The 64,524-nt window shown below is 39.3% G+C and overlaps 3 protein-coding genes and 1 long non-coding RNA gene across 4 annotated transcripts in view; 3 read left to right on the top strand and 1 right to left on the bottom strand.

Moving 5' to 3' along the window:
* Positions 1-4,667: 4,667 nt before the first annotated feature.
* Positions 4,668-15,862, top strand: STEAP2 (STEAP2 metalloreductase). Its single transcript, XM_026039422.1, has 4 exons — positions 4,668-5,167; positions 6,579-7,106; positions 8,944-9,108; positions 15,526-15,862. Exons 1-4 carry the CDS (start codon positions 4,676-4,678, stop codon positions 15,808-15,810), a joined length of 1,470 nt encoding a protein of 489 aa, XP_025895207.1. The 5' UTR covers positions 4,668-4,675; the 3' UTR covers positions 15,811-15,862.
* Positions 15,863-19,925: 4,063 nt separating this feature from the next.
* On the top strand, positions 19,926-48,552 carry CFAP69 (cilia and flagella associated protein 69). The gene is made up of 24 exons (XM_026039375.1): positions 19,926-19,974; positions 22,273-22,685; positions 22,765-22,827; positions 24,128-24,190; positions 24,972-25,081; positions 26,951-27,027; positions 28,836-28,934; positions 30,838-30,987; positions 31,109-31,286; positions 31,752-31,875; positions 32,778-32,826; positions 32,990-33,111; positions 34,029-34,245; positions 35,114-35,278; positions 36,541-36,659; positions 37,174-37,292; positions 38,382-38,463; positions 39,486-39,678; positions 40,349-40,486; positions 42,588-42,664; positions 43,617-43,811; positions 44,747-44,833; positions 46,344-46,448; positions 48,195-48,552. The coding sequence occupies exons 1-24, from the start codon at positions 19,926-19,928 to the stop codon at positions 48,369-48,371; spliced, it is 3,171 nt and encodes a 1,056-aa protein (XP_025895160.1). The 3' UTR covers positions 48,372-48,552.
* A 3,651-nt stretch (positions 48,553-52,203) lies between these two features.
* On the bottom strand, positions 52,204-53,903 carry LOC112947389. Its single transcript, XR_003249400.1, has 2 exons — positions 53,772-53,903; positions 52,204-52,846 (listed from the first exon to the last, which is right to left on the bottom strand). It is a non-coding gene; the product is annotated as an uncharacterized LOC112947389 (long non-coding RNA).
* Positions 53,904-62,377: 8,474 nt separating this feature from the next.
* The window catches only part of GTPBP10 (GTP binding protein 10), a 10,996-nt gene continuing 8,849 nt past the window's right edge, over positions 62,378-64,524 (top strand). The window contains exons 1-4 of the mRNA XM_026039484.1: positions 62,378-62,432; positions 62,824-63,017; positions 63,117-63,208; positions 64,265-64,409. Coding sequence (XP_025895269.1) covers positions 62,400-62,432; positions 62,824-63,017; positions 63,117-63,208; positions 64,265-64,409 — 464 coding nt within the window. The 5' untranslated portion in view covers positions 62,378-62,399. The remainder of the gene's footprint in view (positions 62,433-62,823; positions 63,018-63,116; positions 63,209-64,264; positions 64,410-64,524) is intronic.

Below are 64,524 nucleotides of genomic sequence, written 5' to 3'. Positions count from 1 at the left end.
GGGAGCGCCCCGCACGGCGCAGCCCGCGGCGGCCGCGGCTCCGCGGTGCCGAGCCTGGCGGCGGGGGAAGCGGGGCGCGGCTTCCCGCGCTCCTGGCGTCCATAAGGGCACCCTCAAAAGCCTCGCGAGGCCAAACGTGCGCCGCAGCCGCCGATCCCCGCAGCCGCCGGGCCGGCTGCGTCGCCGGAGGAGATGGGTTGTGGTGCAGCCCGGTCCGGAGCAGCCCCCGCTGCCTGCCCCCCGCGCGGCCCCACTCCAGTGCTTAATAATTTGTCGTAGAGGCTTCGCAGAGCCCGAGGTCAGGCTGAGATCCCGGCTGCTCCCCCCGAGCGCCCAGGCATCGCCTGGCTCCCTCCCTGGACATCAAGGGCAGGTTGTAAGTGCCTCTGACCCCAGCATCTCTAAGTGCCTCTGACCCCAGCATCTTTATCTTATCTCAGCTGTATATTTTACTCTTTAACTTGTGTCTTTCTACTCTGACCTGGCCTTCTGTCTCCGTTTCGGCCTGTGTTTGTATCACCTATCATTTGTTCCTCTTAAGTGATAAACCTTGTCTTCTCCTCTCTTTTAAGGTATTGGTAGAACCTTTGCTTGTTGTCTTTTATGCCCATTATTAATCCTAACTCATCTCTGTGCCTTCACTGTTCTGATCTTGTCCCTTCATGGCAGCAATGTCTTTTACTGATCCGTAGCTGTGTGCTCCTTGTTTACTTTTGTGTGTGTGTGTGTGTGTGTGATTCTTATCATTTTTCAGATCATTAAAGCACTCCTGATGTGCTCTGTAGTGCTCTTTCACACACCCTCTCTTTTGAATTGCCATTATGCATTTAATATAGACCCTTTCAGTAACTGCCAGTTTTCCCAAACTCTTCTATYTCATAGAGTATTTGCCCAAGAATCATGTCTAACTTTCCCTGATCTTTGGGAAGTACAATAGTTTTATTCATCCCCTCGGACTCTACTTTCCTTAGAAAAGGCAATGAGGATCTTGGGCTAGTGGGCCAAATTCAGCTCACCACAGCAGCTCATCATATTCTGCATCCTGATGCCTCCTTTTCCACGGATCTTTCATACAACACTGCGGAAGTGTACAGCAGTCCGGTGTATTGTCACTGGCAGTCCMTTTCCTGATGGAAATCCTCTTTCTATCCCACTTTTGCAACACCCTCATATCACTTGACATGAACTGAAATGGCCCTCTGTAACCACATGGGGAATGCATGAATTTCTGTTGTGCCCACGTGGTGTGTATTTCTTATCTGATTAAAATACATCCATTTTCATTGCTTTCCTGTGTATAACTTATGGAAATGTTGGTATTTTGTTTGTGTGTTGGATGTCCTTCTGGTCACGTGACAAGAAAGAAGTTGATGGTTTTTTTCAGTGTGTGCATAAAAGTCTATATCGTTTGCCTCCACCTAAAAGAATCTTTTAATAAGATACTACTTCTGTAGCTACTTTGACATATTACTTTTCATCTTTAGAGTTGTAATCTAATTTCAGTGAGTTCCTTCCTTCTAGTTGGAACTGAAATGTAATGTAGCCAGTCTTCTAATAGCCTCCTCCAATATCTGAAACACCAAATTACTCTCAACTGTTTACTATACATGCTGTATTTCCAGCTAATAGCTGGGTAAAGTCCTTGGCTAACCACTGGTTACCATTATGCCAGGATCAGCTCTTGGTAGGTTGTTCAGGAAGMGCATCATCCAGCATCATCCTTTTCATGTCATCTCCTGTCAGTACCTTCCAAACCACAGTGTGATGCTTTCTCTTTGCTCCATTGCAAATTGCTTACCATAATTGGTAATGGTAAGATCCATAATTGCTTACCTTAATCGACTTGCCTTTCCTCATTGCATSCCTAATTTCAGAGGTCATATAGACATTCTTGTTATATGATGGAGAGCCACTTCCTTTTTCTCCCTTCTGCTCTTTTGGAGCAAGCTCCTTCTTTTTATCCCAGCGTATTTATCTTATGGTTAGTTTCACCAGCTTGCTATATTGATTAGGTCAAAACTGTAGTTTCATATGAAGATTTACTCCTTGTTGCTTGTGTTTCTTTGTTTTGTTTTTATGTCTAGCTAAGGTATTCAGAGGTTGCCTGGTTGTTTTTCCCTTTGCCCCAACACAGCTTTCCTGCAGTTTTCTCCTCTCTACTCTCCAATGTTGTGGCAGTATTGATTTTAATTTCTTTAAAAAGAGCCACCACTGCTCTTCAAAACCTCCTTTACGCCTTTGGTGAAAGTGAATCCTGAAACTCAGCTTAGCTAGTCATCATTGCCATTGGATCCATGTGGGCAGCCCATTTTCCACTGGTAGGTCAGTATGGATGGTTCTATGTGGCTTCCTTCGTAGTCAATATAGTCTGTTTTCCACTTAGAGCTGTATAAAAGTACTTAAATTCACAAGGAAGCAAACATGGAAGGGGGAAAAGCCTTCCACACTATCCCGTTTTCAGCCCACAGACCTGCTTTCTGAGCATTTCTATGAGCAGTTAGCTCTTAGTGTCTCACTTTGCTGTGTGCAGACAAGCTGCCTTCCCATCCTGTCCAGACCAGGACCTTAGCAGTTCCTCTACAGCCAGGGTGCTGCCCAGGCAGGGCCCTCCATGCATTTGCAGAAGGGAAGAGCTTGAAACAGTGTTGGCAACGCATGTATTGTATACGTTGGCAACGTATTTTACGCATGTTTAAAAACATTTTTTCCCTAACTGACATTTTCTCATTCTTCTGTTATTTTCTCCCTTACAATCCCTTTGTTAATGTCAGCAAAACAGCAGAAAGATTAGTTGACAGTGTCTATTCAGTAATCAGACATCTTGCAGAACAGGAATTCAGGATTTGCCATGCAAGATAATATCATGAGGCCATTAAATACGCCAGCCAGCCAGTATCCTAGTAAAGTTCACTGACAGGACCCAAACCAAGACATTATAGAAACTAAAAATCATGCAACCAAAATAAGTGCCCCAATACTTCAATTCTGTGCTCAGTGTTTAGGGAGATTACTTCTTTATTGATTCTGATGGATGAGAAACTCATCAATGAAAACAATTTAGTGATGAGTAAGGTAAGTGATGAGTAAGCAGTCATCATTCAAAGAAGCTGTTTGTCCTTTTTCACAATTTAACTTTCATTATTACATTAAGAAGTGGAAAAAAAGGAAAGGAAATTATTAACGATTCTAACCAACTGAGTGCCATGCTCTACATCACAAGAAAAGCTTGTCCTACTTTTCCCCCTGTCTTGTGAATGAAACTTTATTTTTGTAGTTCCTGTACCCAAATGTCAATACACATGCAATACATCTTATTCTGCTTATTCTGAGCCAGTTATATACTCTGTATTGTCATAGGAAGATCTGAGAATTCAAAGCTTGTATGTAGTGTGAAAAACAAATTATCACTTCTGTGCCAGAGCACAGGTTAATATAGTATCCTTTCATATATGTGAGGTGGAATTCTTTATACAACGTAGCTGGGAAGAGAGCTGGGCAGATTCTGCTCTTACTTGACAAGAAAAACACTGGAGAAGTTTGTCTGATTAGAACTGTTTCCAACATTTGTGGTTTATATTTACAGTGTAAGGTTTTTGAGGTAGCACTGGAATGCTGTTATGTTCATACAGTGCCTGGCACAAAATGCTTTATCTGCAGCAGCAGCTCGGAGGGGCTAATTTAATACAAATATTTAACAATATTTATTAATGGAAAATTAAATGAGAATGGAATTATTGGGATTTCCAGATTCCACCCTTTTGTCTTTCAATTTAGGTTTTTCATGTTCCTAGGAGAAAATTCAGATAGTATAGTCCTGAAAACAGCTGTGACTATTATCATGGCAAGATAATAGACATAATCAAAATAATCACATAAAATATATGTGATGTGTGCCAAATTTTTACATAAAACTTTCATCACAGTCCTCTTTTAAAACTGTAAAAAAATCATCTGTTTTATGGACAGGATAACTGAGGTACAATACAGCTAAGATCAAGATTTTTCACAATTAAATTCTTCTAAAACAGGTATTTATCGCTGATAAAGTTTTATGCCTGCATATATATTCTTCAAAATAGATTCTTCAGGAAGGGTGTCAAAGGAGCTAGCTCTTATTTAGCAAAACATACTATATATGAAGACTACATCTAACTTCTTACCATCCAGTGTTCCCCTTCTCTTTCTCTTTGTTTATTAATCCCTGGCTTCCTTGCTCTCTCCTCACAGGCTTCAGGGACACTGAACCCTTCTGCATTATGCTTTTTTATTATTATCAGGAAGAGCATATATGTATCTGTAATTGATTTGCTGATTTTATTTCAACTCTCTTTGGAAATGTATTGGCTGTCATAGGTATGCACATTACCACATTACCGTCGTTTTAAAATTCTTCACTCTGTCCTTATTTAGTTATGTGACCTCATCACTGAAGTGCATGAGGTATTTTGTAGTCTTGTTTGTGTTAAGGGTGTATGACAAGACCAAATTGATTAGTGCGTTGTTTATGAAGGTAAAATAGGAACCTCTGATTTTGCTTTTTGAATTTTATTTATGATTTTTGATGTCTTATAAACAGTATTATGCTGCATTTTTCCATCTGTTGTTTTCTCTCTCTCTTTTTTTTACCTTTTTTCTTTTCCAGGGTAAATCATTGTGGGTTTTGTGTGTTGGAAGTATGGAATCAATCTCTATGCTGGGAAGTCCCAAGAACCACAATGAAACTTTTTTACCAAATGTTGCCAATGGCATCAAGGACGCCAGTAAGATCACAATAGGTATCATTGGAAGTGGAGACTTTGCCAAGTCGTTGACCATTAGGCTCATCAGATGTGGGTACCACGTGGTCGTGGGAAGCAGAAACCCAAAGCTTGCTGCCGAGTTCTTTCCTCATGTGGTTGATGTCACTCATCATGAAGATGCAGTAACAAAAACAAACATAATTTTTATAGCCATACACAGAGAACATTATGCCTCTTTGTGGGACCTTAAGCATTTACTTGTTGGTAAAATTCTGGTTGATGTCAGCAACAACACAAGAGTAAACCAGTATGCAGACTCCAATGCGGAGTACTTGGCGTCACTTTTTCCAGATTCCCTGATTGTCAAAGGGTTCAATGTTGTTTCAGCTTGGTCACTGCAGTTAGGACCAAAGGATGCCAGCAGACAGGTAAAAACTGTGTTTGTATTAACTTCATGTCCTTATAAGATGGAAGTGATGGGAACTGGCTCATGTAAGCAGTCAGAACTTGTGAGATTCAACTTGCCTGACTTGATCTATCAAAAATATTGGGTCTTTGGTCTGAGTTTCAATTGTAAAAGAGTTGCACATAGAGTGGCCCAAATTGTCTTCTGGGATGGCTGTCTTTAAAAGTTATGAAGGAAATGTAGAAGTATGAGTTTAGACTAGACATCTGACTTTCAGATGATGATAATTAGAGGAGATGAATGGAGTTTTAATGTCTTCCGTAGGAAATATGTTAATTTTTATTCCTAAACTCTAAGCAAGGATGGAGGCTTTCCAATGAAGGTGTTGATTGACATGGTTGAAACTGTTGAAAGAGATGCACAGATCTGAGGATCCTAATGCCAGGTCTTGGGAGATAAGCAATTTTTATAAATGTGTGCGTCCAATGTAAGTAACAGTAAAGAGAATGAAAGGCATTATTTAATATTGCATATTTTATAATGATCCAAGATAATAAATATGAAGAAGAAAAAAAAATGAGAAGGAGGCACATATGTTTCTAAGTGATCTGGTCCAGGATTACTTGGGAACATCGTGTTCAAATGCCTTCCCAGTACATCTTCAAATTCACCCCATGTATATAAAAAGCAGCTTTGTGTTTTTCATGCTTTGCTGGGGTGGGACATAGAACTTAAGCCTGTGCAGGAACCAGTGTGCATGAGAAGATGTAACAGGACTCCAGGAGACTAAATAGAGTTTTCTGGCATACCAGGTGGATTTTAAATGGAACACGTTTGGTATGGGATTAGTATGATTATAAAACAACCCCACTGCACTCTTTTTAACCTCTTTCAGCAAAGAACTACACTGTAAATAAGCAACTTCCATGAAAGCTGATCATGTTTGCTCTGATGATCAGAAGTCAGTGAGGGGCAAACTACCATAATGCAAATTTCTAAAGGGAGCACACTTCTTTCACTATGTAATAAGCTGATCTTTAGAAGAAGTTCTTATTTGTCTGCTAGTTTTGTTTCATTTTGTCTTTTCTGTTAAATAGATTCCATTTTTGTGGAAGTCTGGATGGTGAAATGAAGCTAGGATTATTGTACACAGAGTCTACACAGTTCTCTGCTTTGTGTCCTGTTGAAGGTAGAGCTGCTTTAGGGTCATCAGGCAAGGTTCCTTAGGAGAGACTGTTGTACTTCAGAGGCTCATTTTTTGCTTCCATTTCTCAATTTTATTATATCATCTGTGATAACAATGTATAGATAATGTATGATAACAATGCGTAGTTTCAGCTGTAGTGCCATAGTTTGGCCCTCTGAAGCTTTTGCCTGTTTGTTTTGTCTTTAAGCCTGTTTCTCCGGATACAAACAATTCCCTTTTCCAACAGGTCTATATATGCAGTAACCACGTTGCAGCTCGCCAGCAGATCATGGAGCTTGCCCGGCAGCTCGGATTTATTCCAATTGATTTGGGGGCACTGTCGTCTTCCAGGGAGATTGAAAACTTACCTCTGCGACTGTTCACACTGTGGAAGGGACCTGTAGTGATTGCCATTAGCTTGGCAACGTTTTTCTTCGTCTACTCCTTCATCCGAGATATAATCCACCCCTTTGTGAGAAATCAGCAGAGTGACTTTTACAAGATCCCCATTGAGATCGTGAACAAGACGCTACCAATTGTTGCTATCACTTTACTCTCTCTGGTGTATTTATCTGGACTTATTGCAGCTGCTTATCAGCTTTCCTACGGCACTAAGTACAGGCGTTTCCCACCTTGGCTGGAGAGCTGGCTGCAATGCCGAAAGCAGCTCGGCCTGCTCAGCTTTTTTTTTGCCACGGTGCACGTGGCCTACAGCCTGTGCTTGCCCATGCGGAGATCGGAGCGATACTTGTTCCTCAACATGGCATATCAACAGGTAAACTGATCCTTACCCGTTAACACAAGCCAAGAATGCACCAGTTGCCTTCATGGGACTCATGAATACAGTATGTTTGGGGTTATCTTATGCATAGCTAGTGCTTAGTAAGCTGGAAGAGGGAAAAAACCTGCTTGCCTCACATGGAGCAAGCTGCAACGATGTTTGTCCAGTGAGAGAAATCAAGGAGGTGCTCTACTTAAATTCCTGGTAGAAATATACAGAAATAGCATGTAGGATGGATAGGAAAAGAGCAAGATGTGAGAAAACATTTGATTTTCTGAGATGTCTTTCTCTATATTTATTCTTAAGGTAGCGGGGGTGTATGTATGGGTGCAAGCTGAAACACAGGAGGTTCCATCTCCAGGTGAGGAGGAACTTCCTCACTGTGAGGGTGCCAGAGCCCTGGAACAGGCTGCCCAGAGAGGTTGTGGAGTCTCCTTCCCTGGAGGTCTTCAAAACCCGCCTGGATGCCGCCCTGTGCCCCGTGCTCTGGGTGTCCCTGCTGGAGCGGGAAGGTTGGACTAGATGATCTCTAGAGGTCCCTTCCAACCTTGAAGATTCTGTGATTCTGTATATCATCAATGTGTTACGACATGTAATATGCTATTGTATCAAATGTGTGAAGACAAGTGTGGAGAAAGTGGTAAGAGTAGATGATGTGCACAAATACACCTATGTTTAAGAAATACAGATTCTGCTACTCTGTAACTTTTCAGACCAGAAATATTTTATTCATTAGAAATGCTGTGAATGTCATCTATTACAGGCAGCAGACATTGACTCATACTTCCCAGGAGCTGTTGGTCTTGCATAACACTGAAACCATCTCCAGCAAAGCTATTCTGCTGTAAAGAAGGGTTTGCTGCTCTTCTCTGTCAGTGAGATAGTTTATTGTCATCTCTAAAGTGACATAAAAAAGGGCAATGCCTCTTGGCATGAAAAAAAATGCTGGAAAGAGAGATGGAACAGAAAAAAAAAGCAAATTAAGGAAGTCAGATCTTAATAATGGAACAAATTAAAGGGGATGGAGCGCACAAATTCTAAAAGAAAGGATTGGCATGAAAAATTGAAAGGCAGAGAGAGCAAACCTATAAAGGACAGGCAGCAAGTGTTGTTCACACTTAGCAGAGGACTTGCTGATACTTTCATTAAGAAATGATCATGTTTTTAATAACGTTATAGAAATCTGACTTGCTAATATTTGTAGTGAGCCACTTCAAGGAGCTGTCATAATTCACCTGAAAATGGAAAAAAAAAAAAAAATTGATTATTCAAGCATCTTAACTGTTAAAGATTTCTGTTTGTGTTTTCTCTCACAAAGCTTTTCAGGCAGAGCGATCCCAGAACTATCTGTTGTCAAGAATGAAAGAGTCAAAATAACTTGGACTCAGCATAAGGACCTGAAGCAATAACAGGAAATGATTAAAAGCTATTTCTAAATGTAACAAGTTAGAGACAAATTGCAGATTTCCCCAGTATATGGTGTACAATATAAGTTGCTAAAGTCCGAAAAACACAGATACTTTCCTACAATATATAGGAACATAGAGATTTATGTATTTTTCTAAAATAATTTATATGTCTAGTACATAATGCTACATTTTCTTCTACCTACTCATCTAAGAGTCTCTGTCTAGCATATTTTTAATATAACAAGAGCTAATACCAGCTGTAACGAAATAGCTATTTGTCTCCAGGACGTAAATAAATCCCTGAAATATCTGCCCCTATTCTATATTTGTCCTACAACTGTAAGCTTTTCTCAGCCAAAAAAATCTTGTTGATGTTTTTACTATTCTGGAGAATAAGGACTACCTTTCTGCTTCTTCATCAGGTTCATGCAAATGTTGAAAATTCCTGGAATGAGGAAGAAGTGTGGAGAATAGAAATGTATATCTCCTTTGGAATAATGAGTCTCGGACTGCTGTCTTTGCTGGCAGTAACTTCGATCCCTTCAGTAAACAGTGCCTTAAACTGGAGGGAGTTCAGTTTTATTCAGGTGTGTTACTTTTTAAATAAGAGGGGGTTTTGTTGCTAATAAGAATTCATTTTAGTAGTTATTATTATGCTGAAAAGCACTTTGCAACATGATGAGAGCCTGTTGGTTGTCCCCTCCTGTGGTAAGTTAATAAAAACAACATCCTTACTCAGCAGATATATCAGTGAATACATATTAAGCATTTCAGGAGTGACAGAACAGAAATTCTGTTTCTTACTGTTGTTGGTCTTAAAGAACCTACACAGCTAAGACCAAATAAGCAGGATTTTTATCTTTTCCATTGTTAGAGTTCAATGTTAAATTCAAGTTAGAAGAATTCGAATTAACCTACCAAAGGAATTGTAGCTTTGCTTATTAAAAGCAGTGGCTGTCTTCTAGTCTGAGCATTCATTTTACTGCCCTTCTTTCACAGATAAATACCTGTTACAGACAGACGTAGACAGCATAAAATACTGAGAAATAGAGGAGGTAAATAATAAATAACATTTGCTTTCCAAGAGCATTGCTGTTATTTTTAAGTAGCAGTCATTGATAGGAAATGTCATTAGGATTTAGTCTTGTGATAAAATCCGTAAGCGTGTATGTGGGGGTCTGGGTGCAGTGACTTTGATTTTGTGGGAGGAATTTTGGGCTCAGTATTTTAGTCTTAAATCTATTTCTATGATTAAGGTCTTTAGGACATATCCACCATAATGGAACTTCCTAGTTTTTGTTCTTGTTATTATTGACTAATTCCTGCCTTCACAACACAAGCATTCACTTCACATCTGAGGGCTTGAGCTGAGTTTCATCATTTTAAAGGAAGCGATGGAGAACACCATTTCTCTACAGCTGCCAGAGGTGTTCTGTCTGTGAACTAATACTTCGCCTTCTCATAGAGTTTCTGTTGGTGGAAGGCTCCAGCTATACCTAAAAAAAAAAAAAAGATTTCAGTGTTCCCATGATGGAACTAGTTATTCTCACCCTGTTTGGGCCTTCAAACAGTGTAAATAGACATTTTTTACCATTACAACATCCCTGTCCATCAGATCTCTCTGTGGGGTGATTATAGTACTGCTGCTCTGCGACCTAAAATCTTAGTGCAAATGAAAAAAATATATCCTCATGAGAGAGGTGATGCCAGCCATGAGTTCCTTAAGAATGTGTAGTGTTCCTTAAGAAAATACTACATATTTATCTTATTTTTCCTTACCCGAATTTTCAGATTTGGGTCTTGTCTTGTGCAACTTGGCCAGAAGTGCCCTTGTGGACAGATTATCATGTAATGCTTGGGTTTTGACTGTGCTGTATTTACTGCAGTTATTTGCTCTGTAATTAAAACCCACATAGTGCCAACTGTAAATAATTAGCAACTTTAAGGAATCATTTCTCAACATTTTGAGGAGTTTAATGGGCAACAAGATATTCTCACTGGAAGTATGTTGCTGTTGAAACCAGATGATGTGTTAGAGAGAACTTGCATAGGTATTTTACAGTTACCTTCCAAAAAAAGAGGGGAAAAAAAAGGTAAAAAAAAAAATAAGTGAAAAGAGCTTGCACTTCACTACAAGCATCATTACCCTCAGTGTGCCAGTATAACAAATAAAATATCATGATATATTGCCTTTGATATTTTTCCTCAGTGCAGGATCTGAGTGAGGGCCCTGCCACTTCTTGCTTTGGTTTGGACAGACCTCTAATAAGAATCCCACAGAGTAGGACCTGTATCCTATAGAGGAACCCTAGTTGTGAATGTTGTTGTCTAGAGATCACCATTGATTTTGACATTCCCAGTCTTTTGGGAGTTGGCTACATCTTAATTAGCCTGGGTTTTGACGACACAATGGCAGCAGCTCCAAAAATTCCATCCAACTCAACCGAAGGAAAAAGTCTTTAAGAAAAAAGCAACGAAGGCCAACACATTCTAGGAGAGTATGGATATGAAGAAACAGATGTAAGAACAGTGACGCCAAAGGAAGGAACTGTGTTAGCTCTACCAAAGGCTAGTTCTTAGAGTTGCTGCAGTATAGAGCTGACCTCTACATCAAACAAATAGTTTGCTATTTCCTCATGAATCATAGAGAAATGCTCATAATATCCAGTGGAGGGGGGGTCACACAACCAGACGGGCATGAACAGTTTGCTGAAGAGGAGATCCTAGAGGGTGGAAACATTGCGTAAAGCTCTGCAGGCATCTTAACATGACCCGGAGCTGGAGCTCACTGAGGAAGGAGGCAGGGAAGAAGCTAAGGCTGATAAATCAATTCATCAGTTTTATTAAACTTCACTTCAATGCTGCTCTTTTTCTCTTCAAAATATAGTTGGATAAGGAATGAAGATGGACATGGGGAAGGAATAAAGGAGAATTCATATTTTGTCAGAGCAGGCAGAGTTTTTACTAGCATAAACCAACTCATCATAAACAGAAAAAGACATTTATTGAAAACAGTCCTTTCAGTGTTCACATAAAATACATGGAGAATGGAAAATGTTAGCAAGCAATCCGGCACCTGGTCTTTCAGTCTTTAACTGCTATTAGTTGAACTGTAAGTATAAAATGTAAACAAAAACAACTACTGCTTTGGTTTTCCAATCCAAGAGTTCAAATCCAAACCACACCATTCAGTGACAGTGGCCAAAGCAGACCCGCTTTGAAACTTTAGCTTTATGTTTATTAGCCAAATCGGTCAGGGTGACACTGCCATTTGCACAGTAGAAAGCAGATCTTTTTAATAGATATTCCTTGTGTGTGTTAGCACAAAGTCTTTGGAGCCTATATTATTAGAGCTTTGCCCTCACACATCTTTTGGAAGGGCTGCTCTGCCTTGTTCTGCACACTAGGGCAGAATGTTTCCCCCCAGAGTAAGGAAGCCGTGAGGCCTGGCTGTTTGGCAGATTTGAGTAAGATTCCAGTCAGAATTGCTACAGCCTGCTTGTATGTTTAGCAATATCCTGTTGCTGGAGAAATCTGGAGCTCACGTCATATAAACGTAGGCTTTAGAAAATGCCTTTTGTGTGTATATGTTATTTGAAACTACTCAGCCGTTGTGAAGATAAGAATCCCTGGTGCAGATATGTCCCACTTAGTGTATCTCTCTATATATGTGCATCTTCTGTTAACATTTTGTGGAGTTTTCTTCCTTTCCCACTATACCCACTTCCTTTTATTTATTTTGTATTTTATTTTTTTCCTCCTTCAAACAATGCCAGTTTGTCAAGTTTCTCAGTGGCCTTGGCGGGGAATCTCCCATGTTGGCTAGAAAAACTTAACTTTGATCAGGAAGGAAAAGAAACAAAACATGGAAGACTGAGAGAAGATCGAAAGGATTTGGAGAGTTGGGAGAAATAGGAAATGTGCTAGTCAAGTTTTCAGGCAACGCAGTATTATGGAAGATTAGGAAACAAAGAAACCAAAGATGCTCTTCCCCTCTTCCCAGCAGCCATTGTAGAGCCGAGGCAGAGGGTTCCCAAGACCTGCAGCTGAACCTGCAACTCTCACTCACCCACTGAGCGGGTGTTTACCAGGCGAGGAGCAGTATTCCTTGCATATCAGAGCCGTAGCTGCTCTCACCTTCACTCTTCTAGTGCTAAACTGACTGTTTTCTAGCAAGTAATAACTTCCACAGAGCAGACATCTTCTGTTTCTCAATAATCAAAATATCTTTCAGATATTTTGGGTCTTTTCAAATAACCATTTCAGAATGTGGCTTCCTGCACCTACTGCTAGCCAAGATTTGTAGTGCAATTCAGTGCTACCAAATGGTTTTATTTTTACTGTTCAGCTGCCCAAGAATGTCTTTTCCTGTACTGGCTGGTAACTTTCTATGCAAACACAGTCAGTTCTTCAAGCTCCTGGTTTCACTGCTGCACAGCTATTGCCACAGTCTTTGAGCATCTGCAGACACAGAAAAATCAAGTGCCAACTCTTTAAAAAAGAAGACACTAAAGTCTGTCAGTTGGCTCAGTCTCCACACTGGAGGTGACAAGGCATCAGAAAAGCCAAAACAAGGCACTGCTGTGTCTTTAAAAAAATCAGTGGGCAATAGGAGTTTGCATAGCCAAAGGGACAGAAGTGAATCCAACCTCCAGGTCCAGCAGATTGTATGTGCTGTGCACTGTAAGTGCAGGCTGCTGCTCTGCAGTGCCCTGCTGTGCTACTGACACAGCCTCTTTTGGTAAGTTCTTGCTTAACTAGCAAAGGCAGCCAATTTGGGATGTACTTCTGGAAAAGTCATTGTCAGAAGCTGTAAGCTGAGATAAATGCTCTTAATGGACCTTCTTGGTGCTGATCTGGCCTGTCTAAACATACTAGAGTGCAAAATGCAAAGTGGCGTGGAGAATATCCTTTTTCCAGCTAAGTAGTGTTTTAATGTGGAAAGTACAGCACAGAAATAAGGTGACAGAGACAATTTAGAGCCTATTACAAGAAAATGCTGACAGCAGCTTCTTCGAGGAGTGTCTGCTGTGAGTTTTTAAGATGTGAGTGGTTGAAATGGGCTGGTACATACTGGCACTTCATGTGCCAGCACTGCAGAGAAGCATAGAGCAGCTTTCCACAGTTAAAAAGTAGAACTGAATGGAGGTGCATCACGTGTATTTTTTCTTGTACCATACTCTTATTTCTACCTTCTAGAGTTTCGTTTTGATGATTAGATACAAAAGTATATATAAATATTATGTCAAAGTCATAGTTTTCAGGAGAAGCATAAATAAGTGTAAATGAAGTTGTAGAAAAGGCTGGAAAGGGTCTGTTAGCATTTTCCATCCTGATTCTTTTTTCCAAGTATTGTTATAGTTCACATCTGTAAGTTTGATAAAGAAATGAGTGATATGATTCACTTCCCTTTGCCTGTTGGCTGTGTTCTAACAGCAGTAACTTCAGGTCAGTCAAACCAGCAAAAGTCTGAAATAATATATTGGAACATTAAGTACAGTATCATGGATAGTATCATTTGCCTTCTGAATTTCTTGCCAGAGTTTACATTCAGATATCACCTATCCTGATTATATTCACAAATAATTGTCTTAGATTTTGTTCCTTCGTATTTTTGGAAGCAAAATGTTGTTTTTAACTAAATCTTGCAGCATTTCTGCAACATACCAACATCACTTGAAAGCAGTGGCAAAAATAACGCATAAATGCCAACATGTTAAAAAAAAGGCACCAATCTGCAGACCTTAATAAAAGTATTTTTCCTTTTTGTACCATGACATACATATATGTAAATCAATTCAAATAATTTTAGCTCAAACATTTGCCAATCCCTGGAAACTGGCTAATTGTGAAGCAGGAAGAATTAATTCTTTCACAAATTATTATAGCTCCTTAGGCTATATTTTTCTTAATGAAGACAAAAAGAGGACATGTCTTTGCCTCTCTAGTTTTACTGAAATTAAAGTAAATCTTAGCAGCCAGTTGTCTTTTATAATTTTCATCCCCTGTGTTTACATGATTTCCTACAAATGTTCCCTAAACCAAGTTAAATATTATTTCAGTTTTGGTGGAAAAGTGTTTGTCTTCATTTGATTAATGTCGGAATTCCAAGCACAATGGTAATTTTAACTATAGCTGAGGAAAATAAAGGCCAATAAATATAAATTTATGTCTGCAGAACAATATTATTACAGGGCACTTTCAAGGAGAAAGTCACAGAAGAGGTGAGTGCCTCCTCTTAGCACTACCTGCTCTCACATGCTGCAGATTATGTGTAAAGGGGTTGTCTGCAGAGTGTTGTGGGAACCTTGTACTTGAAGTTTCATCCATGATAAAACTTCATCATTGCCTTGTGCCATTGTGCCCCAATTTTGGTTCTGGGCAAAACAATTCCCATAGCCTAGATGCTCCCATTAACCAGTTGGCAGCAACTGATGGAGAAAGGTAAGGGATCATTTCTGCCAACTGCAAGCGAGTGAGTGTGGGCCATTGTGGGGACAAAGCAAAATACAGCTCTTGGAGCAATGAAAATCTGCGCTGATAACCCCACATCTCTTCCTTCAGAGGTGCATTACTCCATAACAGCAGACATTCTTGCAAAACAATCTACCCCCATGGTTATAAAGAAAATGCAGGGAATTAATTTTGAATAACAACTACTCTTAACACTTGTTCCAGTAATTTGACTGAAGTTGTTATTTGTTTACATATGTGTCCTATAGTTGACTTCCATTACTTARAATTTGGAAAAACAGCTTCTTTGTTTCAGTTTTGTTTAAGGGCTATGGATGCTGTCAGGGATCTATGGTAAATCAGGGCATTGCAGAGCCCTTAATTTTCAGGGCGTTGGAACTTAAGACTGCATGTTCCTACTTTGAGGTGTAGAAAAGAGACTTTAACATGAAGTCTAGTAAAACTATTACAATAGTTTATTAGAGTTTTCTGATTAAGGATCAAGTTTTACTATCTCTTTTTTTCCTCCCTTTTTCTCCCCTTTCTCAAAGTCTACACTTGGATACGTTGCTCTTCTTATAAGTACTTTCCATGTACTGATTTACGGGTGGAAAAGAGCCTTTGAAGAAGAATACTACAGATTTTATACACCACCAAATTTTGTTCTTGCCCTTGTTCTGCCTTCCATTGTAATTCTAGGTAAGATCATTTTACTTTTGCCATGTGTAAGCAGAAAACTGAGGAGAATTAGAAGAGGATGGGAGAAGAGCCATATCATAGAAGAAGCAAGTTGTTCTATTCCACATCTCTCCCCAGAAAGGATTACTGTGATGTGATGACTAGTATTTCTTTGCACTGCTGTAGATTGTTGGGTTTTTTTTTTTCTTTTTCTGTTTTGTTTTGGGTTTTTTTTTTTTTTTGGTATTAAACTTAAATTTTCAGGAAGCTCCTGAAAGTCCTGGACAAGCTCCTCAATCAAGCTATGAGAAATTTATAACAAAATAACGACTACTTTAGATAACTACAAAAATATTTTTGTTTAAACTATAGAGGGCAGATGATAATGAAGTCAGWATTTTTAATGCTCTTTTGCACAGTTTTATCACAAAAATATTTTATTATAACCATACTTTCCTGATATGCTTTCATGATATTTCTTTGACTTCAGAGCATGTGTGCCAAAGTGCTATTTATTAATAGCACATTTTCTGGGAAGTGTTTCCTTTATTAAACCACACTTTTTGGTTAATGAGCTCAGAATATGGACTGAAAGAGATAATAATTCAGGAAATAGCCAGGTTTTGAAACAACAAAATAATTTGTAATGATGTATTGCACATGTACAGTATATTTATTTTTGTGTGGCTTTATAGCATTCCATGATTTGAATATGTAAAAAAAATCACTTCTGGTCTAATTATGCATCTTGTAACTAAAATATATTATGCTAACAAAGTTTTTATTTTTCAAAGCATCACATAATCTTTTTAGACCTTCAACATCTCTTTATTTTCACGTGTGTCGTAAAGAAAAATTCAAAAGTATATTATACAAGTGTCACAAGACTTGCAGGTACAAGCAACTAATTTTGCTCTTAGAATGATTTGGAAATGCCAGCATATATTTTAAAACAAAAGAATTCTGCAACAGCAAAAATCTATTCTCACTGTGAAACTTCCAGTACCTTGATACAACAGGGAAGCATCACAACATTCATGCTCTTTATGTTTCTACATTGGAGTTTCAGTTATTGTATGTGAAGTTCCCAGAGTCTATCTTAAAATCTTAGTATTTTTTTGTGCAAGTACAATCTTCTATTTTTATATAAAGTCTTACTTTTACAACATTTAACTGTGGGGATACRCCTGAAATTTTGAGAAACAAAATTAATATTCTTATACCTCAGAACTTTAAATATGAAAATCCTGTGGGATTCAAAAGAACATTCAAAATTACATATTTCTACTGATTTATCGGGTTTTATTCTTCTTTAACAAAATGCAGAACAAAATTCGTGTCTAACAAAAGAACACAGCCTCRAATACAAACAATACAATATAGCTTTTATATTTTTATTTTACATGTCCAATTTTATCTGGTAAAAGAAAAGAAAATGCAGAACAGGAAGAATAGATCTCAGAAATTTAGTAAATCTATTGAATGAATAAAAAGTTACTTGTGTTTGTTCTTTCTTACACAAACTCATCAGTTAATTTCAACCTGCTAATCTGACTGTCCCATTTCCAATATACAGTTATTTCAGTAGTGTATAAGGTGCTACATGTGCACAGTGCTATTTTATCAAGTAGATTAGGTAATATGCAAAAGAAACTGTCATTGCTGGATAGACAGGAGCCTAAGCCAGTAATATGGATAGCTCAGTGTGCAAAACAATTTTTTTGATTATGGTTATTCATGTGCATAGGTGATTGCAGGAATAATTTTCATGGGTCATCTGAGAGAGATTTGATCTTCTCAAATCCATTGCATTATTTGCATAAAATTCTCAATTCTATCCTATTAGTTTCATGCTGGAGGAAACAGCACATATGATTTATATTGGAAAAATGCTATGCTCTGCCTGCCCCACTCCTGTGCATGCATTAAAATCACTGGAACTGAAGGGTTTAATTGCGAGCAGCGCTTCATATCTCTGAATAAATTGACAGCAGAAACCATTGCTGSTTGACAATCTGATTATATTTAAAAATTGAAAATAGTGCTATGATTTTATAGTAATTCTACACCTATGTAGACGATTAATGTTCATCTTCCCAACAATTATCTAATCCTTGTAACATTCTTGTGATGTTGCAGAAGTAAGATTACTGTAGTAATTAAATATCACTCTCAACATCTGTATATTTTTACTGTCTCATGCAACCACATGGTATAAAGAAACGTATATGCCCTCTTTCCTATGCAAGAAAAAAAAAAATCACCATTAAGTCCTTCAAGAATATTTAAACTGTTAAATTTAAAACTACAAGTGGCTTCTGGAATAAATGGAGATGTGTTCCTTGCTTTTTTTTCAAACTGTGCATATGTGAAATTAAAAATGTGTTTTGATTTTTGTAAGTTACATGATAGATAGAAATAATAAAGTATAAATATTAAGATAGAAATAGATGATATTTTTAGATCAAATATATAGAGACATTTTGTGAAATATCTGTGCTGTAAAATGATATATGGTTCCCAGTTCCCAGTTAGGCCATGTATTTATTTCTACCTTGAATAACTAGTTTACTTACAATTAAATCTTTTGTACTCTTATTTTAAAGATCAATTCAGTCTAAGAAGAAGACACTCTAAGTCAGGAAGTAAAATGACACTGATGTATTTATTACACAATATCTGTCATAGTGTGCAAATGTTTTGTCACATTTATCTCTTTATCCACATGGTTAAGCAAATACAATGAATTCTATAGCAGGACTTRCATAAGAGTTTCTCAATTGGAGTCAAGATTTGAGGAAAAAGTTTTGGGGCTAAAAGTCCAATGTTGATTGCCTGAAGATAAGCAACTAAATTCGGTTGGGCTTCTTAGGAGAATAAGTACATAATTAGAGGAATAATCTGCTATGAAAATGTTTGTATAGCATTATATAAGCTGCTTATTGATTGTAGGGGTGCCCTGCCTAATGTGAAAATAACCTTCTCTTCATTAATGTTCTGTAAAAACAGAATAGTGCTTAATATATAATGCAGAAATTTACACATCATATTAAGAAATGGAAACCTCTACACATTAAACCCTTGTAACACTATTTAGCAACATGTTGTTTGTTTTCTATGGATATTAAGGTATTTTTCTAAACATTATTTAAAATATTGTTCTGCTGTGAAGTCCCTATTTGACTTAATTTTTATCCTGCAGTTCTACTAACCTTGGCAACTATGTACAAGTTAGTTAACTCCCCGGGTTCTCTAATTAGGTTAATTACTTGAGATTCTTCTTTCTGTTTTGTAAGTTTGCCTATCTCTYTTGTGGTAATGTTACCTGTAACTTGGTGCCATGTTTAACTTTCTRTTGCAACACTGTATAATTTATGATGTACCACCATGAGAAAATATGTATTTTTCTTATTTGTCGTTAGCTATAAAATATTATGTATGTGTCCACATTAGCTGTACATGCTGCCCAGCTAGTATTAAGGAAAATTTTTAATTAATATAAGGCAACAACTTCCGAAGTGGCTAAAAATTTCACAGATGTGAATACAGTTAGGAAATAGCATTCCTCTCAATATGATCAATTCAAAGCTAAATATATCAGCTGCGTAAAGATTAGATAGATTGACTTTTTCAGTATAAATTTTCRACAGTACAGATGAATATATGCCATGGTGGTAAATGCATACGCATGGTTCCTTTCAGACAGTGCATCTGCTAATACAGAAGTTTTGACTCACTGGATGTCCTTCCCGCAGTATTTTCTATAAATGTAATGAATAACATTGCAGTATTGATATTGTATCACTATATGATACTGCTTGAATTACCTGGATTGCAGATTTTAACAGAAGTGACAAGTTAGGAAGACTTGAACAGTGGTCTTTCACACTCTCTATTGTTTGTCATGCCATGCTGGCAGTGTCTTGCAGTGAACGTATGTCCCCCGTATGCAGTGTTTTCCTGGTATTCTCTTCATAGTTGTGTAYTCAGCCTTTGTGAATTTGTTTGTGTTGTCTCTCTAACAGGGCTATTATAAATTACTAGTAATGCTTTTACCTATTTTTCCATAGACTCTGTTTTACACAAAAATCAATAAAAAGTTGGTGTCAAGTATTTGAGATTTTTTTCTTCTTATGCATAATAAATGTTGATTTGTTTTTCTTTATAATGCAACTGTGCTCTGATTCACATTTTCACTGAGAGCTAGAACTTGGAAGCGAGTTCATAAAAATACTTTGAAGAGCAGATCTGTTTCTTTTGCAGTGGCTGGATAATGGCTATTTCACAGAAATACATTGAAGAACCACATCCCATATCCTCACGTAAGGTGATTTCCATGTTTCTAGAACACAACGTGAACACTACAATATTGTCAACATATACTCAGCCCAGTTTTCAGGATCACTGACAAACATCGGTGGTGAAAACGGGACTGCTTGGCACAAGCATGTTTGCCATGTGGAGACCTTCTTCCTGTTTGTTTGYGCTTGTGTGAAAGCACTATTGTTTTAATGAGAAAAACAGACGAACCACTTCTGCAATCCTTGACTTGGAATGTATGTAACCTTGTTTCAAAGAGGCTTATGCCAACATAAGAGGAAAAGGATACACCTGAGGTGAGATCCTGCTGAACTGGAGGTCAGGAGCATAAACCATTCCGAGTTCAGGGAAGTCAGGGTGCACAAGCCAGTGAGGCTGGCAGGATTCACATTTATTCATATTAACTTACATAATCTTCCTAGATTCCCAAACATTTCCTAGAAGCAGTGGAATTTAGACACTTTTAAAATCCAAATAAATCTATTTGTGCCATATCCATCAAAACAATGATTCTTGTTATCCTTGATGTGTATCCTTCCTTTCCTACCGTTTTAAAAAACCTCACCTTGTTCCCGCGTATCACTTGGATTGTTTTATTGAGTGTTGTAGCAGCTGGAACCTCAACTTAGACCTTTGTGCTGTACAAAAAAAAACCATAAGGATTGAGTGCTGTGATTTACTACACCTTCTTCTGACAAAAAAAAAAAAAAGATCTTTGTCAAGGTCCCTATCAGATTGATGCCACTCAGCGATCTATACACTTTATGCTAATACATAGGCAGGTAAATACAAGTATAGGAAGCTCTGTTGGCTTTACAGGTTTAAGCTTTATTCTGCTGCCAACCACTCTGCAGCTCTTCTCTTTTTTTTCTGTTACCTTCAGAAGTCACCTAAATTCTGTGAATATCAAACACAGGAGGGTTGGCAGTAGAGGCATGCAGCTTCCTAAATGTCCCTTTTCCCCCTTCCTATTTCCCAAAGCAAAACAACCAAAGGAAGACAAAAGCCAACAGTTTCATTCTTAGGAAGACACCAATTTTTGCATTTTAAAGAACTTAATGGTGTGTTTGAGGAACACTGCTGAAGGCTTTGTAAAAGCAGGAAAGGACATTAGGCTAGGGTTGAAGACCCCCCCCTTGCAGCATATGAAAGGTGTGAAAGGTCCCTCCTGTACAGAATACAGGCCTTCAAATGCTTACAACCTCACCACGTTGTAAAACAGCATATAAAGAGAGAAAGAGGCAATAATTCTTCCCCCAAAAGGCAACAAGAGATTAGTGGCACAGCAAAACAGAGAACCTTGATCTTGTAATACACAGCTGTGTGTCCTACACATCAGACTACACAGCCACACAGTAATTTAACTTTACTGCGAGGATAACATTTCCTGACGTCTTTCCACTGCAAACGAGTTTGTGCTTGGTCACAACAAAAATCCCCCCTACATCAAGTCTACCTTGTAAATATGTTTCTTAGCATTTGTTAGACTTAGTAGTTGACACTTGTGAATTAATACTCCCAGAGATGGTATTATAGCCTTGATGTCCATGATATTATTATCATCAGTGAAAGACCAAGGTGTGATATGATACGATACAATACAAGTCTGTTGTCTGAGGAAGAAAACAGTTCAGTAAATATTTTCACAGTTGACCACAGGTTTTTGAGCATAGACATTTGCCAGTTTGCCAAGCGCAGCAGAAGCCCTGGAGTGAAACCTGCACAGAGTTGCTTTCATTCCAATTTTAAAAGCTTCATTTATAAAGAAGGTGCTTAGTGAGCAAATGGACCTTTGCAATATGATCTTTGGAACACTCAACCAACAAATGGCATGTGACCTAAGCTTATAATTTACAGACCATGTTGCCCAATTTAGATATGCTCTCTATATACTCGCCAGTCCAGCCATATACACCTAAGCCACAATACATGTAAATTTTAGCTTTATTTCCTGGACTCAAAAAACACTTTGGTTGAATACACAGAGAATCAGTAACCATTTGAACACAAGGCAAAGAAAATAATAATTAAAAAAAATGCAACTTGTGCAGCGCTAACTACTTGCTGTCCTGTAAGCATTATCACTAAATTGTATCTCAAAGAAATTCATGGTGAGAGATGTGCTGGTTTCCTCCAGTGTAGGTCCAGATTATAGACTGAGACTATTCCCCCCCTTGTACTCCTGGCTCCGTACGAGTTTCTAGGCATTAGTYATCTGTGTTTGGCACTGCTTTTTGAGGAATAAATTCTCCTTCCCCCATTTGAGATAAATTCTCCTTCTTCCTTTTCCTTGTGACTAGCTTTCCCTGGGAGAAAGCAGCCAGGGGCAGGCAGGCTAAACCACAACACGTCCGCAGACAGTCACATCCTGCCGTTTGTCACGGACCAGATCTGTCAGTCTACCCCTTCCAGCTCYCCAACAAGCGGGAAAAGCCCAACCCAGCATCAAGCAGGGAGAGAGAAGGGATTTTCCGGCACAGAAACCGCCCCGTGCCAGGGCTGCCTCCCGGGCGCTCATGGAGGCGCGGCCRCCAACGGCTCCCTTGGCAACGGCCAGGCCGCAACGGGCGCCGGCGGCGGCGCCGGGGCCATGTCCTCCCTGGCCGAGCCCCTGGGCTCGCGGGCGGCCTCCCGGGCGCCCTCTCGCTCCCCGGCGCGGTCCCCGGGCGCCCCTCGCAGCCGCRATGCCCTCCCCGAGGTCGGCAGCGCCCAGGTGAGACCGCGACCGGCCCGGCCCTGTTTGGCTCAGCCCGGCTTGGACCAGGAATGTAAAAATGTGTCTGTTTTTCTAGGAGCCGCAGCTTAAATCGGAGGATTTGGATCACGCTGTCAGGCTCCTGGAAGAGCCAGGCTTGGTGAGTAAGCCTGGCACCTGAGGGGTTTAGCCCTTTACASCAATACTTGTGCTCTTAATTCTAAGTCAATCAGGTGGCCAAGGCTGCGAAAGCTGGAGAGTTTATAGCGGCAGTTGGAGACACCTTGTAAAGATGTTAGTTATAGCGGCGAGTGGKGTCTAGGAGTGCTCTTTGTTGGGCAATCCAGCACACCTATGCAGATGCTTTTCCGAAAGAGACCAAATGGTGTGCATTTAAAAGTAGACGTGCAGAATATCTGGCTTAGCTTGAAATTTCAGAATGTGGAAACCTACARTTGAAAAACAGGAGCCCCTTAAAGCACGTCAGGAATTTTGCGATTGCCCACRTTAAATGCCAAAGTTTCTCCAGATAACTGCGCTTAGAGGAGGGAGAATTGTTCAAAGCGGAGGGCTCAGGAAGAGCCGTGACCTCCAAGTGGAGCCCACAGAGGAGCGGTGGCTCCTGGACTTCCACAGGCCACCTTCCTTCTCCACAAGCAGACCTGGTGGATTAAATTCACTAAACCATCAGTTAATGTAAAAGCCTAGTAATTCATATCCTTAAAACAAGAAGTTAATTAAACATTATGCACATCTCGCATTAGCATCCTGCAAAAAAAAAAAAAAAAAAAAAAACATTTTTTTTGTTTCCTTTTGATTCAAAGTTGATAGAATAAACTCATACCGACTAAATAGAAATGTGCAAGCTGATATTGTTGATTTTTATATCGTGAGATTCATGGAGAGACAAAATCCCTCAGGATTTTGGACTTGTAGATCCCTGTAACAGCTTTTTGGGCTGCCTCMAGTTGCCATAATCCTGCCCAGCAGGGAGATGCTCAGAGGAGCTGGAAGGAATGATGCATACTCGGCATTCCCRGGGGCAGCCTGGCTCCAACACTTTTCCAATGGGAATTTACAGACTGTTTTCTAATGGTGGCAGAGCCACACTCAGCCACTTAGGTCTATATTTATACACGTTTGTGTCACATGTCAGGCTACTGAATGGAGGTTTGGATTCTATAAGTTGTTTTTCACAGAATCCCAAATAAATTAGTAGAAAAAAACATACATTTAAAGAAAAGCTGCAGTTTTGAAAAGCTTCCTATTAGAGTGCACCCTGTAGATTTAGGAATGGGGCTTAATCAGATCCAGCTGCAAAGCACTTTCAGAATTTCATTGTGCCTTCCGAATTTTTTAATCTGKTTTCCAGTTTTCCTTTAAACTTAAAAGGGATGAATGTAGTCACTTAAGGTTCTAAGAAAAACTGCAATTAAAGCCTACTTTTTTTTTTATTTAAGAATAATTTGGAAAGGCAGCTGAAAATTCTCAAGAAGGTAGTCAAGCGCTTTGAAAATGGGCTTGTATCCTTTTGGACAGTTTTTAGAATATTAAAATTGTGATGCTTGATATGTGTTAATATTCTGACTTCTCAGTAAAGCCTTTTTTGATCTTCTGTGCTTCCAGACRAACAGAAGTGAGGGTTATGATGTTGTTATGTTGTGATCACCGACGTCTCCCTGTGTAGCAGGGCTGGTAGGGTCAGGAAGATTCTTGTTTGCTAGATTGATTTCATGCAAACTAAAATAGAGAGCTAACAGCTGTGCAGTGACTGAAAGTGTTCAAATAAAGTGTATTTTCCATTCAAAATACAAACATAACAATAGTTACTTCTTAAGAGGCAGTTAAAATAGCAATAGCTTCCGATGAGGAAAGATTATAAAGGAAAATGAATTTATCTGAAACTTTTTTTCATATTTACAGTAGAAATGGAAAGTTTTCTAATAATTGGAAGTACTGAGAAATGTGAAGGAATATTAAAAAAAGATTAATTTTGTACAGTTTAGCTAATTACCACAGTGATTAAGTTACTGTGGTTTTGTACATAGCAATACATAGTAATATGCTGAACTTCCAGTGAATTTGACTGATAGGAATTCTAAATGGAAGTGTTTTACTCCCTAAAGGCTGCTTCCAAGAGCTAAGTATAAATTTATATGCTTCATTTTAATGATCTGAATTTGAAAGCCTTGGCCTAGGTTGTTCTTGGTTGCATCTTTAAAGTGTGATAAATACAGTTTTCAGCCTTTTCTGCTAATTCTTAGCAGTACAAGCAATCTGATTTCCTTAACTTAAAGTTCAAAGCCCCTTAAGGATATAGCACAAGTATTTGAAATTATTAACTTGTGCGTGGAAAAGCTTCATGAACAACAAGCTTTTACTGAGCCCATATGTGAACTTATTCAACTGTGTGGGTAAGTAGTTCAGGTCTTATGTTAGAGATGTTTAAACACAGCTTATTAACATGTTCTAATGTTCACACATTTTCTAAGGTGATTGACATGTCTCTTTGAGAATACATCTATTGTATCTCCTTTCCTTTTCATGTCCAATTCTTGAGTCCAATTGCTGTTGACACAAAAGACCCAGGTAACTATCTGCAGAGCTGCTCATTACATCCCTTAGTAGTGTGTTATAATTAGCCTCCACATGCTTGGAAGCAGGATTCCCCAATGCCATTGCCTGCAGCAGCCTATTCTGGGATGGCTGGCCTTAAGGGATTCTGTGGTAAGTCCTGCTAAAATGTTTTGTTGTTTCAACAAGCTCTCTGAATAGGTTTTAATAAGCTACTAAATTTTGTGAAATGACAAGCCATATTGCAGAAGAGAAAAAAAAATGAGCAACTGAAAGACTTTGGGTTTATAATGTGCTTTAAAATATATTACATGAACTCTTTGGCATCATCATTGGGACATGTATTTACAAAAATTTAAAAATACTGATGAAATACAAGTAACTGTGGTTACTCTGGAGCTTAATTAAAATTGGTGAGGATATAGAAGAGAAAAAATATGTCAGACAGAAAATGAGTTGATTTTTAAGCCTGATATTCATTTTTTTAATGTAGCTTTTGTTCAACTGTTAATATCACAAATGTGTAACTCCTCAGCTGAGCTTCCTACTTCCTTGAGCATCATCACTTGTACTGCTTTCCTTTGCTGCCACACAGTGGAGAATGAAAAAGCACCATCATGAAGTTGCATTTACTTCTGCAGAAATGTGACAAAACGGAGGGTGTGCAATCAGTAACATGCATTTGTTACTTTCCTCTTTATAGCAGTTCATCAATACTTGTGGTTTCTGCAATGAGTAAGATTTAGAAGATTACACCCTGGGGTTTTGCTTTAATTTTGTATTACAGAAATCCCCCCGCAATTCACTACAACATCATACAGCCATGAAAAGTCTGTGACTACAATAAGGGCTGTTATTTGGAAATCCCATTCAGATACTAGAATTCCTATAGCAGAACTTCCTTTTTTTTTTTTTTTTTGTAACTACCTCTATTTCTATACCTCTCTTCTTCTCCCTTTTGTTTGTTTACTTGGTTTCATTTTTATGTCTCTGGTTTTCCCTATTTATTCCATTCTTTGCGCTCTCGTCTTTTCTTCTGTCTATGTTTACAGAGGTAAGCCTACAGGAAAGCTGTTTCTRCACTAAGAAATGCAGAGGCCTAACATAATATTGTAATGTTTACACCTAGAGAATTTTATAGCACTTCACCTTTTTTTTTCATAACTGAGCATTTTGCAAATGCTACTGATTTTCTCTTAATAACTTGTCTTTTAGATAAATTAGTAGTTGGGCTATTTGGAGTCAGTTTATTATAATTCTCTGTGATTCTGTGATTAGCTTTATTTTTCTCTGTTTCTAGAGGTCTTGGTCCTTTTTTTTTTTTTTTTTCCATCTCTACATGTGTCTATTAATAGCCTGGCTGTGGAAGAGGCTAATGCTGCCTAGCTTTCAGGATTTGATCTTCCATATTCAAATTACATATATTTGTTCAAATTGTTTTGCACCAATAATTCATATAATTATGAAAGTATTATCTATGGACAAGTACAACTAGTTGACAAAATATAATTGCCAGATTATGGAAAGAGAACTTTCAATGCAGAATCAGCACTACAAAGAATATTTTTGTCTTGGGAAAAGTATCTCTATTTGCAATGAAAGTCAAGGAAAAAGAGAAAAGCTTTGGAACTTTTCTAGTGGCTTGATTAAAGCGTTTCTCTATGGCGTTTTAAGCATCGTTTTAATAACTTGCTTGTTTCATTTTGCAGGTTACCATTTCACAAAAAGAGATTATCTGATGAAGTTAGCTATTCCCAAACAGTTTCAAAATCAATTGCACAGCTTGGTGAGTCTAAAGTGATGTGCCACGGTGCCATCAGTATGGAAATAATACAAACTATTTAACTGTCATAATTTCAGTTGCTTGTTACTCTGATATGTTTAATTCATTTCTTTCAACGATTCCATCAATGCTCTGTTTCTTATTATTTGGAAAGCTTCTTGTTTTGCTATGCTGCTAACTCACATGTAAGTTACCAGCTTCCTATTTGCTCATGAGAGAAGCTATAATAGAAGACTTCAACACCACAGTTGAAAAACTAAACTTCTCTGTAGCCTCTTTAGTTTCACAGAATAATAGAATAGTTGGGGTCATAAGAGACCTTTGAAGATAAGCTCRTGCAACCCCCTGGTCAAGCAGAGTCAGCCAGGGCAGGTTGCCCAGTACCATTATCCAAATCTAAACATYTCTGGGCAACCTGTTCTAGGTTCAGCCACGCTCACAGTGAAAAAGTGTTTTCTTGTGCACAGGCGCCCTGTGTTTCAGTCTGTGCCCTTCTTGTCTCTTCTCTTCTTTTTGTCACTGACAGCAGTCYAGCCCTGTCCTCTTTAGACCTTCCTCTCAGATATTTGATAAGATCCTCCCTGAGCCTTCTCATCTCCAGGTTGAACAGTCTCATGTCTCTCAGCCTTTATCATATGACAGATTCCAGTCCCTTAATCTCCTTTGTGGACCTTTGCTAAATCGGTGTCTTTCTTGTATTGGGGAGCTCAGAACTGGACACAGTAAAAAAATTCACTTTGTTCTGAGAAATTTGTGTGTTATTACAACCTCTGAAGCCTGGATGGGGGAAAGACTTCATACTGTGAAGCCAAAAGGAAGAAACAAGTAAGACACAGTGACTGATGACTGCCRGCTCAAAGCTTCAAAACGTGCAGCCCCTGAGAGCTGTCTGCCACAAAGGCAAAATACAGGCAGTCAGCAGTGCCGTGCCCTGCTAGGGGCAGCAGTTCCTGACTTCTGCCTCCTGCTCCTGTCCCGCAGGAATCTATTCTAATAGAGCCCTTGGAGGAAAAGGTATCAAGCTGATAATCTGAGTGTCAACTCTTTAGTACCTGACTACTTCTTTATCACCTTGTGTATGACAAGAACATACCAAGAACATACGTGCTGCAAATGCTGTAAATYAAGACAGGATTCACTAAAGAGGGCAGGTGATGCCTGTCTCATTTAATGGAAAAAAATCAATTGTAGAGATGTACGACCTCTCAGGGGTCATCAGCATCTCACGTGAAAAAAGGGAGRAAGAAATTCTTCATAGAAATCTTAATTTTCAGAAACCCAAGTAGATAGCAGAATGGCCCTGAATGAGTTTCACATAGTTTTAGATTCTCTTTAGCGTAGCCTCCAGAGATGCATTAAAATATAACAGATAGTTTGTATTATCCATGTGAGGCATCTGTAGCTCTCAGTTGGTTTCTTTCTGTCTTGTGGAAAAGGAGCTGTTTTCTGTGCTCCCATTATGTCTTATCATGTTTGGTAGAAGCAGAGTTACTAACATGATGTTGGCAGTAGCCTAGTATTAGCTTTCTTTTGAAAGTAACTTCTGAGTAACATCTGCTGCCTTACAAAGATCTGTAGCCTTAAAACAGAGAACACCTTTGAATAAGCCCTGTGTTACTACTGTAAAACCACTCTGTCCCTTTCAGTGGTGGAGACCCTGTCTCTTGTGCATTTTTATAACCAAACTTTGAATGAAGTAGACAGATTTTAGGGGATGTCACCAATAAAGGCAAAGTATTGTAACTAAAAGTATCAAGATGACTTTTTTAAAAAATATATAATCTTTATAATTTTATGTYTGTTTCTGACAGGTTATTTGATGAGGGTGCCAAGCTCTCAAGTTAGAATACAAATCTGCAAGTGTATTATCAGCTTTTATAATGTGGAGCTACCGAAAAAACTGCTTGCAGGTAAAGCACAATATTTTCAGGTGTAAAAAGAATTCAAACCTTAATTAACTATACTACTTTGAAATCCATACATTTGCTATGGATATTATTTACCACTATCATTACTATATGTCATCAAATATACCATATTGGCAAATATACAATTTTTTAATAGTAACACATACTGAAAATCTGAAATAATCAATGTACAATGTATTTACATAAAAGAGAAATAAATTCATATTAGAGAGTACCTAGAAAATGTGAAATGGTCACAAGTTTTCTGAAGCATGGAGAGTGGAAGAAGAAAGAGTAACTAGGATTGGAGTTTCATGAACAAAACGATTATCTACTTCGCAGGGGTAGTCTGGAGAGGAGCAGCTCTCGTTTCACTGGTGTTGCTTGTGAAGGGTAGATGTGAGCACAACTAAATTTGCTTAGATAAATTTGCTTTTTTAGATAAATTCTGGGATTGTTAGTAGCAAAACATGAGGACAAAATAAAAGATAAGAATGACCATGCAAAGGTCAGTGCATGACAAAGCAGGTGATGAGAGAAACAATGCAAGAATAAAGCAAACAAGCACACCATGATACTTTCTGTCAATATATTGCCCCATTTTCAATCAGTCTGTGTCTTAGAGAATTCCTAAAACAGAATTTATTTCTCTTCTACTTAATAGAACTATTTTTTTAAAATTCTGTGATATTTTCTGTCTGCTTTTTATAACTGTTTACATCTTTGCCTTTCATAGCACCCGAGAAGAAATGATTTTCACAATTTAGTATTACGGTTTGGAAGAATTATTTCTTTTTGTTGGTTTTAAACATACTGCCATGTAACTTGATATTTTGTTGCTTTTTACAAGTCTTGTGAGCAATAAAGGAAAAACTCCTCTCTTTTAACCTTCTTTTTGCTCCCTATCATTTTATATATACCTATCATATCCTTGTAGTTACCTCTTTTTTTTCCAGTTGAAGAGACTAAGTTTCTTAGTATGTAAGCTCTTCAGTGCTTCTGCTAGGTCATTGCCCTCCTGTCTCTATTTTTTTCTTTAGTTTACGGTAGATGTGGGAGGCTGGAATTTTAGAGTCTTCCAGGTGCTGGTGCCCCAGCCACTGTCAGTCTCAGTGTTATTTGCAATTCTTCTATTAATAATTCTTAATAATGAATTTAATAATTTGACATCCTCCCCTAGCATATTGAGCTGCTGTTTTCATAGAAGAGACCTCAAAGTTCTTTCTCTTTAAAATAACAGCTGATTTAGAATAAATCAGACTTTACAGTTAGTTAAATGCTGTTCCCTATTTGCATTATCTGTGTTTATGAATTCTTCATGTCATCTACTGTTTGATATATATTAGTTTTTAAAATATATATATATTTTAGATAAACTTTATATTTTCAAGTTAGAATATATAAATATGATTTTCTTAGTTCTTATCTTTCTCTTGTAATTCAATAATAAAATAACAACATATGAATGGACAGAAGTAATAACAAGGACGTATTAGAAATTCAAGCTTTTTTCAGTAAAAGTGAATTCACATATTTTAAGTAATATGGTCATAGAAAACGTCAATTCTTTCATGAGAGGCTAAAGAGAAGAGCTAGAATGTACACCAAAAATTTCACCTCCCCTTCCCTCTCTGCTAGCTCTAGAAAGTGAATTATCTCTTTATTTGGAGGGCAAGCATTCTGGATATGTCTTAGGTACTACTAATATTCAGATATAAGAAAAAGTAGTTTTAGGACTAAGGAAATATGAAACTCCTATCTCATTCCTTTTTTTTTTTTCTTTTTCTCTCTTTTTATTTATTTATTTATTTATTTTTTTTTTTTTTGGAGAAAGGGTGAATATTTTATTAAATAACCAAAATTCTGAACATTTAACACATTGTAACTAAACCAATTGTGTGTGCAGGTTACCAGCCAACAAGTGCAAACTACAAAATTCAGATGGCTGAACTAGGAGGATTGGCAGAAACTCTTGTTTTATCACTAGCATTAGTTGAAAATCAACTTCCTGAGAAGCTATGGGTCCTGAAAGCCCTGCAGTATCTCTCCAGCTCTGGTTAGTACAAATTGTTCTTTCAGCAATCTCCTTACTTCTACTCTTTGATTGATCTTTGAACATGTCTAAAGCAGTTGCTGACCTACAGGAAGTTAATCATTCAGATATTTCTTAATTTCAGGAGAAAATTGCAGACTTATGCTTAAGGCTCAAGCAGCCAGCAGACTCTGTGTGCATCTCAATGATGCTGATCCCTCTGGACAGCTGGTATTCCGTTCATCAGAGATCCTGTGGAACCTATTCGAAAACACCTCAAGAGAAGAAGTTGTTAATCAGCTCAGTAACTTGGAATGTGTACAGTAAGCATAGTAAAGCCTTTTATGAATTAATAGTATATTTTAAAGACATCTAGAGCATTACTGTTTTGTATCATTTTGTTTGAAATGAATTAAGAGAATGAACGAAAGGAGAGTGGATGTCTCCCGTTGAAGTCCTCATTATGTTTTGCACACCAAAACAAACAAGCACAACCTGAGTTAAACCATTTAGTACTTGTATGGTTATACCTAATATTACTATAGATGGGTGTGCCTCTCAGTTCATTATAATACATATAATGCAAGGTGAAATTTGAAATACGTGTACCTTGCAACATGCTTAACTTGGCTTTCTAGTAGTTTACATGAGAATCCGTTTCATAGCAAAATTTTAAGCTACTTTTCTCATAGTTGAATCCTAAGGCTTTGAAAAGTACGATATATACTAGAGCTGTCTTAAATAAAACATGAAAAGTAAAGGTAAAATATCTTTGACTTTCTCCTAAGTGCTTTGAAAGAAGTATTTGTGCACCTGCTCATGCATGGCTTCAGCAATTACGATCGTCAGCTAAGAAATGACCTTCTGGTGATTGCCACATTAATAGCTGAAAACCCTGCAGCACCGATGATTGTGAGTATCCCCTGCTATATCCCAGAGTTTTCCTTGGCTGTTGTACTCAATATTTCATCCCATTCAAGTTCCAGTATTTGCTCCATGCTGTCTCCAGAGCTCACTCTTAGGTTTGCAGTGCAGGAAGCGTTTTTTTTTGCGGCAACTTAGACTTCAAATTTGTGTACCATCAACCTGGAGTATTAACATCAAGCTTTTTGATACTTCATAAATGAAACTAATTTTATTCATTTGCAGAAATTAGAACAGTTCCTATATTCCTGTAAAGATCCTTAGATGTACCATTCTGTGAATTTTGCACTAAGTCTTATTCTCTGTTTGGAAGATGCAGTCGTACGGACTCTCTGCTGGTGGCCTAAATTCATCTGWAGCATCCATGCCACATAACCAGAGTTCCTCAAGTTTTTTTCTAACTTAAAGGTATCCCTAAACACATCACAGACTGCTGAAAGAATAGGACATTCCAGATTTTTTTGAGGAAACTATATAGAAGATAAGTTTTTATTGATGTTTATTTTTTTTACTCTCTAGTTTTGCTCCTGGATTTAGAGCTTCACATGAAGTTGTGACACACTAAATATTTAAGAATTCAAGTTCCTATTTATATAAATCTGTTAACTGCTATTTTGCAACTTGATCAGGAATGGATTATTTTTTGGGAATTCGCATTTATTTCAGTAGCAGTGTCCCAGTTGGCTCTATTACTAAATAGGTTTTATAATCTGTAATGAAGATAGTTGTAATGAGATGGTTGATCTCTTCTTTGATAAAATTCTGRTTATTCTGCAATAGGATATATTAAATTTTGATGTGTTCTGAGGAAAAAAAAAAAAAGGTAAAAAAAAAAACAGTTTTAATTTCATTGTAATTTAATTCATGTACTTGTTTTGAATATTTATTAGGAAAGTGGATTTACAAAGCAGTTAATAGTGCTTGCAACATTTACTGAAGGTAAGAGATTTTATTTTATTTTATTTTATTTTATTTTATTTTATTTTATTTTATTTTATTTTATTTTATTTTATCTGTGGTGGTACAAAAATTACTTTTTAATTATAATATTTTGAATTTTATTGAAGATTTTGTTGTAATTTATCTACAACTTCCTTTACAGTTAAAATCCCCAATCCTTTGGTGAAAGGTCTTAAACTTACCTACTCTTATGAGGACTTTGAGCTGAAAAAGTTGCTGTTTAATGTAATAGGAGTCTTATCTAAAGATTCATGTGCTCTCCAGGTAAATTGTAACAAAATAGAATATATTATAAGCAAAAARAGGGGCAAGAATTATAGGATAATTTATCTGTCTATGTGACAGGRCTCGATAGATAACCTACCGTTGTGTAAATCAGGAATTCAAAACTATATACCATACATACATTCAAGTGAAATCCTCCTGGTTGAAAGCATTGTACATTTCCCATTTTAGAAAGACTCCAAACCTAGACCATGCTAGAAAAATTAGCTGTCAAGTAACTGCAAAGCGTTATTGAAACACAGAGGAAGAACAAAACAGTTTCATAAACCCCAGTCCGTGGGAATGCTACAGAATATAAACAGAGCTTGTCTGTACTTGTACTGTCCCCGACATCCATTCTCAAGAAAAGATAATATTCTGAGTATGAACCAGACATATTTATGGTTGGTGTTCCATGAATATTGTAGCAGTATAAAAGACCTTATAGGCAGCTGTAATGTGCTTTCACAGGTCGCCTTCTCAGGAAAATTTTGATCTCAGGATCAAAAATTTTGATCTCAGGATCAAAATAAAAGGCCTTGTGTGTTCCATAATTTAGACACAACCTTATTGACTTACAGTGTGAACTGATGATGTTGCCTCACAGTAGAAATATGTACTTTTTCACTTAAAAATGCTTTCCTTTAATATGGTATCAATCACTGAATTAATCAATTACTACAAACCAGTGCACTGTCTCTTGAGATATATCTTTGTGCTTAGATTTTGGCAGTATTTGGAAAATGCTTTCTAGAAGTAAATTAGTATATTTTAAATATTTCAGGAAAGATGATGGCAAAAAAATAAGTCTAAATCTATTTAAGAGTGAAATTGATTCTTTTTTTTTAATACATTTTTCTTGTTCACATGTGAAACCTGTAAGCTGTATTTGTTCTCCTCATCTTTTGTTGTTCCAGCTTCTCAGTGAAAATGACGTGATGCCAGCTTTGCTTTTTTATGTAAAACCAAATCAAAAGCCTGGATTTCATGACTGGTCTGCTGCCCAATATGAAGAATTACAACTTCATGCAATTGCTGTTTTAGCTTCAGTGGCTCCTTTGTTGCTAGACAAATATYTGTCCTGCCAAGCGAATACTCTCCTCCTTGTGTTTCTGGAGTGGTGTGTGGGTCAAGGTCAGTAGATAGTTCTGTCTTTCATTCAGAGTTACCTCTAAACCCAATTTAACAGGACTTCCTTTCTTTGGCAGTTAGGAAAAATGTAAAACTTACAAACTTGAAATGATGCTTTTCAAATGGGTCATATGGGATACTTTTATTTTGTAATGAACCGTAATAATGTTTTCTATTGGAGTGTAAACTGGTCCCTCATTCCCTGGCTACCACTATACTGGTATTCCTTTAGCTGCCTGGGCAGTCCCACATCTTTACTGCTCATATTTTAAATGAGTCAGATGCGTTTACTGTGGCATGGAGTCCAACTGGTAATTCCTGCCAGGAGGCAKCTGTGCTTCCTCAGGCTCTGAGCTCTGCAGAGTAAGGCACCTTCTAGGCTAAAGCTTATTTTAGGCTATCAGCTAAGAGTAGAACCTCAGCAAATAAGTAATTAACTGCACCCAGTCTTCATGGATTGGTTTCCTGTGGATGGATAATTTTCACTAGAGAATGGATGATTTTTTTTCTGTGAACAAATTTTAATTTGAGTGTGACTGAGATCAAAAGATTGTTTTTTCCTATCGTACTGGAGATTTGGGGTTTTTTTACATTATTCATAAGCCTAATAAAACAAAGTTAAGAAAATGTTGAAATATTGTAAATGTTCATCAAAATCATACCTTTCTTATGAATATAAACAGCATAGCCCTTCACAGGTAGGCTTCTGATCAGATTGCTTAAACGAGAAGTTTTTCTAACATAAAATAATTTTTTTGCTTGTTTGCTCTGAATTTGCTTCCACTGGTAAAACAGAGTRTTTTTCCTTAGCCCATTTGTATTCTGAATATACAGTCTGCCAAAGAAAATGMTCCTTGTGATTGCTCCACAGATCCCTTCTTTGGCCAAGGTAACAGTTTCCACGGGACAGGCGGTCGAGGCAGCAAGCTTGCCCAAATGCGCTACAGCCTGAGAGTGCTGAGATCCGTGGTGTCCCTCGGTGACAATGCTGTCAACCTGAACCTATGTGACCAGGGAGCTATTAGCCAGCTACTGGGTAAAGCACAATTTGTATTGCTGATCATAAAAATCACATGTTTATGTTGGCAGTAGGATGTGTCCGTGCTTGTTCTTACGCTGTGGTTTTAATACATTACTCATTTGACTGAAAAACTGAAGGATGCTACAGCAATTAATATATTGATCTGATTTTTAATATCATGACATTTTAGCATACTGAATGGAAGGAGTTAAGCAAAGCAGGCAGCTGTGAAACTCTAGGTATATAACTTCACACTAAAAACTGTTCCTTCTCTTTCTTCTATTATACCTGTTGTTTGTAACATCTTACTTTCATTGTGTTAGCCCTTAGGAACTTCAACCATAAGGGATAAACTTGGTGCACTTGTCCACTTCAATATCACTTTCCCCAAGTCCTCTTTAAAACAAAAGGGAATTAGAGGCAGTGAATTTAATGAGTAACCTTTTGAAGAATAAAAGCAGAGTAAAACTGCTCAACGATTGTTCTTGTAACACATTTTGATCATCTTTTTGTTCAGTAAYTTATAGGTAGTTTTACAGATTATTTTGAGTGCTGATACATGTTAGGTTCTTTTCTTATGATAATAAAAGTTTCCATTGTTCTGAAAAAAAAAATCATATTGGAAGTAATAATAATGTAATGTCCTTTAGAATTTGAAGAGGATGTTATAGTGGRAAGTCTAGAAATAGAAGATTTTATGTTCCCAGTTCAAAGCTCTGGTGAAAAAATCAAAATCTCACCAAAGTTTCACCAAAATCGTTGGTGAAAGCTCCATGAAAACTATCAGATTGTAGTGAAAKGAAAATTTACACCATGCAGCATATATCAGGTTGAGGCAACTTTTCTCCTTCCAAGAGAGCTCTCTGTAAATGCTCTTTCAGATAGTGATTCCAAGGCTGATATTCCCTCAGCAGGGGCAGCATTTTCTCTCTCTCTCCCACGTTTCCACTGTGGSTGCAGATGTTCTCTATGGCAGAGAAAGTCAGGGAATTCTTTGCCTTTTTCTAAGGGTTATTTAATCCGTGTGAGTTCCCAGGTGCACTGGTGCAATGCACGAGGCAGAAAGTGCTGGCAAARGTCAGTGCAAGCTGCTGCCTCTGCCACCAAGAGCAAGGTCTGTGAAACTGCAGCATCTGTAAGAGATGGTAACACACAGGAGACAACTGAAAAGCATGAGTAGATTCTCCTAGAAATCCCTTYGTGTACATTTTTTTTTAATCAGGTGCTATAGTAGGAGTTACATAGACTTCACATGCATAAAATGTATTCTTTTATAGATATCCTGAAGTACGCAGCGAGCAAATCTAAAGAAAAAGAAGATGCCATTCTGCTGGAGATCCAGGCTGATATTTTATTTATTCTGTCTAATCTCTGTGAAGATGATCTCCACAGAAAGGTTTGTATCGTTCTACCTCATCCGGTACAGAAATTGTCACAATGATGCAGTACATTTTCATTTAAATGATACTGTGTTTTCTCTTATTCAAAAAAATATATCCATTGCAGTTCATCACTAGCAAGACAGGATTGATTGCTGGATTCTGTGACAGTGACAGTTAAAATACAGAATCATTCAGAATTCCATTAGCCAGAATTCCATTCAATTGTTTACGTAGTTTTAAAAATGAAAATGTAAAAATATGCTAAAGAATGGGATTATCCGACAGGAGGAACTAAGAATCTTTTTCTTCCAATCTTTCTGCAATGAGTGGAGCAAAACTGTGCCAAATACTCAACAGGAATATTTCTAATTTTCAGTTTCCTTTGTACTTCATTATATTTTAGTTATTTTATTTTCTTAAATATGTAATCATTATTATGTATTTGTTATCAGTTTCCTTTGTATTTTATTTTATATATTTTATTATTATTTAAGAAAAATATTGCTTTAATTATTGTCCAATTAACAGGAACTCTTTTGCTATGAAGGAGTGGATATGCTTATCCCATTCATGAAGATGGATCTGAATAAGCTGTTTAGTGGACTAGGCCACAGTCGACTCCTTTTCACTGCACTGGACTGCTTGTGGTTAGTAGAGTAGTTTAGCAACAGTAAGTCTTAAATATCAGAAGTCTTATATTGTAGGTCTGCAATGCTATGGTCTTTTCTCTGCACRTAGAGGCCCTTCTTCTGTTTAAAATTTGGAAAAATCCTTTATGCAGTTTGGCTGGATAATAAATTATAAGCAGAATATTTTGCCTGTGTCCTGCTTTAGATAGGGCTCAGTAAGACAGGCTGGCTCCCCACACAGCAGCCAGAAAGGTRACCCTGATGCTTCAGTGCTGATTTACCTAGAGGAGAGGTGCACTGCTAAGAGTCTGCACTGYCTAAGTTTAGAGGAGTAAAGAAAAGGGAGAAATTGACTGATAGCAGCTAAAAACTAAATAAACACAAGAAACTTGTGTATAAACTAACTGTATATTTATCTAGAAATTAAAACAAGATTTTTATCAGAAATTAAATCTCTAGAACATCAATATGCATGGTGAAAAAAAGTTTTAAGATAGAGTGTTTTAAATGATATGTTTGTCTAGGGAAAAAAAAAGAGGGGAGTGGCACTTGAGATTCCAGACGAGATCATGAAGTGCAGAAACAAGAGAAGAAATAAAAAGTGTCATGAATGCAGATTTTATCATCATTGTAAGCTGGGAGAAGGCAGTATTCTTGCCAAAGCAAACAGTTTTCCATGTCTCACCCCCTGTATTCTGCTGGCAGAAACACTCACGCACCTCTGCAGTGAATCGGACCAGAGACACTTGATCTACTTGATCTTTTACTTAGTTTTGACTCAAATTTAGGTCTGATCTGAGTTAAGTTGAATGGCATTGGATTCTAACGCAATTCATGGTGAACCTGTCTGATTTTTTGGCCACCACGAGGAAGGTACCAGCCACGAGAGAAGAAAGAGCAGTCAGATGGGGTGTATTTAGTGATAAAACAGATATTTGTAGCTGTACAGATACAGACATTTGAAACATAGTTTTCCCACTCCCTGCAGATACAAAAGCATAGTGCATACCAAATATTTTTAATGCAACTCAGTAAATAATTTAGATGTTTCTAGAGCATTTTGAAGTGTAAAAGTGATTCTAAAYGCTAAAATTATTTTTATTTCAGGTCTTGTGTCATTGGATGTTACATTGCAGAGGATTCTTTTCTTGAAAAACAGGGCATTTTCCACCTCCTGGATCTGTTGGCAGTAGGTATTTTTATTATTATTTTATCATGAAAAAAAGTACAATAAGCACAGAAAATTGTTATTTGTTTTGTCTTGTATCTCCTAGAATTATTACAATAATGCAATAATAATTACAATGATTACAATATTGTGCAATAGTACAATAAATATTAGAATTACTACATGAAGGCAAGTGTCTGTAATTCTCTGAAATCAGAAGGTAACCACACAGCTCAGAAATTATTGGACACATTTTCCATGCATCTTTTTTTTTAATAAAYATTTGGCAGATTAATTTTTAATTTAAAAAATACTCCTTTTAATAGAAAATTCAAARCATATTTTCACTTAAGATAACAACTTTGTTCAGAAAAGCACTGAAGTTCTTTGTATGGAAGTCACTAAGAATGAAACCAGTAGGTGCTTAAGGCTTTACAGATCCTAATGTGTGAGAAGTTCCTTGTCTATGAGGATGGAGAGCTATTAYAGGTCTTGGATACGTGGCTGGCACAGGCTTCTCAGCTCTCAGGAAGTTTGCTCCTCACTTGTGCCATTCCGCCCTTACTCTTTCCAGCCTCCCGTGCCTTTGCAGTGCAAAGCTGCAGACTCTCCTGCTCCATCTGCTTCTAACAGACCAGGTCACCAAGTAGAACAGATGCTCTCTGGTACCAGTCAGCCACTGCCTAGGAGTTTGTTTCTTATGAAAACCATTTTGGTAGTAGCACATTCCCCAGAAACTTGGGTTCTGCAGCATGTTAGCCTGGAGGCACGAGTACAAAACCTGTTACATAACTCCACCAAACCTGTTATGTAACTGCAAACACAGGTACTTTGTTGTGTGTGTTAGTACTGCTGTTTCCCTCCCATGATTTTACAAACTTTGCTTGGCCAGATTGCAGAAACATGAGAGATTTACAAGCCTATACATCAGTTTTGTGTAAGTCTTTGTGATGAAAAGCTTGTAATTGCCTGATTTCTTTTGAAAGCTTTCGCTCTGATATGGGCAACTTAAAACTTCTTTTTTTCCTTTTTCCTTCTCTAAGTTAAAGCAAAAGAACTTGAGCAATATAATTCTTGGAATTCTGGTTGAATTTTGTGACAATCCTAAAACCACTTCTCACATCAATACCTGGCGTGGAGAGAAGGATCAAACAGCAGCTAACCTTCTAATRCAGTTATGGAGAGAAGAGGAGTTGGATCTGGGAGTCAGACGTGATCAATATGGAAGAATTGTTGGTAAGCTTTAGGATAAATGTGAAACCAGTTGTGAGCAGTTCCACTGAATAAAATAAAACATATTGCAGTGTCTGGGTTTGCAAGCTAAATCCTGAGGAAACTAAACTACATAGTTATGGTATACTATAGTTCTGACCAAATTCACATTATATTCATGCAAGGTATTTTGTTAGTTTTTGCCACTAGATGGCATTTTCTACATCAGCTGGACAACAGAACTGTGACTGATGTCCTGCCTTTTTAATGGTGGACTATTAACCTGTTTAATTTTATATCAAGTGTGTATCTTACCAGAATTTTCCTTCATCACAATTATAAGCTGATTTGCAGGTATATTCTAGAGAGTTTCTCCACAAATGGCATTTTCCTTTTGCATACTTTATAGAGAAGCAAGGGGAATGCGACGGTAWCACAAATTCTTAATATTTCCCTGCCCAAATTATGACTAAATTCTTGGTCAAATGGAAATGATTCACATCAATGCACAAAAAGTAAGATGAATTCGACTTATTTCAGTGAAGACATCCTAGGAAAGGGCACTTCAGTAGCAGCCTGCTAAAGCTCTTTAGGCTTTGTTTGCAAAGACAGTTTTTCCTCCATGTTTAGTAAGTTTGGGAGCATAATACTTCCTCCTTCTTTTTCTAATCTTGTTGTTCTTTGAAATTACTAGATATGAAGAGACCTATTGTTAGCAGCTTGCAGAAACAGCAAGAGGTCGTTCCCATGCCAGCCAGCTGCCCCAGCTTTGCCATCGTAGAGGTTTCAGAAAACATAAGGGCAAAACTGTATTCATTGCTAGGCAAACTAGGTAAGAGAAATGAATTGTCTCCTTACTGTCATGCCTGTCATTAATCTGAACTTGAGGTATGTGTTCAGTATTTTGTTATTAGTAGAAACTAATTAAAACTGTTCTTAAAAAATCTATTCACGAATATTTTGAAGTATTGATGAATATTTTATGACCTCCTCAACACTTACCAGAAGGAGATTAYTATTTCTAAAATCAAACCTAGAATTTGCTTGAAATTTGCCCTAATTTGTTTTCCCACTCACAACACCTACTTTTCCTRTATGGAACACTTATGTTGCATCTCAGTCTGTCTTCTCCAGATTAGGATGTCCTAATTTTCACAGCCTAGGTTGAGAAATCTCATTTTCCAGAAATTTTGATTTGTCTTAGAAATGACAGTCTGACATTAATATTGGTGTATCAGGGTTGGTATATATGACATGATAGTGTTTACTCATTTGATTTGTTATTTTGTCCAGCCCACTGGTAATGTACTATCCTGGCTTTGTACATATTTCTACTCTTGCATTTCTATTTGTCGTTACTGTCCTAAAAACACATCTCTAGTGGTTTTAGATAATTTTTTAAATCGGCAAGCTCAATTTGCATTCAGTCTTTTCCTTTAAAATGCTGCAGTCCTTAATTTATAAATAACAAAATTTATTCATATGCAGGTCACATATTCAGCACACTGAATATGAATACACGATAATCTCTCAATTAAAACCCTAAACTGAAGTCAAAATAATGATAAACTCTCAGCATTTGTAAAGCTTCTTATCTATCTATAGACAAAAATTAGATTGATTGACATGGTTTGTTTTTAATTATTCATGTTGGCTATTAATGTTTTCACTGTTGCCATTTAACTGCCTAAACATTATTTATTCAATTATGTGTTTCATTTTTTTTCCAAGAACTGAGTTCAACCAGTGTTCTCTATCTCCTCCTTTTCTTCTTACAACAAATAGACGTTTTGTTTGATCTTTTTCCAGTCTGTCCCCACAGGTTCAAAGAAGATCAGCAGCCTTCTGAGGTTGCTTCAGGGGGTCCCTGAGTGTGGATTTCCTCAGTCCCAACTGATTTGAAAACATCTTCAGTTTCTCTAATAAACTATAGCCAGTTCTTTCTCTGTCATAGCTCAGGTTCTTACATTAGAGTTAATTATGTTAAATGTTGGTTCACCGTTTAATTTCGTACTTAACTTGAAAGCCAAAGGCATGAGCTTATGTTCCAGCTTTCTCCTATTTTCACACATGCCTCCGTATGCTTGTATACATTATAATGTCTGCTGTGTTGTACTGAAATGACCTGAAAGTGAGTAATAAAAAAGGAAAGACTTTTATAGTCTTTAGTGAAGTCCTGCATTTGTAACAGTCTGTGACGCAACAATCCAGAAATTGGCATTAGTCTACCTGTATTTATGGCATTTCTTAACTCAAAGTATGACATAATCATATTCTGATAAGCACATGCTACAYTCCTAGTTACCACACAGATGGTATAATGAAACCTGTAGTGAGATTTGGTACACTGTTTAGATGTAGCTATATATATGTATATGCACACATATATATAATTGGCATTCAGCATGCACAAAGTGAAGCGGAATCACAGCAATCTCTTCCATATCCTTTCATGCACTTAGTAGGAATATGTTTTAAAACATGGAGTCATCACACTCAAGTCATGCAGGTGTGTGGGATGAAGGAGACCTTCATTACCCAGCCTTGGAACAAACTCCTGGAGCCCCAGTAATGCAGTTCTCCTATTTGTGCTGAATTGCTTCTTTAAAAACAGTGACCTGGGRACTTAACTGTTTGTCTGCTTTCACTGGAAGAAAAAGCTCCCAAAAGGCAGCAAATGCAGTCCTGTCCTGGCTTAACAAGGGTTTGGAAGCCACTGCAGCCACTCAAAAGTAAAGAATTAGAGTAGACTGAATCTATTTCAGAGAAAATACTTTATTACCAAAAGCCTGCTCAGGATTAGAGTGACTGACTTGTGGTATCATGAAGACTTTTCCTGTGATTATTTGATGAATAAGATGGTGTCTGGTTTAGAATATTGTATTTTAAGATAAATTGATTTATGTTGTTAATAATGATTAATGTTCTTTTAGGCTTTGAAAATTTACCTGGCTTATCTGCTAAGGATTTTGTCACACTTGCTATAATACGTCGTTACCTTGACTTTAAAGTGAGTATTGTGGAAAAAATACTGCTTCTGTATCTGTGCTTGCAAAAACAGCAAATAGAGCAATAGGTAAAGAAGTCATCCGTAGTTTGGCCTCACAGAGAATAGGAACCAGAGTTACCTTTAAAAGAAAGTACCACCTCTCCACTGTGTCAACACTCCTGAGACTTTTCCTTTGTATCGTGACGAGTGTTTGTGACCAGAAACTTATTCCAGTCAAAATAACYCAGGGGTAAAAAAGAAAACAGTTTTAGCTGTTTGCTAGCTCAAGAATCAGGAATGTGCAAGGATATGGATAAGTAACTGGGAAAGGGCTGGGGAGCCAGACTGCCTTGGAGCCAGSCTGCCTTTTTGTGTAGCAAACCAGATTATTGTGGGGTTTTTTTGAATTAAATTGGTGTTAGATGCACATTTCGATGAAGGTTCTTTCCATACCTTCTCTTTGTGCTGCGTGCAGTACCCATCCACACCATCAAAGCTTGGAGTTACACTGCTGTGGCTGTAAGAACAGAGCAACAGGTTGTGCAGGGGTCATGCTGCTCGATGTGCTGCAGTTTGTGCTGATCTTTTGCTTAGGAAGAAAGTCTGCAAGAGCAGAATTGGATCTTTATTTGATAGTTTCATGTTCCATTTTTGCCTCATRTTGAAGTTTGCTGTGAAAAAATGCACAGTTTGAAATTTTATAGAAGCCTGTAAAACACCGCATTTTGCTCCTATAACATGGCATCTCTCTGCTTGTCTTTCTAAGTTTCCATACTCATTGGCATTCCTGTTACTCCTTTGCAAAGTCAGAACTTGATTAATTTACCATGGTGTTACTGAAGTCTAACTTTGCATTACAGTTCTGGGAAACAGAACAACAAGGGGGAGTGAGATTATTGCTGTCTGAAACTTTGAATAACTGGAATAAAAATGAGAGAGAAATATTAAGTAATGTGCTGCATTTTTCACACAGACTGGGGAAGTTTGGAATGAAGTGCGTGCAGAATTAAAAGAAGAATTCAGGCCTGTTAGTTCAGATGAGGAAGCCTTGAAAGTTATTTCAGAGGTATCAGAAGATGTTGGAGGAATGGTTGCTGCTCTCCAGACTGAAATGCTTGAAAGTCAACAGCATCAAGAGCTCCGAGAGGAGGAAAAAGCCTATACAAAGGTAAAACAAGGAATTCTGTACAAAATCTGGGTAAATTATTTTGTTGGTTTATATGAAGGGGTTTTTTTTTTTTACATCCTATTTGGAGTCTCATATATGTGCATTATATTAAGATATTTTTAATCTGTCTCAACAGTAACATTGTAATTTTACCTAAGTTCTCTCCACTTGTATAATTTACCAATATTTAGACAGTAACATGRAAAATAAATGAAGCAATATCATAAAGGAAGCAGTACATCAGTGTAGCAATGCTGCATGATCAGTGATACTGTGTTGCAATACAGGCGGCACCTGTGTTTCATTTGTGGCAAATGAAAATTTAACCATTTGCACTGGGTCTGTTTCTTAAAATGAAACATAAGCCAGTGTTTTAATTCCAGCTTTGCTCTGCTGGTCGAATATTCACAGGAGTTTCATTATTTTAGAAATCAGGGCTTTGTGCTTCCCAGCACACTGAGAATAAGCAGGGTGTCAACACTGCCTGGCTTTGGTTATAGGGAAGGGTTTGGCAAGTTTGCACATCTACCATCTCATCCTCTGTCTCATTGTAAGAAATCCGTTTAGTTGGCCCAGTTGTCTAAAATCCTTCACTGGGATTTTAGGGTACTTATCCCACACCTCTGCCTTCGTCACCAGAACTGATTCCATGTCCTTCACGCTTGAGAGTGAGCATATGCAGGAAATATTCCTGAAAGACCAGCAACTATTTTGATGTATATTGGAGGAAAGGCATTTTTGAAGGCATAAAGTGCATAATTGAATTTTTGAAGAGCAAATGCATGGCTACAGCATTTTCTTTCAATCTCCCTTAAGAGGGACTAAACTAAAGGGGCAGAGCTGAATGTACTGTCCAAAGAGCACAARGAAAGAACTCAGGAAGGCGAATAGGAATAGGAATGTGTTATATTTCCTAAATCTGATTCACATTACAGATTCACAATGCCCATAAGCAGAGGGAAGTTGTAAATAAATCTTGGGAAAACTTCTTGACTCGGACGTCAAACTATGAGGCACTGAAGGTAAGAAGTTTGAGTGGTGAAGAGAATTTTWCACTTGCAGAGTAATTACAAAAATTGGAAGTTTCAAACACATTTCTTATGAGGATATTCAAGTAGAAGCTCTATTAGATTTTGTATTTGTACAAACATCCTAGAATGAACCATAGTATAAACTGGCAAAGCTAGGTAATCTTGGAGTCTTCCACTCTTCTTTTTATGGTGACAGCCTGGGGATCAGCATTCTCTATGCTCTTAAAATTAAATATATGAAAAAGTGGTTGTCCTGAGACAGCTGAAAATAAAAAGATGGTCGTTTTAATTTATTTTTCCTAATATTTCACCCCTATTTTTAGTACAGCAGACATCTTTCAACATAGGAAGTAATATATGATGAACTTTAGCCATAGTTACATGTCTCCAAAATATCACTAAAATGTTAGAAAGTTGGTTAGACAACTAGCATAAGTTAGGGAAGATACAAAGTCAAAGAGACATTCTGCAGCTGAATTTAATTTTTCTTCATTTCCCAAAGGACATGTGAAGGAGAATAACTTTTGTAGTGTAAGACCACTTCCCTAACATGTAATAAGAAATTATTAGAATTAGAAATCTATTCTAGAAATCTAGGGGAAAAAAAAAAGGATTTGGGGGAACTACAGAATGATTTGTATCAACTCAGTCCTTGGAAAGAGTGTGGTGCAAATCGAATCCCTCCGGAAAGTGTTCTGAGTACATGAAGGACAAGAAGGTGGCTGAGAACAGCTGGCGTGGAGTTACCAAGGACAAATGATGCCCAGCTAACGTGGTAGCTTTCTGTGGTAAAATCATTAGCTCTGTGAAGGGTGGGGAGCAGAGGGTGTCATTTACCTTGACTTTAGGAAGGTTTTCAACACAATCTTGTGCAGCATCCTTGTAGCCCAGCTGGGGAGAGAGGGCCTACAAGAGGCTGAGGCAGCTGGGGCTGCTGAGCTTGGGGACTGCGCAAAAGGAGCAGTGGGTTCAGGGTGGCTCCACTCAGAGAAATGAGCTGTGAGCCGAGGGAGAGCCCAGCGCAGGCAGCACCCTCAGTAACCAGGGCACAGACCCAGTTTGTCTGAACAGACAGATCATCGGAGTTACTTTTCAATCTAAGTTAAGCTGTTATTCTATGTGTAGAAATCATATTTCCTCATCTTAATGAAATGACCTTTTTGTTTGTTTGTTTTTTGTTTCCTGAGCGAAATATCCTATAAAATGATACTTGGGTAAGCTGAATACTCCATTTTTTTTATTAGTAATTTCCCATCAGAATTGAAAGATACTTATAGAAATAAGGAATTTTAGTGGCCACTCATAACTTTTTGTTCTAAGTAYATAGACTTCATTCAGCTTGGGATGAATCTGCTGCTTAAGATGTTCTTGATGGTGGAATGTGGAACTTACTATTAAAGGCCAGCAGAAATGATTCCTCCTTGGTTTGTTATTTATATTTTTTCTAATTGATGCAAATTATAATTCATTCTGATGATTTTTTTTTTCCAACTTTCTTTAGAAAGCAAAAAGGCTGCAGGAAAAATCAATAGAGGCTTCCAAATTGAAGTCAAAATCTCAAAATGCAGCAGTCCATTCTACAGATATTAAAGGCCTTGGTACAACAGTAAGTAATGCCAAATAACACGGATTTATTTTTATTAATATCTGCATGGTTTAGGATTCATTTTGGTTGTATATGTGACTCTTTCTTTTAATTTTTATGAGAAAGAATCTTTCTAAGAGAGAGTTTTTGTCTCTTGTAGTTGAAACGGGAAGTTTCAGGAAACTTCAGAAACAGGGAAGCCTTCTGTGAGAAGCATGCTGAGATCAAGACCTTTTTCATTTAATGTTGGATTTATCCATGCAGTCCTGAGTCCAGTCAGTAAAGGTCATTTCTAGTTGCCTGACAGGCTGCAGATTAATCTGCCCATCCTATCAAAGGGAAGATTTTTTTCTCGATTCTCTATTTTAATTTTAGTGTGAAGAGATACAAGCCATTGATAAGAGCTTGCTGGGATGTAACAGTGCATCTGGATGCTGAGTTTTAACAAGGCAGAATCTCCATTCCAGTCAGGACCTGCTTTTGCACRAGCTGGGTGTTTTCCATGAAGGAGAGAATTAGGCTGGTGGTGGCTTAAGGAGTTCCTCCTACCTATGGGGGCAAGCAGGGAGGCAAGAACATGAGGTGCTTGTTCTCAAACTTGAGCAAAGGGAAGAGGGACTGTTATGGTGGAGCCTGAGTGAGTGATGACAAGTAAGGTGGCTGAATCCTGTAGAATAAGAGAGGCAGTTCATGTCTGATGTGATAGAGAAAGGATGAGCTTCATGTTAAGAAYGGGGATAGTTTCAGAGTGCTGGAGCAGGAAAATTATCTTTGCTCTAAACTTAGGCAAGCACATGTGAAAGGCCACGTCTGTGAATGTAAGATGAATTGGAATAGGAAAGGTTTTATTTGCGTGGACGTGTCAGTATGGCTGTTCCTCAGATATATGTTACGGATGTGTCAGTATGGCTGTTCCTCAGATATGTGTTATAGAAAGAATCTGAAAAGTTTAGATACAAACATTGGTATCTGCTGTAGACAGAAACAAGGAAGATGTTAGTCCATTTTGGAGGGGTGTATTGAAAAAATGGACTCATCAGCAACAACAGATAAAATTCCTTAGCTCCCTTGCGTGGAAGAGTTACAAGTGACAACTATTGCTGGCTTTTTTTTTTTTTTAATGGCCCAGTCATCTTTCTGCCTGTGCTAAACATTTCCTGTACCTAGGATTTGGGGTGCCAACAAATCAAGATCATCTAACCAAACATGAGCCACATGCACCTAGAGTTACACGGTTGTTTTCAGCTGGTCGTGGTTAGAAGACAGAAGTTTCATTCAAGGATTTTAATTCAAAGGCCCGAATATGTTCAGTATAAGGAATACTGTATGAGACTAAAAATGTGTATCTCTGTCTTGAAGTCTTACAGTTTTGCTGGAGCGGCGGCATAGGCAGCTGCAGACGAGAGAAGCAGATTGCACACCCGTGTGCATCTCCCATTCCCTCTTTCTTTAAGTGCTAAGCCGTATGGAAAATCTGAGAGCAAGAACTGTGACTAATATTATGTGCAAATCCCAATAACATTGGGTAAAGGCTTGATTTTCTTTTCATCTCTTCTTAAGATCAGACATAAAGGAAAAAAACAAAAATGCTCTTTTTCATTGATGGGAACAATTTGTTATTTTAGCGGGTTGAGTGGACCGAGGTAACCTCACCATGCATCTCCACCCACTGAAAAATATTTTCAAGAGACCAGCTCATGATTTAACTCTCATCGTATRTTAAATACTACCATGAATGTCAAGTAATGGGTTTGTTTTGTTTTCCAGGTCGGATCCGGTCGCTTGGTAACTGTGGAGAGCACTCCTCATGAATTAGTTGGAGGGCCGCTGGCCGATACCGACCTTGCTCTTAGAAAGCTCTCTGTTCATGGAGGGGCCCTAAAAAAGATCAAAAGAGTTAAAATGTTGGACTCGTTCAAGAAAAACTCGATATCTGTAAAATAACTACTATTCTGAACAGTGCTTTTAGCTTTTTTAGTTAGCATTATGCATATTTCAGGTACAAGGTTTAATCTATTTGTAGTGCCTTAACAAATTGCATAGGTGTTGATAAACTATTTTTTTGTCTTACACTAATGTAAACATAGTGAAAGTTTATTAATAAAACATTTCACACAGTGTGGAACAAAGGTACATTGAGTCTGATTATGTTGTGTGTTGCTGTCAGGTTACCCTGATGCACTATCAGAAAATCTATTTAGGTTTCCTTCCTCTATTGACAGAAGTGACACTCTCTACACGTTGCAGCTTGGKTATCTCCTTCTTTGAGCAGCCTGATGAACCTTTCCATAAATACACTCAGTTTCTTCTTTTGGATACAGGCCTGTGTGGTACTTCTCCTTGTCCATGTTGTTTCTTGGTGCCTTTGGCAGGAGCATTTCCGAATCCCGATCCCTCTGTTTGAAGCTAAAGGCTCYGGAGAAGCAGGGCTGTGCCAGCCGTTTCTGTCAGCCTGTTGGGGGAACTGCTAAAACAGTAATTTCTCCCAACTCTTTAACTAATCTTACTGTTCTAGTTATTTAATGGGTCATTGCCCATATTACCTCTGATAAAAACTCTGCAGCAATCTTTCTTGTGGGTGACAATTGTCTCCTTCTGGCTTAGTCAGAATTCAGTGAGAGAGGCAAAGGCAGAGCAAGTGAGCTGGGCCTCTTTGGCCTGGAGAAGAGAAGGTGGAGAGGGGATCTGATCAGTATGTATGAGCACCTGAGGGGAGAATGTAGGGAGGAAGGGACCAACCTCTTCTCAGTGGTGGACAGTGACAGGACAAGGGGTAATGGGTACAAGTTGAAACACAGGAAGTTCCCTCTGCATGARGCAGAACTTCTTTCCTGTGCAGGTGACAGAGCCCTGGCACAGGCTGCCCAGGGAGGCTGTGGAGTCTCCTTCTCTGGAGATCTTCCCAACCCRCCTGGATGCYGCCCTGTGCCCYRTGCTCTGGGTGTCCCTGCTGGAGCAGGGGGTTGGACTRGRTGATCTCYAGAGRTCCCTTCCAACCTCAACCAGTCTGTGATTCTGTGAAGATTTCACACATTTTAAAATTAGTTACTTCCCAGCAGTAGAGCATAAACTGCAGTGACCTTGCTAGGTGTTTTGCCACCTACAAGTTTTTGTGATCTTTATGCCTATAAGCAGCCTTTTGAGAAAAGCTCAAGCTTTCATTATGTTGAATGCAAACATTAAAAAAAATAATAATTTTGAGGTAATCACATAGAACTTAGTTCTGGACTCCCTTTTTATTTCCCTGAAAGAAGGATAGGATGTGTGTATAGTTCTGTTTCTTCACAAGGTGTTTGATCCTATAACAAGACATRGCAGGGCTGGGATTAAAAACAAAGGCAGAGATTTTTGTTCAAGAATTGCCTACCTAACTTCCATAAAATGAACCAAAAGGAAAAACCTGTATAAAACAAAACAGTCGTGTGAGATGACTCTTTAGAAAGATCTCCACGTGCTCAGTTTACAGAGGCCAGAAGCATTTTCTCATGGACAGGTTTGTTAAACATTACCTTGCAAAGACGGCCCTCTATTGCTTAATGTCAGAGAAACTAAGATATACTAATTTAATTTTTATGCTCGTACTTTGCTAATTGATATTTTTAAGTATAACCTSGCTTTGTTATGACTTTTTTCCTGAATTTATCTGCATAACATTTAAGGATGTTTTACTGAACAAGCCTCTATGTGTTTTCTGCATGCAAGGAAGGTAACCTAAAGCACCCAGAGCTTTACCAACTGAAGCCCCGTGTGCCAGGTATGGATTGCTCAGCTACATTCCTATTCCTTTGACACAACTCTTCATCTACTAGCCTGCTTACAGGTGTCACGGAAAATATGAAAATGTGTCTAAATACTGGGGCTCCAACAAAGTGCTCTCAGTTGTCTTTCACATCAAAAAAAAAAAAAATCCCAAACTTGTCAAGAAGAATGAAGACTGTGCTGGGCATTTACTTCTTTTCTTTTTTAATATATGTTTGCATGTATGCAAATGTGTAGGGGACATTATTGGTAACAGTAAGGCACTGGTTAATTTCTTCCAAATACCCAGGACTCGTATGTAAGTCCTTCCAATTTCTGAGCAAAAGTTACAGGAGCAGAGTGTAACCCCTGTGGGAATATAATACAATCTTTTACATAGAAACCGGTTCACACTGATGCTTCTGTGACAGTTTTATACCAGGAGCAGAGTGAATCCCAGACATGGGGGCATGTTTGGCATCCAGGATATTCACAAGTAAGGAAAATTTTCACTACTCTTATATCCTCTTCCTCTTATCTTAAGAGAAATATGTTATAAAAAACTATTCTATATTTAACTTTGGTGAACAAACCTAGGAGCACTACTGGATATTTTACGCATTTTATTGCATTGCACCGTATGTTTTCACAGAATGGTTAAGGTTGGAAGGGACCTCTAGAGATCACCTAGTCCAACTCCCTGCTCAAGCAGGGAATATATTTTGTATAGGTGCACTGTATGTAGTGGATTTTGCGTTACATGAGGAGGTGTACGAGCTGTTAATGCATTCTGTTAACGCATTTTGTTGTTAATGCACGAGTACTGCTTTGCAGAGGTGAGTACGGCTTCCTCGAACAGGGACCCGCAGCCGGGATCTCACGCAAGGCCAAACCGCAGYGGGCACCCAGCAAACCTGACTGCAAAGAGAAGGGCAGCTTTTTAAAGCTCTCTTCTKATATAATGTAATAATCTTCCTTGCAAATAACATATTAATGGACAAAAATAACAAAATGACTATTACTCAGTTGCTGCTGGGTAGAAAAATATTTTAAGTAATATTTAGCCTAGGCTAAGCAGCAATAAAGCACAGAGTTTAGACCACGCAGGACATTACAAGCACAATCCTTTTATTTAACTCGGTGTTGGGCTTCTGCAATTGCTCAACATAAAACCCATGATAGGGGCAAGACGCTTGGGGCAAGACAAAGGCGCTTGTTGACATTGTCTCCATTGCAACGTATAAAAATATATTGGGTTTCTATCAAAGTTAACTTCTGAAAAAAAAAGAGGTTTTGGAATGGACGGGCCTCTGCAGAAATAGAGCACTGGTTCAAGCAGCTTACCTGAGAGAACAAGGGGAGTTTAGGCAAATCCCCAAATCACTCACATGTGGCCTGGGAAAAGGCAGCCTGGGAGACTGTGAGCAGGAGATCCCGGGTGACGGGGGGCCTTGGGGAGGCTGCCAGCCCTGCTGTGGTTGTGGCCTGCATGCCCAAGCAAAGCGCAGGCTGGAGCCGCTCRGCGGGTACCTGAGCTTTCCTCCCCTTTTGGCCTGAAATGGGCTGGTGAAAGCTGACCCTGAAAGATTAGGAAAAAGAGATTATTTTCCAAGCAGTATATTTAGGAATACTAAGAATACAGGAGCTCCCTATCCAGTGTGGAAACCTAGAACTCTTGGCTGGGTACATCAGGAAAAATCCCTACTGTGTTAGGCTGCCTGTGGGAAGGCCTCTGTGAGCAGGAGGAGGGAAGCCAACAGGTCTGGGATTGGCTGCTGAAGTAGGAAATCGTGGATATGGCTGCAGGTCACATTCCCGACCAGGACAACCAGAGTTTGTCACTGGTTATTAACAGGGACCGAGAACTCACGTTATGTGTCAATRGCTTTAACGGGAAGGAAGGCCCTCAAGCGCTCGGGGACTCACACTCCTTGCTCACGTACAGGTGATTCCCCAAAGTTAGGGCACTGGGAACCTTTCAACTTTCAGTGTTGTAATGTCATTGATAATGTATACAGGGATAAACAGAGCATCCAATGACACACACTCCCACATGCATACCTACATTTTGCTTACACTTTCTTAAATAGAGAAATTTAATAACCTTAACTGCTTTTGATTCAGCTATCGTGAAAATAGCTACCATGGAAAAATGCAAACACATTTGACAAGCAGAGACCAAAAACTATAGGTGGTTAACACTGAATTATCTCAGCAACTGAAGACAAGGATGGAGCAGTGCCTCTGTTTAATGTACAGTACAGACATCATGTATTACAGGAACCTTCTGAAGTTCTCTARGAGTATGCCACAAAATACTTGGGAGATATTAATTGCCTTCTGCCCATCCCATGTGATCTGGAGAGCACACAGTCCACGTACATATCCCAGAAGTTCTGGGCTAAATCATTGAAGAGCTCGTTGTGCTTGGGCTTGGGCGATTCCTTCAGGAACATCATGAAGTCCCAGAGAGTGACGACGGAATCTGCCACCTTGAGTTTCTTCATTTCCACCAGCCCCTGGGACGACACCTCCCAGCACTGGTGGTCAATCTGGCCCAGGCTCGCGGGGATCTCCTTTGGATAGTCTAGATTGGCATAAACTAGATTCAGCAGCAACACACAGCCCAGCTGAAGGTACCACCTTCTTCTCCAGACAACCTCCATATTCCAAGCAGGTGCCTGAAAGAAAGTGCACGAAATCACAGGGATTCTGCCAGTATCTAGTTAATTCTCATGTGARATTAAAGGATATCCCCCAGAGATGACTTCTGCTTTGGGGTGCTGCATAATAAAACATTTTCAGAACAATATTTACTTTCAAACCATGGAATAAATGCCAGCCAAGAAATCCTAGCAAAGGAACTAGGGTTGCACCTAAGAAATTGTCAATGCTATTTAGAACGTAAAAACCTCTAGCAGAAAGTTTGATGCTGCCTGAAGTGGTCATGGTCTATGTCACAAGTATTCCTAGAGCTCATAGGTCCTCCCCTTCCTCTCTTGGGATTAGCCCATTAGGAAAGTCAAGTTAATAGCTAATAGCCTCTTAAAGAACCCCCTGTAGTATATTCTATTTAAAATGACTGTAAACTAGTAACAGGTTCTTAAATACCCAGTCTTTCACGGCACAGCCCTTGTCTGCACTGTGGAAATGAAAAGAGTGAACCATTGCGTAGTGTGGGGTGAATGTCAGCACGGTAAGAACACATGTAGTAGCTACTGCACAAATGGAAAGAAAAAAAAAGAGAAATAAAAAAGAAAAAAGAAAAATTTCTTCTAGGTTTTCATGACAAAATTCAGCAAACTTTTGGAGCAAATTTGCAAACTTTCAGCAAATTTCCAGGAAGGAGGTGTCAGAAGTTTAGCTACAAAGCAGTAGAAGAGAAACTGGGAAACCACCAAAATTCTGAGCAGTTTYGCTCTAACGCGTTAATCCAACTAAAACCTTAAACAATAAGGGCTCATGTGAACACCTCAAACGGGAGCAGAGACCACAACAACCCCAGCGACTCTGAACTCACAAACTCCTCCTACTGAGTGCAAGGCAGGAGAGTTTCACACAGGCAGCGAGCGCAGCGGCAGTCGTGCTCACGCCAGTTGTACTCACGGTGTTTCTGCGACGAGACCAGGCTCTCTGCCCTCCAAACAGCAGCGCTCAGGCACCTGGAGAGGAGGACGCCAAGCCTGGGGCGGGCTGCGGGTGCCCGGCAGCCGCCGGGGGCTCTGGAGATGTCGGGATTGGGGAGCGGAGAGCGCGGGCAGACACGGGTGCAGCAGCAGCAATGAAGTGATGAAGCGATGAAGTGATGAAGCAATGAATCAATGTAGGGAGGTGGGTGCCGCTGCGGGGAGCCCATGGGGAGCCCCACCTCCCTGGGCAGAGCAGCAGAGCCAGCCCCCGCTCTGCTCCCACCTGCAGGACACGGCCCCTCCGCCAGCCTCTGTGAGGAGCTGCCGGGAGCAAAGCCACAGGGAATGTCCCCATGCTGCCAGGAACAAAGCCACAGGGAATGTCCCCCTGCTGCCCTCAGGACAGCGACGGGAGCCGTTCCTAGAGCCGGGATCCCACCTGCTGTCCTGCCTGCCCGCCAGGACACTGACCGCATTTCCTTTCAAAGGAAATGGAGCCGCTGGAAAGATCTGATAGCACAGAGTGTGTCCAACCTCCCAGGTCTCTTTTTGTCAAAACTCTCCCACCTGGGGTTGATTTCACACTGTGTTTGAAAATCTCTAGCAGCTGAGTTGCCAGCATCTCCAGAGAGAGACTTTCAGGGTCATTTTATTTGCAGTTGACAACCCCTCCAAGGCAGCCCCGAGTCTGTGAACTGCAGTTTATGTCCCACAACTTTCAGTACGTAACAGTCACATTTTTAAAGGTTCCTTTCTTTTTCCCCCTTGTTTTATTTCTTTCTTACCAGTTACTTTTCCGTGGTAAGGRCCTAGGCTTAGATGTGCATTGAGAAGAGCTGCAAATTCTTCCAGGAAGAAAAGTTAATGAAGGAGTCCAGCTTACTTAAAATCTACTTYTTTGTTTCTCACTCTACTCATTTAGGTTCTTAGGGTAACCAGTGGCGATGCCCAACCTCATCCTGAAGCACAAGACCGAAAASAGACACACAGATTYCAGTTACAGCTGTTGTGGATTTTCCATGTGTCTATATAAAAGCCCAACAACTTCTATGCCTTSTCAGTAAAATGAGGTTAAAAATGCCATTTTAATGAAGATGGGTGTCACGAGGCCCAGAGTAACAGTTTGCAAGAGGCGCCCAGTTCCCAGAAGGTTGGATGTTCTTTAGGGCTAGGTCTGCTCCTAGGGTCAAGCTCTCTTGCCTGAACTTGCAGCTCTGTTGGTCCCTCAGCCCTGGCRGCTCCAGAGCCGCTCGGGCAGCTCCTCGCTGAGCAGGCTGCTTGGCTGGACCTGCTTCTAGGTATCCAGCACTGAGCGGCGCCTAATTCAGGGCAGACTGCCCAAAAATCACATTCTGCAAAGAGAAGGGGGTTTATATGTAAGGGGTTATCTTATATAATTAGTGTTTTGATTGTTTTACACAGATTTTTAGGAATATTTTTTCAATCCAGCCCCTAGTCAAGTCACCTCTGAGGTCACCAAGGAAAAYGGATTTGTCACATGATGAGATGCAATTTCTTTCAGACAGAAGTGCTCCTCCATGGCCTGCACGCCCTCCAGGCTCTCCAGGGAGAGTCTCCCTTTCAAGGAAGGTCAACAGCCTCACACCTTCAAAGGCACTTAAGCCCATTCAAGGTTTGCCGAAGCAGAACCACCACTGAACTTGGGGCGTTTTCATGAGTGCTCTGTGATTCCGTGTATCTTTCTGATCTCCTGTTGGTAGGGGTGAGATTTTAGCTCTTGTTGTCTCTCTGTATGCAAGTCAAAAAAAACCTGCAGTTGGAGAAATGCAACCAGGTCAGTTATTAAAAACAACTACGCTACTGCTCATGCCTCAGGAAGGYCCCTGAATGTCTGTGCCCACCTTTGCACTAATACATTGCATCTGAAACAAGGCCCCCGGTAGTGCCTCAGGGCACTGCCCACGTGGCCGGCAGGCTGTGCCCTGTCACCCAGCAGAGAAGGGGAGCTCAGAGCACCGAACTGTGCTGCCCAGGGACATCCCGGTCCCTCTCACACCGTATCTGCATGGAGAGGGTTAGTTCTCCCTCACCTTGTGAGAGCGGGAGATGGCTCTTGACAAGGGAGGAGGCTGGAGCCCCTGCAGTCTGCACTGCTTGTACCATTGCCTGGCCSTGTGGTGGGCAGCCAGGATCTCAAGTTATTTCACGTTAACTTTGCGCCCAGGGGKTTGAGCAGCTTGCAGGCCTGGGCCCTCCAGGCAGCGTGACTAACTCAGCAGTTCACTTAAAACACCAGGGGCTGCCCTACGTGTCGGAAGGGTCTATGGATGTAAAGTCTTTCCCAGACATGTGGCACGAGGAGTGCTAAGCCAAGTTCTTCTATAGAGCCAAATTGAAAGCCAAAGGAAATTACTCACATGGAAAGTTTAAGAGCGGTTTCTTTTTYACACACCATCAAGCTAGCACAACCCGAGGAGGAATACTCACTATCAAGGACTATTCAGACAGCTTGAAAACAAGGGCTGTGGATGCCATCCATTCACCTGGTAGTTGTCTCACAGAAACCACGTCATCTGAAGGGCCCTTCTAGGCATCACAGCAGAAGGTAGGTACCTGAAGCACTCCTAAGACCTGCGCTGTCCCACAGTTTGGCTCCTTCTCTTTAAAGAAAAGAGACACGAAAGTCTGAGTGGCTGCTGTTCAAAGGACCATTAAAATGTTTCATGTGGCAAGCAAGGACTCCGGAGCTCCAGCTCCCACTGAACCTGCACACAGACCCAATAGCTGTAAAGTTCTCGGTGTAGTTTGATATTTGTAACCTTTTGCATAAAACATCACCAGCAGAAATGTGGTCTGTTCTATACTGGGAAAGGTCTGGTGTAAATACATTGCCAGCTCTTCCTCTCCTGAATTTGAGTGTCACCCAACAGCTCAAGATTGCAATTTACATTTTTGTTTTTCCATGAAAATATTTATATATGAATAATCACATACATAGAACCAAGATATCTGAAGCACCTAAGCATATAAACCACCACTATCCTCAGATCCAATTCTGGGTTCCCCAGAACTAGACATGGAATGACTGGAGACTCTACTGGAGGGCCATGAGGAAGACGAAGGGATTGAGGCATCCCCCTTAGGAGGAAAGACTAGGAGAGCTGGGCCTGTTCAGGCTGCAGAAGGCRGGAGGAGATGTATCAATGTGTGCAACAAGGAGGCTGTCAAGAGGATGGGGCCAGACTGTTTTCAGTGGGGCCCAGTGACAGAACAAGGGGCAGCGGGCAAAAAATGAAGCACAAGAGACGCCATCTGAAGGAAGAACTTCTTTCCTGTGAGGGTGCCAGAGCCCTGGCACAGGCTGCCCAGGGAGGCTGTGGAGTCTCCTTCTCTGGAGATCTTCCAAACCCGCCTGGATGCCGCCCTGTGCCCTGTGCTCTGGGTGTCCCTGCTGGAGCAGGGGGTTGGACTGGATGATCYCTAGAGGTCCCTTCTGACTTCAGCCATTCTGTGATTCTGTAATTCCAGGGAACCTCCTATTTTTAAAGACAGCACTTATACAAACATAGGACATTCATGTAGCAAGATTGGATCTATTATGGTCTCACAATATACTTTGGTGAAACAGAACAAGACAGGACCAGCCTATTCTTTTGTATGGAAATGTAACAACTTCTGTCATCAAAATAATGTATATAGTCTTAAAGGAAAATAAAAATCTGCTGTGAAAGTAACACTATTTAGAACAACTCCAGCTACCTCCAGATTTTACATCAGTGTTTACTGATGTAAACACTATTCCAAAATATTGCTTCAAAATAATAACCACCTTTGAACCTAAGCAGCTTCAAGAAGAAAATCTCTGGAACACSGGAATATAGTTAGTTTATCTCTCAGCTTTTTGTATCATTAAAAGAAGCTAAAGTACACTAGATGTAATTACTCCTTGAAATTACAAAGGAGCATTAATAACTAATGATTAAAGTGTTACAAAGGTTGTGAAAGGAACCGACCTTTTAAAAAGCTCCTTCATATTKCCAAACAAAAATAATTTTCAGTAGGTTTTGAAACTCAGAAAGCTTTTCCTCCTCCTGTTTGCTTTAGAGAGCATCACATTCATTAACATGATKAGTCTTGTGGCAAAATTTCTATGTTATTTAAAGAAATTAAAAGAAGAAGGTAGGTAGCCTCTTGGGCACTGCACCAATTCCTTCCTGTCTTTTGGTTCCCATTTATAACATTTGGGTGCAGTAGCACAAGACCCCGCTGTAAGCCCAGCGGCTTCCTTCTCAAATCCTTTTCTTYATCATATAGGTTTATTTTTATCAAATACACTTCTCAATGCTTTTCCTAACTTAGTTTATAAATGCAGCCTTTTAACCTTAAAAAGAGGTATTCCTTTATAGAATTTATAGAAATTTATAAAAATCAAAATTGTAAGAAAGATTTTTCTTAGGACATTCATTTAAATGAAAAATGACTTTCTCTTTTCAAGTCCTGTGTCATCAACAATTTTCTCTTAAAAATGTTAAAAGCTTACTCACATGAGAACTCATGGCCAAACATTCACCCCCTCAAGTGAGATTTGTCTTGGAGATTAATTGCCATATTTCATTACCGTTTATTATCATATATGCTTGAGAGCACTGGGACATTGTAAACTGTATGAGAACCACCYGGGAACACAGAATTTAGGTCAGACAGAGACCAAAACTATTGGTAACTTGTAATTCTGCAGGATTTACATGAAGATGGAACTAAATAGTGGAACTAAAGAGGTACCATGAAGAAAGACCCTGATCACACTTATTGGGTAAGTATGACTGTCACAGTTTCTAGTTCAGAAATGGTGAGGTGAAAGAAAGTAAATTTGGGACTCTCTTTATAAAATCCCATGTACCTGACAGCTACATAAAASCTGAGTTTTAAGGTGAAATCCCTTAAAACAAGAACAGCCCCTGTGCACATGCCTGGCAAAGCAGATTCTTGCCAATCAATGGCTAAATATGAGATTTTGAAAGGAAAAAAAAATGTTGTGTTCTCCATTTTGCAAGGGGATTCGGGAAGAATTCAGAGATGCTAGATATATAAAACATGCAGTCCATGGACTGAACAGGATCATGAGAGGGGACTGAGGAAAATGGTAACTCCTGTGATATTGGGGAGCTTTTTAATTGATAAATGGGACTCGGGAAAAAAAAAAAAAAAAAGCACACCAAGAATTCCCCCAGCACTTCAGGGCATAAGTTGTGAGTGGTTCTACTTCAACTCATTCTTTTTAATATATGGTGGGAGTACCTCCATCCGGTGGCACTTCTTTTTTTGGTACTGAAAAGCATCTATTTGGCAATGCTTAATTCTCCCTAAAAATATAGAATATATCCATTTTTTAGAACATCTGGATTTGAGGTATATTGGTGCAGTTATTGCTTTGAACTTCAAAGGCTTTTATGCCAGCTTCCCAGTACTGTAATGCAGCATTGTGTGCATGTTTAAAAAAGCACAGAGAGAAAACTCACATTTTTTAGTAATTCCAATTCTACCTTAGAATAAAGCTATGCTGATAAAATATTTCCCGCTTACTTTTTACACCTTCCCACTGGAGTTAGCTCTTTTCTAGACCAAGAAAATACTGCATGTAAACTACAAATTTCAAAGAAGTGTTACTGGAATTTCTAAAATCCTGGTGGAAAGAGATTTTATTGCCTGTTCTTATTACCGCTGGTGACAGCCAGTGCACTACCCAGTGATTTATGTCACATAGGCAAGCAACAGCGGTGAAACTGGGATTTGGCGTGGCAGTACCTTTGGATTTCCAGGCTATCATATGGGAGCATTTGACAGTACAGAGCAGAAAAAGCAGGAATTGAAGCATTATTTAGCATGAAGCTCAGAGTACACAGATTATGTGTAACCAAGTGAAGAGAATTTGAATACACTAGCAGCCACCTGYATGACTAAATTACAGCCATCTCTGTGACTGCACGTGTGCACATTCCTACATAAACAGGATTCACTGAAAAATTGAGTCACTCTCCATACCACTGATGAGCAGYATGAAGTAGAGAAACACAATTTCAGTCATTTTTAGCAGGGTAGATAAGCAACAGAGTATGCTGTGGTATAAAAGATTCCCCCCAAAATTGCAAACCGGCACATTTCAAAAGAAGTGTTTTACTAAGCTGCTTGACTTTCAGCTTTTGTTGGAATGAGCTTTCTTGGTGCTGAAATGAACCTAATGTTAATGCCAACTAACACCTCAATTTCACCTCACAAGTTACAACGCAGAGACCAGCTTTGCTGTTTCCCCTTCTCCAGCTGAAGCTGTTGATTGCTTATATGCAGTTGAATTAACCTTAATATCTCTGCTGGTATCTCTGGGCTACACACTAACCTGTTGTTGGATGTGACCTTCTGCTGTGTGTTAAGAAAGCTCAGCCTAAGGCTTTTAAGCATAAGCATTTAAGGCTCTGATAGCCAGCAAGCTATAGACTCTGCTGCTCTCAACAGCCACAGTGATTCAATGGGATTAACTACAAATGACAATTGTCTTGAGAGAAGAATGAATCCTGAAGGCATAGGGTAAGCTGATATGCTCACATTGGGATCCAAGGTGAGCATGGAGACTGGCTCTGGGCTGAGCCTTGAAGAACCTTGATAACCCTCTTGGTATCTGCAGCTTCCYTGCATTTTCCATCTCACCTGTTCTCTTGCTAATGTCCCCTTTTCACCCTTTCCTATCTAATACCACATCATATGCTTTAGTTGCACAGTATCACAGACTGGTTGAGGTTGGAAGGGACCTCTAGAGATCATCCAGTCCAACCCCCTGCTCGAGCAGGGACACCACAGCTTAAACTGTGTGCGTGTAAGGATGCCTTATTTTTGCTTACTCATRTCAGGTTCCCAAATCCTTCACATATTACAAAGCTTAAATCTGTACAAAGTATTCTGTGGGCATATTCGTGAGTATTTTCAGCATAACATGGGGTAGAAAGGYTCTCCTGAATAGAGAGAACAGGTTCATTGAGTTCCCTGCGGACACAGGCAGCTCTCCTGCACAGCCACCTCATATAGTCAACAAGCACCAGACTGGCATGTTCTGGCTCCCACTAATTTCATGGAAAARCTCTTTCAGAATGTGACTTCTCTACTGACTATAAACATTATTTTAATTTCCTGATTAAATTTATTAATAAATAGTATGTATTTGTTTGTTCTTGTGCCAACCTTGTCCTGCAAATTAAATGGTTTTCATCCCTCATGTTTTCTTTCCTGATGTATTTATAGACAGCACTCATATCCCGTCTGTTTTATTCAGGTAAACAAGCAGAGCCCAGCCTAAAGTCTTTTCATACAATAGGCTCTCAATCCCCCCAGCAATCCTCCTAGCTTTGCTTTGCCTCTGTTTCCGTTCAACACCTGTGATTTATTTAGAACTACAGAAAAATTACTCAGAAAATTTCACAATCCCCAATGAAATCTCAACATTTTTTTTTAATATATTAATACATCCCTACTTCAGCCAGAAACACTTCTCAAATATTCTCACTGTCAGATTTCATCAGTATGCTCTTATCAATTGATTGCACCGGGGACAGCAGCAAAGTATTAAAGATCATCCCCAAACCAGCCCTTGTCGCCTTTTAACTTGTTGCTGTACAACCTTAACTGTGGCTATCTCACTTCACGGTTTCTATCCTAATTCCTATGATTTCATTCCTTCCCAGGTGATACCATATCAAGTACTTTTTTTTTTCCCTAGATCTATGTATCTGTGGCAAACCTCTATTTTTCTAAAACTTTATATACGATTTAGACCATGCTTACAGGTCTGTGGTTGGTTTCTCTTTTTAAACATAAGTAATTATAGCCCAGTTTCAGCCCYCTTGAGTTTAAACCCTGGTCTGAGTCAGGGGATCCATAGGGTTCAAGACATTTTGCTCTCTGCAGATTTCTCTTCACCACTTCAGCACATATAGGGCACAACACTGCTTTGTAACCTGCTTTTACTATGTAGGTGATAAAAAGAAATTAGGTGGTGTGTCTATTTTAAGGATTAAATTACTCTAAAGGAGGACTTCCCTCAAGTTGCTTACAAATCAACTTAATATTACCTACTGGAAAGCCAAAAAGAGGTGAAAGTGAAAGACAAGATTTGAGTATTTACTCCTTCCATGATAACTGATGCTTAAAAATAATAAAATAAAATAAAATAAAATAAAATAAAATAAAATAAAATAAAATAAAATAAAATAAAATAAAATAAAATAAAATAAAATAAAATAAAATAANTAAAATAAAATAAAATAAAATAAAATAAAATAAAATAAAATAAAATAAAATAAAATAAAATAAAATAAAATAAAATAAAATAAAATAAAATAAAAAAAAAAGAGGGCGGCACCGGCTTCGCTCCCTCCCCGGGGCGGCACTGGGACTGAGGCAGCACCACGTCCCACAGCGGCGCCCGAGGGCGGGAAATGGCGGCGCATGCGCAGGGCGCGAGCCCGCCTCGCCCGCGCCGCCCAGCGCGTAATGGCGGCCTCCGCCGCCGCGGGGTGAGAGCGGGAAACGGTCCCCGCGCTCCTGGCTCGCTGCCTAGCCCGCGCCTCCAGGACCGCCCTTCGTCGCCGGCCGCACCATGGTGCGGGGCAGCGGGGCGGTGCTGCGGAAGGTCAGTGCGGGCGGCTGCGGGAGGCAGCGCTGGCGCCGCGGCAGGGCCGGCGGGTCTCKCTTCGGGTGAAGGGCCCTGCAGGGCAGAGCCCGGGTCCGCCGAGAGGCCGGCGGGGAGGCGGCGGCGGCGGCGGCCACGGCCCCCTTGTGCCTGGGCCTRCGACTGCGGCGGTGCATTGAACACCTCCTACATTAAAAAAAAAACAAAAAAACAAAAAAAACACGTTTAAGAGGGTTGCATGTCCGCTTCCTGAGCTTGCTTCCCACTTGTTTGCAACACTCTTGTGTAGAAGAGCCATAGAAGYGGTCTTGACCACTTTGTATCTAGCAGCTGTGTAAGACAAACAAACAGACACCCTAAAAGGTGTGAAACGCGCTCTTCCCTCCCCCAGTACGGCAGCTTCATCGACGACCTGCGGCTCTACGTGCGTGGCGGCAGCGGCGGCATGGGCTACCCGCGCCTCGGCGGCGAGGGCGGCCGCGGCGGCRACGTGTGGCTCGTGGCGCACGAGCGCGCCTCGCTGCGCGCCATCAAGGAGCGCCATCCCCACAAGCGCTTCGTGGCGGCCAGCGGCGCCAACAGCAGGTGAGACCCGCGCTGAGGGCGCCGCGGAGCCGAGTGCCGCCTCCCTCCCGCAGCCTGGTCTGGCTTCCCGTCAACTCACCCGCATTTGGCTTCTCCCAGCGTCCGCGCGCTCAAAGGCGAGAAGGGAAGAGACTGCGAAGTGCACGTGCCCCTGGGGATTTCGGTGCTCTCTGAAGATGGGAAGCAGATTGGTAAGAGCTTCTGGGTGCCTTCAGTGTGTCTGGTAGATGCTCTCGTGCTTGTTGACGGCATCTAGCAAATTTCTGATGCTTCTGGAGTGTCTTAGAATTACATATGTCCCCACATGTATATATTTCTTTTTGCTTTTCTTGGGGAAATGAGTCCTGACAAAAATTACACTGCAGTGATTGCGGAAAGAGCAAGTTCCTCCTTGAGAAACAAATTGGTTTGCATTGCTGTATTCAGCAGAAGGAAAGTTTCCTTTGCAGCAAGCGTGAAAGGTGGGAAGTTGTATTGAGTCCCCATTAAATGACTCTGCGTAGATCAGGTGTCCACCAACCAAGYCAAGTGACCCTCTAGCTTTGCTCAATTAGGAAATTGCTTAAAAAAGGTAAAGATACTTGTCCTATGCCAGCATTTCAGATTATCTAAAATGTTGATAATTATTTTTTTAAGTGTTTGGTGTTAACTTGGAAGATCTCTTTCAAAATAGTGATCTTGAAATACTTCTCTGTAATTTCTTTGTAGTTTCTCCATGTTTTTACTCTCGCACTACTCAGAGTTCCAACAGAAGTCACAAATGACTCTAGGTGCTCTAGGTGTAGGTAAAGTAGATATATTATATAAACAAATACTGTTTTTTAAAAACTTATTCTAACATTCCAGCCAACCAAGTCAGCTTTTAATGGAAAAATGTGGAACATCTGAGTCTTGTGTATGTGTGATGTGTATAAGAATTACGTATCTGTAATGCAAGGTGCTTTTTTTTTTTTTTTTTTTTTTTTTTTTTCAATCAAACCTGCTGTCAGTACCTACAAGCATAGATCAATACCTGCACATTTAGTTTTGGATTGTGTTGGAGGCTTCAGAACTCCATGTTATCTTAGCCGTACTTTGCTTGTCTATACCTGGCAATTCTTCCTCATATTAGTAATTCCATGACAAAAGGGAAAGTATTTGGTATATATTTGGTCTTACTTGTCAATAAAGACATCTTTTAAGTGGAGAAGTTGGTACTAAGTTATTGTGGGGAAATCATGCTTTTTCATCAGTGAATTTATTTTCAGGAGAGCTTAATACAGCAGGAGAGAGATGCCTAGTAGCTCGTGGAGGTCTCGGAGGCTCTTTGGMCACAAACTTCCTGCCTTGCAAGGGTCAGAAGCGAATTGTTCATCTTGATTTGAAACTTATAGCAGATGTTGGCTTAGTTGGGTAAGTAGTATAACTGTGTTTGAGAGTCAGAAAATGAAGTGGAAAATTTCAAACAAGGTTGCCAAGAAATTCTAGAGTTTGGGGAATGAGCGTCAGTGCAGGTTTGTCTTGCTGC

This window comes from Nothoprocta perdicaria, unplaced genomic scaffold (assembly GCF_003342845.1).
Source record: "Nothoprocta perdicaria isolate Ctin4 unplaced genomic scaffold, notPer1 scaffold_23, whole genome shotgun sequence".
Lineage (NCBI taxonomy): Eukaryota > Metazoa > Chordata > Aves > Tinamiformes > Tinamidae > Nothoprocta > Nothoprocta perdicaria.
Note: the sequence above shows the minus strand (reverse complement) of the source record. Positions and strands in the feature narration are given on the sequence as shown.

What these genes read in the sequence shown, in the direction of transcription:
- STEAP2 (XM_026039422.1), top strand. Translation starts at nt 4,676, where the DNA reads ATGGAATCAATCTCTATGCTGGGAAGTCCCAAGAACCACAATGAAACT. An exon ending in CAAAGGATGCCAGCAGACAG is followed by an intron (nt 5,168 to 6,578) that starts GTAAAAACTGTG and finishes CTTTTCCAACAG; the next exon opens with GTCTATATATGCAGTAACCA. An exon ending in GGGAGTTCAGTTTTATTCAG is followed by an intron (nt 9,109 to 15,525) that starts GTGTGTTACTTT and finishes CCTTTCTCAAAG; the next exon opens with TCTACACTTGGATACGTTGC.